This window comes from Phocoena sinus, chromosome 2, assembly GCF_008692025.1.
Source record: "Phocoena sinus isolate mPhoSin1 chromosome 2, mPhoSin1.pri, whole genome shotgun sequence".
Taxonomy (NCBI): Eukaryota; Metazoa; Chordata; class Mammalia; order Artiodactyla; family Phocoenidae; genus Phocoena; species Phocoena sinus.
In genome coordinates this window covers 112,966,990-113,038,746 of record NC_045764.1, presented here as the reverse complement: position 1 = coordinate 113,038,746, position 71,757 = coordinate 112,966,990, and the positions used below count along the sequence as shown (strand labels likewise).

Sequence of the window (71,757 nt, the reverse complement as noted above, 5' to 3'; positions counted from 1 at the left end):
ATTTTGAGGAAGGTAGAGTAAACCAGGCTGGCAGGAAAGACTCCAGTTACATAAATCAAGCAGTGAAGTATATACATGGATATGTGTAGTTGTATATACATATATATGTGTGGTTATATATAGATAACTACAGTTTTTTTTAAAAGTGAAGGAGGCAGAGAACTCTGAAAAATAGAGGGCAGACTCAGAAATAGCTCCACTCTGTTTAGTAGGACATGATCCCTTTCACTTTCCTAAATGTCCTCCTCCCCTCCCCTCCCCCTCTCTTCCTCCCTCCCCCCCTCCTTCCATCCATTCTTCTAATGACTAAAAACAGCTAAAAACATTCTGTAAAGCTTTTTCATTATTAATATGATTATGAGGTGTATCTCAGCCTCTGTCTTCACCTGATTTGCCTTGAGCCTTATAAAATGAAGGCACTCTGGGCAGTCCCCACATGGAAGATTCTAATTCAAATCTACAATGATTTGAGGAAAGCAATTTTTTTTTTTTTTTTAAAGTGAATTGAACCTTGAATACAGTTGTATTGAGAGTGAACAAAAGAGATAGGGAAGAAGCCATCCACTCTCCATCAATCAAGGAAGTTTTGTCAGAAACTCCACCCTCCGTCACCCTCCACTTCCCTTCCTGGTAGGAGCCAACACCCAGAAGAAAGCAGATGTAGCCCTGCGGCTGACTCAGAACTCTCAAGTTAGAGAAGAGAAGACGGGCCCTGCTGCACGCATCACACTGGAGAGACGCAGGTCTGCTTTGGGTGAAGCCTCAGGCTCTTGAGCAAGGAAGCCAGGAAGGTGTATCAGCAAAGCTCCCGAAGATTCTGGGCCTGTGATGAGGACCACAGAGGGGACCCGGCCCCAGAACTCTGACTTTAGCCTCCTAGGGAGCTCACCAGCTTGTCACCTGGAGAAACTGGCGAAAGACAGCAGCCTCCACAGTGCGTTCCTTATGGCCTGGACAGCTGGCAGAGGCCCTGGGGCACTTTCCTGATGTCTGGGAACAAAATGGGACACCAGTGTTCCAGAGGTTCCTGCAAAGACCTGCAACTGGGCAGAAGTACATCAAAGGCCTCTCAAGACGATCGATTGGACAGGAAGTCTCAAAAGGCATCTTTTTTTTTACTGAAAAGTGGTGGACACTCTGCTGAAGGATGAGAGTCCTTTCAAGAGAAAAATAGGCTCATGTTGTTGTATTTGCTGAAGGGTTGGCCCTTTAGGAGACGTGATGCTTACCTCTCCCTCTCAAGTCCGAGCCCCAGTGTCTCCCCACAACGATCTCCAAAGCCTCTACCTGCTCTCTCCTGTGCCCACCCTCCCCTCACATTCTCCACACAGCTGCCAAAGCCATCTTTTTATTTTGGCTGTACTGCGAGGCTTGTGGGATCTCAGTTCCCCGACCAGGGATTGAACCCTGGCCACAGCAGTGAAAGCCCAGAATCCTCAAATGAAAAGGAAAATGAAACCATGCTCCCTCCACAGCTGAAAATTCTCTAACAGCACTTGATATCATTTTATGAACATAAATGAATAAACAAAGCCCAGGGATCAGCAAAGATGTTCTGGAATGGACCACAAAGTAAGTATTTCAGGCTTTGTCCATTATGGTGTCTGCTGTGCTGTTGTCCCCCAAAAGATGGGCTGTGCTAGAGTGAAGCAAGCCAGTTATCCAGTGAAACAAAGTTAAAGGAGATGGTCACTCTCAAGGCTGTGAAAGCAGCCACAGAAACACATAAAGAACTGGCATGGGACTTCCCTGGTGGCGCAGTGGTGGGGGGTCCACCTGCCGATTCAGGGGACACGGGTTCGTGCCCCGGTCCAGGAGGATCCCACGTGCCGTGGAGCGGCTGGGCCCGTGAGCCATGGCCGCTGGGCCTGCGCGTCCGGAGCCTGTGTCCACAACGGGAGAGGCCACAACAGTGAGAGGCCCGCATACAGCAAAAAAAAAAAAAAAAAGAACTGGCATGGCCATGTTCCATGAAAACCATATTTGGCCCCCAGGCTGCATGCACCAAGTTCTCAGGTCAGAGTCTGCATTTGTTCATCCTCTTCCTGGAATCCTCTTTCTCAGATTTTTGCATAGATGGCTCCAAGTGCTAGCTGACTCAGTAAACAGATTAAATGTATATTTGGAAAATCAGCGAAGAAAGAGCTCTAAAAATGAGAAAATATTTTGGAATGAATTTGATTTTAGATATTTCCCCCAAAGTATTCAAGTAGTTCTTATAGGGGTGAGGGAAGCAGAACTTCATTGACATTCTTTGCACTTACTTTAAGCCTTGATTGGCTTTTTATATTTTTAGTTGCCTGGGGGGGGGGGGGGGGCGGGGGCTGGGAAGGAGGGAGGCCACCCTAATCTTGTTGTGTTTAAAGCCTCTAAAGTCTCAGTGTGCCCCTGCTGCCTCCTTTTGGTCACTGTGGCCTCAGGTCAAGTGTTGCCTTCTCAGGGAAGGTTTCTCCAACCAGTGACTTGCTGGTGCCCCTTCACCACCTATTGCGTTCTGCTGTTGTGTTTTCTCACAGCACATAATCACTCTCTGCAATTATTGTGCTTTTTTTCCTTTAATTAATTTATTTTATTTTATTTATTTATTATTTTTGCCTGCGTTGGGTCTTTGCTGCTGTGCACGGGCTTTTCTCTGATTGTGGCGAGCGGGGGCTACTCCTTGCTGCAGTGTGCGGGCTTCTCACTATGATGGCTTCTCTTCTTGTGGAGCACGGGCTCTAGGAGCACGGGTTCAGTAGTTGTGGCTTGTGGGCTCTAGAGCGCAGGCTCAGTAGTTGTGGCACATGGGCTTGGGTGCTCCGCGGCATGTGGGATCTTCCCGGACTAGGGCTCGAACCCGTGTCCCCTGCACTGGCAGGCGGATTCCCAACCACTGCGCCACCAGGGAAGCCCCTATCGTGCTTTTTTATGTGCTTCCTTGTTGACTGTCTGTTTCCCTTTCGCATGTGGGCCTCAGAAGCCCAGGAATCCTGTCTGCCTTGTTTACTCTGCATCCTACACCTAGTACAGTGTCTGGCACGTGGAAGGCATGCAAGAAAATATTTGTTGACTGACTCAGTGACTGAACGAAAGAGCTCAAAGCGTTTTACGTATGAGGTCTGATCCTAGTTGAAATTCTCTGCTTGTCCATCACAGAACCTTAAAAGTGACTTGGAACCCAGCTTGGATAACCGAATCAGCTTTAGCTAATGGACTTAAATCAATTTAGGCAAAAGCCAATCTGTCAACAGAAGAATTTGGACCAAATGAGATTTGGTAGAACATTTTGCTACTATATCATGGGAAGGTTTTTCAGTTCTTTATCTTTTATCCATTTGGTCTGTTTTTCCAAAATGTTTGCTTTTTACTTTCTACTTCTTAGATTTTAATGAACTTTTGGCTTATTCTTTAAGGAAACATAATTTAAACATCCAACAATAAAAATTTTATTGAGAAAACCAGATTTCCTTGAGTTCTATGCATGAATGCATATATAACAGTTAAATATGGAGTGTATGGTGAACATCTGACTTGTGTCAGGCATTGTTTTGGGCACTAGGATTGCTGTGGTGAACCCATTCTGCCTTCAGACTCCTGGGAGGAATAGATGTAAAACAGATTCAAACCAAAAAAAAGTCAAGTTTTGATAGGCACTAAAAAGGAAATAAACAGGGAGCTGAGATGGGCGATGCCTCCTCTTGTTCGGGTGATAAGAAAGGCCTTATGGAAGAAGTAACATGGAGGAAATGATGAGAAGCTGCCTTTATGGAGGGTAGGGAAAAGTGTATTGCAAGGTGAAAATACCACATTATCCAGCGTTACTAAGGTAGGAAAGAGAGCTTGGCTTATTTCAAGAACAACAAAAAAAAGGGGTGTGACTGGATCACGGTGGGTAAAGAAGATGAGGCACAATGAACTCGTCACTGGGGCTTCCTGAGCCACGGTAATGAGTTTGGATTTTAAGTGCAGGGGTTTCACAAAGCAGAGTGATGCCAGCTTATTTAAGTCTAAGGAAGATTGCTCTGGCTTCCATGTAGAGAACAGATTGATGTGGGGCAAGTGTAAAAGTGGGGAGCCCCGAGAGAAGGCTGTTGCAGTAATCCACTCGGGAGATGATGGCAGTCTGGAATGGTTGTGGCAGTGAGACTGGGAAGGAGGAGAAGTTGGAGGTACAACTTGGCAGTCGAATTGAAAGGCGTCGTTGGTGAGTCCAACGTAGGAACTGAGAGTAGGCATATCAGTCAGTGTCCAGCTGGGAGAACAGAAATCATTCCAGGTATTTCAAGTGGAGGGAATTTAACCTAAGGAATCAGTTACAAAAGTGTGGGATAGGTTGGAGGAACCAAAAGGAGAGGATGCAGTGACCTAGAGATAAATATCTTCAAGAAGTCTTGGACCACTCCTAAGGCTGGAGATAAAATAGAGAAGTGCTGATGTTTTCAGAGCCCAGGAGTACCTGGCATCTGACACCGCGGGAAGCTGCCGATGCTGTTGGCACTGGCCACTGCCCCAACCATGGATGCTGTTGCTGGAGCTGCTGAAGGCCACTGCCACAGCCACTGTCAGAAGCTTGTTTTAAAGGGGGGTGTCTCTCCCTCCCTCATTTTATCCAGTTTGCCACCAGTGCTTCGTACTGGCAGCATTTAACTCGGCCTGCTGGCAAGGGAGTCTGGGAGATGCAGTTCACAGGATCCCAGCCACCTCCAACAGAGCAGCACACAGAATGGCAGGGCCTGTACTTAACATGAGCAAGCCAACGGCCAGCGCATGGAAGAACTAAAGGTTTGTTTTAAGTAGGAAAAACAATCTATATTTTATAAAAAATATAGATTATATTTCTTTTTTTTTTTTTTTTAACAAAAGCAATATGTGCCCATTAGAAAATACAGGAGGGACTTCTCTGGTGGCGCAGTGGATAAGAATCCACCTGCCACCGCAGGGGACGTGGGTTCAAGCCCTGGTCAAGGAAGATCCCACATGCCGCGGAGAAACTAAGCCCGTGTGCCGCAACTACTGAGCCTGCACTGTAAAGCCCGTTAGCCACAACTACTGAGCCCACGTGCCACAGCTACTGAAGCCCACGTGCCTAGAGCCTGTGCTCCGCAACAAGAGAAGCCACTGCGATGAGAAGCCCACACACCGCAATGAAGAGTAACCCCCGCTCTCTGTAACTAAAGACTGCACACAGCAACGAAGACCCAGTGCAGCCATTAAATAAATAAATAAATAAATAAGGAAAACAATACAACGTAAAAACTTCCATATGCCCACCTACCTAAAAACAATCATTAATAACATCTTGATCTCAATCTCTCTCAAAAAGGGACTCTAACTCTACATTCAGTTTTGTAACCCATTGCACTAAATTTTTGCAATCAAACATTTGCTGGACATTTACTTCGTTACAACTAGCTCCCAGGGTTGAATATTTATGTTCCATAAACATTTTCCGATTATAAATGTAAAAAAGGAATTCTTGCCTGTAAACAAATTTGCAGTTTAAGAAAACGGTTCATGAAGAATACAGTTGTAAACTCTAATTTGATTATTAGGAGAGTATTTGCTTAGGTAGAAAGAGAAAATAATTCTTTTAAAAAGAAGGCAGAATGTCAGGTCTTTCTTTATACTGTTCATTTCCTTTTTTGGGGAAGAAGAAAACAGTAGAATTTCAGAGCTGGAAGTGGAGAGGAGCTTTAGCTACAGAATACACTAGAACTCTTCAGCTGCGCATCTGCCTGGTCTCCATAGAGTCAGACTTCGTGAGGAAGCTGGTCCTCTGAAGTGTGCAGAAGGGGTGACACGGAGACAAGGTGGCTGTAAGAGTGGGTGCTAGGGCTTCCCTGGTGGCGCACTGGTTGGGAGTCCGCCTGCCGATGCGGGGGACGGGGGTTCGTGCCCCGGTTCGGGAGGGTCCCACGTGCCGCGGAGCGGCTGGGCCTGTGGGCCATGGCCACTGGGCCTGCGCGTCCGGAGCCTGTGCTCTGCAACGGGAGAGGCCACGGCAGTGAGAGGCCCGCGTACCGCAAAAAAAAAAAAAAAAAAAAAAAAAAAAAAAGAGTGGGTGCTAATTATTATGGCTACAGGGTGACCGTTTCTCTGGTGTTATCTGTTAAAATCCTTTTGACAACTAGTAGCAGAAAACCGTGACTTAAATTGGCTTTAAAAATGAGGAAATGCATTATCTCACATAACTGGAAGTCCAGAGGTAGGACAGGCTACCGGAATAGTAAGATGAGCCGCTCAGTGATGTCACCAAGGTCCCAAGTTCTTGCCACACTCTGTTCTGCCTTCCTCCTGAGACTGGCTCCCTTCATGGTGACTAGATGGCTGCCAGAGGCCATGGAGCTGCCTGCCCTCCTCCATGTTCAGCAAGAAAATTAGACCCTTCCCTTCAAAACAAATTCTTTTCAAGCAGACCAGTGGTTCCCAGTACTGCTGCACATTGAAGTCACCAGGAGTGCTGTATCATTTATTTATTTATTGTGATTATTTCATTTGTACTTTATTATTTCATTTGTACTTTATTATTTATTAATTGATGATGATGATATATTATTTATTTGCTATTTTATTTTTTTAACTGCAATACCTAGGCCTTTTCTCTAGAAATATTAGTCTGGGGTAGGGCCCAGCTGGAGGTCATTTTTAGAAGCTCCCAGCTGATTTTCATGTACAGCCAGGGCAGAGAACCACTGGTTTAGGGTGGTTTAGGTCACCTGCCCACCCCTAGACTAACAGTCACCAGGGTAATGCCATGAACTGATTGGCTTAGAAAAGTGGACCTCCAAGTGTGACACCCCCCCACCGCCCCCGGCCCCAGGCTCGACCAGCAGAAACAGCTCCCAGGACCCTGTCAGAGATGTAGATTCTCGGGCCTCACCCAGGACTATGGACTCAGAAACTCCAGGGGTGGGACCCAGAAGTTTGTGTTTTAACAAGCTTGCCATGTGATTCTGATGGATACTAATGTTTGAGACCCACGGCCTGAGATCAATCAGGCTCCTCTCTGGAGCTTGGGAGGAGATGAATACGAGAACAAAATCGAGGTCCGTTAGAACGGTGAACCCCAGGACCCTGAGCCTTTTAACATTCCCTCCTCCCACCGACAGGCCAGAACAGGGCGGGGGATCCGCCACCTGAACCCCCAGACGCCTAGCTGTACAGAGAGGCCTCCCAACTGTGCCACCAAGCCTCAGCCACAGCAACAGGCTTAGCAGTGGGCCAAGTTAAGATGGGAAGAAAGCACGTGCTGTAGGTATCCATTCCTTCCTACCCTGGGGAACCTGGAAGCTTCTGTAGGTGCTAAAGGGCTGAAAAGACAGGCCTGGTATATACTTTCCTGAAAACCCTTTGAACTAATTTCAACTACTGTACAATTTCAACAGGATCCTGGGGGGAAAAAAAGGCCATTCAGTAAAAACAAAAGAAATCTGAACACGATAAGGACTTTAGTTAACAATAATGTCACAATATTGGTTCATAAATTGTGACAAATGTAACCGTACTAATATCTGATGTCAGTAGGGGAAACTGGGTATGCGGCATGTGGGGACTATGTATAAATCTTTACAACTTTCCTGTAAATCTAAAACTATTCTAAAATAAGGTTATTTTAAATACAGCATATTAAGATGTGAAATTCTAATGAATGAAAACACCTTTGGAAAAAGCTTTATAAAATTAAGCAAAAAAAGTTCTTTAAAATATTCCATATTAATCTAAATTTGACACTGCTGTATTTCTATGATTGGTGCCATGTTTTTAGCCAGAGAGAACGCTTTTTAGACGTTTTCAGCTTAAACAAGAGTTGAATTGGAAAATACTAATGGATATTCCTGATATGTCATACTTCCTAGAACCTGCACACAGCAGAATTACCAAAGAGCAATTGAGAGAGGCTTAAACTTGGTCATCTGCTTAGAAATAATTAAGAAGCAATCAAATCACATTCTTTGCCATCCCCTTAGACTTGGAAAGGAGTAGGATGGCTGGACCCCACAGGGAGAATGGGACATGATCCCATGCATCTCTCTCTCAGCCCAATTCATAGCAGTGAGCTCAAGCGTAAGTTCCCTCAGGCACTCTCCTCTTGTTTCACCAGCTCCATTTAAATGAAATGGACATCTTGTGTCCTGAGGGGTGAGTCTTGCAGTCAGTCCAATCCGGTGGATTGAGGTGTGGCTCATTCCTGACGACTACTCTCAACAGACTGTACATCACTGAATTTATGTGGGATTCCTGGAAACACTGCGCCATAATTGGAACGGAGCAAGGAGCAAATCCTAATTTGTAGCTTGGAAGGTTCCTACCAATGTAGTCAACTAAATAACTCGCGGTAAATTTTGCTTATTGTCCTTCTACACTAAGTATCAATAAGGAAACCAAGAGTTAACATTGTCATTGCAGGTGAACGTGCTATAATTAAGGGTTATAATAAAAAAGAGCACTTAAGGGCAAAAACGTTGCTATGTCAAGCAAGTGGCTGAAAATGATCCCCACCCCACCCCCAATCTTATCTCATTTGGAATCTCTTAGCATTGTCCTACTCTCTCACTGTGTGAACTTGGACAAGTTCCTTAGCCTCTCTACTCCTCATTTGTGTCATCTTCACAACAGTGAAAATAATAATTCCTTGGTGGTGTTAGAAGAATTCATAGAAATAGTGTTTGTAATACTTTTAGCACAGTGCCTGGAATATATGGTGTTAAAAAAAGTGTTTGATAAATCAAAAAATAAGATCATCCTTGCCCACGTTAAAGCCGTTCAATATAATGATAAACCTCTTGATAATATGGCATGGCAAAAACACAGAAAAGAATACTCAGATGCCAGCTTGGAGGGAGGGAAACTCTGGCACAGAAAGATGTTGAAGGGGTGAAAGAAATGTAGATGGTTTTCATCGGAAATAAAAAAGGATGTGATGTGATGGAACTCTCCCAAATTACCAGTAAAAATGTAAAATGGTGCAGCTGCTGTGTAAAACAGTGTGGCAGTTCCTCAAAAACTTAAATGTAAAATTACTATATGACCCAGCAATTCCACTCCTAGGTATATACCCAAGAGAATTGAAAGCAGGCACTCAGGTACTTAAACATACATGCTCATAACAGCATTCTTCACAATAACCAAAAGGTGGAAACAACCCAAATGTCCATCGGCTTATGATGGATAGATAAATGTCATATATCCATGCAATGGAATATTAGCCATAAAAAGGAATGATACATGGTACAACATGAATGGACCTGGAAAACATTATACTAAGTGAAATAAGCCAGACATACAAGGTTACGTATCCTATGACTCCACTTATAGGGAATATCCAGAAAAGGTGAATCCATAGATACTGAAAGCAGATTGGTGGTTGCCAGGGGCTGGGGAGTGACTGCTTACCGGATACAGGGCTTTCTTTGGGAATGGTGAAAATGTTTCGGAACTGGGGAGAGGCGGTGGTTACACAATATTGTGAATGGACTAAATGCCCCTGAATTGCATACTATTTTTGGTGAATTTTACCTCATCCAAAACAAAAACACAAAAACCCCCATACATACATAAACAGGACAAGAGCTGAATGCTCTCTTGTTGTGGATGAGAACACAAAAGCATTCCAGGCTTGCCCTTCCACTGACCAGAGGTTCCTTTCTTAGGGAAGTTACCTATTGGCCAGCCCCTCTGGGCCCTGGTTTCCTCATCAGTAGGAAAATGAAGTTGGACCACCAGGATCCCTTCCGATTCAAATTCCAAGGCAAAGAAATTCAGCTTCCTTCTTTTACCCTCTCTCATCCACATGCTTGAAAAATAAAAATGACTGCGTCTGTACTGCAGATATACATTGGAAGACAATTTATTGAAATGAAATTACAGGGAAATTAATTTTAGTTATTGACAGGAAAGGTATTTTAATATTTATGGTGATAATGATGCAAATTAACGGGCAAATAACTAGAACAAATGCACTTGAGCCATTATCTTGGTGTTTGCCACTCTGATGTTCAGACTCCTCTGAGCCCGAGCGTGGCTCCAGTCTGTCTGCACCCCTCGGTGTAATCACACACTGTGCTTTTTGCCAGTCACTGTATCTAAGGCTGCTCTGCCAAATGCAGTGCTGGCAGCCCCGAGTTGATTAGGAGGCCCTTGATTGATTACTAGGTGCCCTTGCCAAGTAGGCAAGAACCAGTCCCTGGTTCTTCTAAGGGATGGTTCTTACTTAGAATACCTTTCTAAGCTGCCCATGCTTTACAACCAGAGTAATCTAGAACAATTTAAAGATTGCAGTCACTAAAACTTGCTCATAGACTATTGCTCTGGTTACACCTAAACTAGTTGTAACTTTATTCTAAAATTATGGAAATATTATTTGAATAGCGAGCCAAATTTACCAGTCCCGGGATTTAAAGTCCTGGGTCCACATGTTCATTCTGGGACGTGGGGATGTGATTTTGTGTATTTTATTGACCACTACCTCCTCCACCTTCTACTGCGGATTTCTGGTCCTCTGTAAATCCCCTAATTATTCCTAGGAGTGTCAGGCATATTTCCAAAGAACCTTCAGAAAATTTTCAGCCAGCTATCAAGTCTGTCATTTCCCCCCTTTTAAATTCAAGGATATCTACTTCTGAGGTCTACGGCAAACCCCGAAGCTACAAAAAACACAAGCCACTGCCTACCAGGGCCCACATTCAGGCGGCCTGGGATGGCTCTTCTCCTGCCCCTGAAGGAGATCACTGGATGGGGCAAGGTATTGTGGCTATGCAGGGTTCCAGCACAAGTCGGGGAAGGGCCTTCCTCTCTTTTGGTATTGCAGCTCCATTTTACTCCTTGCAGCAAACGAACAGTCCCCAGGTTTCGAACCCAGTCCCCAGTCCCTGAACATCCACCATGGCTGGATAGGGAGGCAAAGCCAGGAGACAAGTATCCTACAGAATGCCTGACTGCCCCCTTCACTGGCCCCTGTGGTTGCCAGTGACTTCTCTCTGGGGAGGCTCCCCCCACCTCCTTTCATGCAAATAGACCCTTGGGCAGGCTTCCTACAAGCCCAGACATGCCCCAATCCCACGTGGAGGTTGCCATGGCTCAGGGTCAGACACCAGGTTCCTGGTACCTATTTATTAGGCACTTACTATGTGCTACGTGCTGGGGGTCCCAGGATGATGGGCTTCTGTCATCCAGGAGCTGCTGTGGGAATTTAGATGGCAGCTCCTCGATGCTGACCAATCGAGCCGTTACCCCAGTTGGTGCACCTCCTGCCGCAAGGTCATACCAAGGGTGCCCACTATCGCCATCTCGGCAGAGGTCCTCTCCCCTGTATAACTAGGAGTTTCACCAAGTTTCCCATGGACCACTTCTTCAGGTTCTTACTTGATGACCATGCGCCTCTGTCTGCTTCTTTCCATCAGTAGCAGCAGCGTGCCTTTCCTGTTCCGCTCTTTGTTCTTGACCCAGACTTCACTCCATTTCTCCTTTCATATTTCTCCTCTCAGATGAAGAAAAGAGAGGGCTATGGGCAGGAGAATAAACATGTAAACGCTGTAGGGGATTGTGTACAAAATGATACCTGAAAAACCCGTACATTCTCCTTCTTCTTCTTCACAAATGTTAATTGTACTTTTATCTTTCACTCAGTTTATTTAAACTAAAACACAGAAACAGCTCACCCATTTTTTTGTTGCTCAACTTTATATAAGACCTAATGCATTGTAACTTACAACTTAATGTGAGAACTGTACATTCTTTTGTTCAACCTACATGAAGAGCCCAAGTGCAAACTGATGTAAAATTAAAAATGTAGAAATGGCTTTGCACGCAATTTACGAATCTTTTTCTCCGGAGTCTGTTCTCTGGTGTTCGGTAGGAAAGGGAATTAAAAAAGAATTCATTAAGCAATCAGCTTACCTTTGGATAAGTAAAAAGTCTTGTGGGACATACCTGTGTTAGCTGTTACATGAGAATGTGGTGAATTTTGAAGGCAGACCTTCAGAACATCATATTTTAGTAGGAAACTTGAAAGATAAGTGGATGAAAACATTCAGCAAAGAAAAAGCCAGTATTTTTAGGATTCAGTGAGATACGACCCAGTATCTCTTCATTGTACGCACCCCCCTTCATTGAGCTCATGGGGCCTTGAACATAGTAGGGGTCAGGGAGATGCTTGTTAATTTTATTTAAAATTGGATTCCTCCCAGTCTCTCAGTGTCTTTGCACCTCCCGACCTGGGTCAAACAGCAGAGGAAAGGGGAATAAGGTACCAGGTAAAGCTAAAACGAGATCATTGCTAAAATATTTGTTTGTTCCTGGGTTTATTATTTTATTCAAAAGCCTGGGAGGTGACCAGCCTAGAATGTGGCAGTAAACTGTGCTGTTAATCCATTTGCATTTTCGGAGTTGGGATCCAGGTTTTCAAGTTTGTTATGGGATTTTATGCAAAACAATATGCAAATCGATGGCATTCTAAAAATGCCGTCCGTTCTCCAGCCTCTCTCCTGGTCACAAACAAGGGAGGCTGGCGCCGGGCTCGCCGGGCTCCTTGGGCAAGGGGTAAACCCTGCGGGGTGACGGGCCTGGGGGGAAGGGCTATCCCGGAGGCGGTCCTGGGGCGGAGCCTGGGCGGGGCCCGTGACGCGCGGAGCCGGCCTGCTCAGGGGCTGGACCTCAGCCTCTCCCCGCCTGGGGCCGCCGCCGCGCCAGTGGTGGCTCCGCGTTTCCAAAAGGGGCCCTCCGACTCCTCGCTGGGCCAGTCCGGCGCTGAGTCGTGGAGCCCCGCACAACTCCCGCTGCTCCCTGAACGGGATCCCTGCTCCCCAGAGTTGCGAGCAACTTTCCCCTCTCCCTGGTGCCGCGGTGGCTCGGGGACCGTGGCCGCCGCAGGTAGCTGAACTCCGGGCCACTCTCCCTGCGCCTCGGCTGAGCGCGCTCGCAGGTCGCTCTCTCTCCGGGTGCACGCTGGGGGTCCCCGAGCTCGGCTCTTTGGGCGAGATGCCCCTAGGACATATCATGAGGCTGGATCTGGAGAAGATCGCCCTGGAGTACATCGTGCCCTGTCTGCACGAGGTCGGCTTCTGCTACCTGGACAACTTCCTGGGCGAGGTGGTGGGTGACTGTGTCCTGGAGCGAGTCAAGCAGCTGCACTGCAACGGGGCCCTGCGGGACGGCCAGCTGGCCGGGCCCCGCGCCGGCGTCTCCAAGCGGCACCTGCGGGGCGACCAGATCACGTGGATCGGGGGCAACGAGGAAGGCTGCGAGGCCATCAGCTTCCTCTTGTCCCTCATCGACAGGCTGGTCCTGTATTGCGGCAGCCGGCTGGGCAAATACTACGTCAAGGAAAGGTCCAAGGTAGGACGCGCGCGGGTGCCCGGCCGCTGCTGCAGCCCGCGGGGACTGGGGACGCTCGTAGTCCGTGGTCTGTCGCCTTGGCAGGGCTGCAAGCCAACTTTAGTTTTTAACCAAGAAGCAAGAAGTCCGCCTGGTTCCCCCTACACCTCCCACTCCCCCGCCCCACGTTGGGACAGGTTATTAGAAACATTATGTATGGTCCGAGACACGAGAACTCATGATCTTAAATGTCTACTTTCAAGTCACCTAATATTGCCCGTCAGCCCTTCATTGTGTTCAGAGGGGATTCCAGCGAAAGCACTTTTAGTGAATTCTAGAGACAGTGTGGTTTCACAGTGTGGCATTTGGCTTGTGGAGTTTGGCAGGTGTGGGAAGAGTTTGACCTGTGAAGGAGTAAGGCTCATCACCATCACTTTCTAGTGCTGCCCTTGGCTTTCTGCGCCCAGGACATTATTTGATCATAATGAGTTGAAAATTCTCTCCTGGTGCTGAGCCCCAGCCCCCTTTCCTAACTATCAATTGCTGGGGAAATCCACTGAGAACAACCAGTTAAGTGATCAGAAGAGGGTAGTCAAGAACCTCTGGAAAGAAACCATGTTTTTGTTCAGATGGCCAGCAGTCACTCCCTGGGTGGTAATTTTTCTTGGAAACATTTACAGGTAGATTGGCAGAAATATGGGAACGTGGAGTACCACGATGTTTGTGCGTGTACGTACGTTGGGGTAGTCGAGCTACTCAGTATTTTCTACAAATGATAATCCAGCACGTTTTTCAGGGCAGTTCTGAGAGTGATTTTGTACCTCTTTTATTGTGGACTGGTCAAGGGGCACTCAGAACTGTAGACAAGTTTTACTTTAACACAGTGAGGCAAAACATACTAGCGTGAGAAGGAAGGTGAACATTCACCTATGTACTACTCTGTCACACTGTATGTAGTATTCCTCAATTTGTGATAAAACATACCATCGTTGTCTCATTTGTCCCATAAACTAAGAGGAATACTTTTAATAAAGGGCAAGTGGTAAAGACTGGAAGTGTATAGAAATGAAGGGGTTGGATTGGGCGAGTGGAATAGAGAAGAGATTGCTGTATACCTTTCAAGCCAGGAGGACATGGTTAGAATATCTGAAAGCACTGTTTTTAATAGAGTGCAAATAAAGTAAATCTTAGAAGGAAATGCTGCTTCCTAAATTTTACTGTGATTAGGGGAAAATTCAGTTAGCCGGACTCTGTAGAAGATTGATGGTAAAGTGTTTCTTTACTCTTGTTGCATCATTTTGGTGTTGGAGTAGAAAGCCATTTGTCTTGATTAGTTTTGTTTTTGCACTTGTTTTGTAAATGACCGTGCCTTTGGGGTGGTGTCAGGAGGGGACTAGCTATCCTCAGTGTTGAAGAGGTGTGCATAGCTTCAACCTAGAACAGCAGGTGGCCTCTTACCAGTTTTTTAGAGTTTCTTTTAAATTTTGGTGGTAGGAAATTCACCCCTAGCATTCTAGGAACAGAATTTGCTCTGAGGGAGGGAGATCAGAATTCATTGACAGAGGTCACTAACATATTTGAAAGTTAAGTTTTTTTGGTTTTTGTTCTTATTTTAGCTTTGACTTAATGGACAATGGTAGGGTTTTAAGCTAGAATTTAACTCCACAAATTGAATGAAAAACACTGTGTACGTCTGGGTAAGGAAAACTAAAAGATCTCTAGATATGATTTTTCAGTTATGGATTATCATCTGGGTAGAACAAATAACTTTTCAGTTAACCCTTTCAGAAGGTGACTGTGAATTGAAAAGAGAAAATTCATCTTTTGTCCACTGAAGGGACATCTGCCTGTACCTTGATTTCCAGCTTTCCTTTAGCGGTTTGGCTCAAAGTTCTTTATTTCTGCCCTTTAGAAAAACCACCTCTAAATTGGGATATTCCTTGGCCAGCTAAACCCAAATGTAAACCAGGCTTGAGCAAACAATTATTATATGTACTCAAAAAAAAGTTTGGTTTGTTTGTATAAAGAAGTTTCCTTAGTAATGTCTTGTAGCCCTGGATCTCTTACTTGAAGTTCATTATTAAAGCATTGTAGAAACACATTCCATTTCTTATATGATTTATATTAGTTCCACCTTAATTTAACCTTATTTACTTCTCTTCCCTCAACTGAATGCCTTACTCTGTGCTGTTTCCCAGAGTAGTGATACAGACCCAGTTTCCTGCTCCATCCTCGAAGCAGGTATTCAGTAAAAACTAAATTATTAAAAGGTAGAATTTGTACATTTATTTTAAACATTTATTTGTAACTTTTTATTATGGAAACTTTCAAACATATATAAATGTAGAGGCTAGTATAATGAACTCCTATCACCCATTTTCAACAATTGCCAATATATACATTTACATATTTTCGACCAGTTTTTTTTAGGTACTTTACATTTCTTGGTGTTATGCTTGTTAATCCTAATGAAATACTTTTTTTCCCTGAACTTTTAAAGGTCATTGAAGAAGGTCATAATGCTCTTTATCTCAATGAAACAATTGCAGAGGCATTGGAAATAGAATAGGAATATAGTGGACCTAAAATTGAAATTGTGGAAGGGTATGGAAAGAAAGATTAAAGTGTTCCCCTCCCTGCCACAAAAGGTGTTAACTGATCAGAATTTATCTACCTCCGCTTTGTTGGAGAAAAATCCAAGGGTGCTGAGGACTCTGGGGCAGATGTTTCTGTGATATACAGCAGTATGGTGCCCCCTAACTTCAAGCACAATCATTGCTTTCAGGCTATGAAAAGATTTCTTATCTGTTACTCCCTATTGGAGAACTTAGATCATATCCAAGATAAATATTGGCCCTAATTTGCTCCTTTTGCTTTGGCTGCCTACATCTTGGACATGGCTGTTTTCCAGAGAATGTATAATTTATAGAACCCAGAGTGCCTCTGCTTGCAGCAGAAGTTAGTAACTCTAATAATAATAACTACCTTTTAATGAGCCGTTGGCTCCGCCTGGTACTGTGCTAAGCACTTTTCAGACACTGTCTGACAGTCTTCAGAACCATAATCTTCGGCAAATTGAGTGATTAAATCATTTGTCCAAGGACACGAAGTCAGCAGTAAATGCAGTTTGTCACAGGGGTTAGGGTCTTGGACTTGGGGTGACTAACCTTGTGGCCACAGGTTAAGTTGCACAGTTTTCACCAAAGGTGAAATGAGAGAGAATACCTTAAAGCTTTGGCTGGGGAAGGAGCATGAAATAAGACAGTGTACATAAAATTCTTAGCAGAATTTTGAGCCTTCGTAAATGTTCTAAGGGGAGATTTGGGAGTCTAACCCAGGTCTGTCTGAGCCCAGAGTTTGTGTTGTTGACTCTTAGGCTCCTACTTACCCTCCTTTCCTTCCCTGGGCAAATGTTCACTCAGCATGGGGTACCATGCAGGGGTGGGGATACAAAGGTGGACAGGCATCGGCCCTGCCCCCTAGAGCTTACATTCACGTGTACTTTTGAACTGTAGGATCCTCTAACGCACACTTGATTATTCTCAAGCTTAAAAAAGAAAAAAGACAAAACCCGAACATTGAAGTGGGTCAGTTAAGTACATTTGAAGAAGAGAATGGAATGCTGTGCTAATGTTTTCCTACTGTTATTTGCAGGAAAAGCATTTGTTAACCAGCTTGGTTGTTAGGATCCCCAACTGGAGTAGCTGTGGATGATTGGGTTATGGGGGTTGTATTATGAATCAACAGGTCAGTCCTGCCCTGGAAACTGTACAGAGAAATGATGAAACAGCAGTACGTTGTAGATAACAGAAAATACGTTACAAACGGTGGATTTGTTCCTTTGCTGCTAGAACAAGGACAGTTTTGGCCCTTCCTTCTCCTGTGATATCAGGAATATTCATGACTCGATGGAGCTTAGCATGGTTGTGAACTACTTTAGACAAACCTGGGGTAATGAATTTCAAAGATCAGGATCTCTCTCAGGACCCAAGTGCAGGAAATGCAAGTGGGGTTCACAGAAGCCTGAAGCCATGAACCAGGAACTAGAAAGTCCTTAACGTCCAGGAGAGCCGGTGTGTTAGTTCTTTTCTCTGGTGCTCTATGGCCCCCATCTTTGCTTCTCTGCTTGTACTCTTTATTTCTAGCCCTCTCTACCTTCTGTCCAGCTTTTGAGCGCACAGCTCAAGATGGCTACCCCACAGTGGCCATCTCAGCCTCAGTCTGAGTTCAACAGAGACTTGACTAACATTCTAGAATCCCTGTTTTCATTCCCCCCTGAGAGAGGACCTGTCAACCTTGGGTAGGGATGGTTTGGGAGGGCATGTGGAATCATACATCACAAATACAGTTGCCAGGGCCCATGAGAGGTGCAGTTCTTAGAGCATGGGGTTCGGGGACTAGGCATCATACATGGTGTCTCTGCAATTAAAGTCTTAAAAATTTATCTGTGAATAAGGTATTTTAGGGCTTCCCTGGTGGCGCAGTGGTTAAGAATCCGCCTGCCAATGCAGGCGACACGGGTTCGAGCTCTGGTCCGGGAAGATCCCACATGACGCGTAGCAACTAAGCCCACGCGCCGCATCTACTGAAGCCCGCGCGCTCTAGAGCCTGTGCTCTGCAACAAGAGAAGCCACCGTAATGAGAAGCCTGCGCACCGCGACAAAGCATAGCCCCCGCTCGCTGCAACTAGAGAAAGCCCGCGCACAGCAATGAAGACCCAGCGCAGCCAAAAATAAATTAATTAATTAAAAAAAAATAAGGTGTTTTAGGGGGAGGAGGCACTGAGTTTGAAGCACTGGAACATCTTTCTATAAGGATGTGAGAATTCTTAATAAAAGGTTTTGTATTTTAGCTCTTGGAGGAAGGAAATGATTTACAGAATACAGCCTCAGTGACAGTGAAGCAAGTTTCTCCATAGGGTGAGTTTTCATAGTGTTCTTTGTCTATTTTGTTGAATGACACTTGGGAACAAAGAAAAGAAGGTGCGTATGTGTGTTTCCTTTATAATTTCTTTTGTTCAATTTTGGGCCACTGGCCACTCCACCACGACCTTGTCTGCTTGCAGTGAAGCGGGAAATCGGGGGTATCAATTTAATTTGTTCATTCACAAATCATTAAATGCCTTGCACTGCGGTAGATCTGTACATGGATGGGAGAAAGGAGGTGGAAAGGGGTGATAAAAGCACCTAAAGAAGTAAGCTGAAAGTTGGGTGGCGTGAAATGGTTGTCACCAACTCTGTTTTCTCTTTTTCTGGTTAAACAGACCAGGTTTACACTGATAAGTCATTTTTGTTTCTCTTCTTTGGGCTTTGTCCAATTTCTCTGTTCACTTAACATGAAGTGACTAAAATAAGTGACCAAAACTATTAGGACTTTAATAATAAAGGTTTTGGGAGCTAGGGAGGTATCAGAAATTACATTTGTCCAGTTCCTCAATCATTCAGCAATCAGGTGGTTTTTGTATTTGGAGAAATGAGGTCTTGCATAGGGCCTTGAGGAGAGATTGGAGTAGGTCTTGGGCTTGAGCAAAGTGCTTTAATAGAGAAGGGGCTACCTTGGTTGGGGTTGCTTCATAAGTCAGGTGGACTGGGAGACACAGTCGGTAGGTTAAGTCAGCTGCATCAGTGTCTTATTTGGGAATTTTTTTTTTTAAGGAAAAGAGAAAAGTTGCTCTACTTTATTAACTACTTTAAGCTAAAGAAAACTAGGGCTAGGATGTATGTAGCTTCTTAAAATCAATCATGGTCTTTAATTTACCAGGAATATCTTACAACAGTTGCTTATCTCATTTGTCCATCTGGCTCTTTTTTTGAAGAAATTAGAATATGTTCACCGTTTTCAGAATTATTTATGTGGAAAATAGGTGTTAAAATTCAGATGGCCAGTGGTTTATAATTTTTAAATATAATTCTGACTTAAAATTGATTAGCACCCATCCTTAGGTGGGAATTAAGTAGCCAATCTGTGCATTCGACTTGTGGGTATCATGAATTATTTCCCTTTCCGACCTTACTCAGCTCAAGCAAAATTTGTAAATTCTTCCCTGATTCCCAACTCTGGCTAGAAAATTTTCAGATTTTACAAATAACAAGCAGTCTTGGAGTTGCATGTTACAACTCTGTACTGAAAATGCACCGTGTCTGGGAGACTTCTCTGATGAGCTTAAAACTGGGGGTGGAGTTTAACCCATGATAGGCAGGGCGCATCTGAGAAGCATCCTAGCACTTGAGGATAAAGTTCAGAGGGCATCTCGCCTTTGGACCATGTTTGCTCAGTTTGGCAAGACCTCTGATTTTGACTCACCTTTGTGGCCTCCAGTAAATTAAATGACAGTTTGACCCATGTCTACTGAACACCAAGGAGCAGCTTGCAGGTTAGCACTACGGAGAAGGTTATTAACTCTTCGTTAATTATTATAGCTACAGACTTGATAATTCCTTTGTAGCAGCACTTTGTAGCTGTTAACTAATATTGCTCTAAGAAATGAGTGTCATTTTTCTCCAGTGTTAGTCAAATGCCCATGTTCTGACAGTAATGATAGTTCAGATGTATTCTGCTGGGCAACTGCCAGGGGTGCCCAGTGGGTAGCTGAATCCAGAGACACTGGAATAGTAAATTTGACAGACAAATCATTTTATGATGCCAGCCCAAGGAATTTGGCTTTGGCAGATTGCCAGGAGCCGTTGCTTTGGCTCAGATTCAGAACTATGTGTCTGTTTGCCAGGCAAGATTAGTTAGCTTGGTTCTTTATACATAGAAATTTGTACCCTGTTTCCCTCGATTATTTCAATCTTAAACCAATATGGCTCTTACCTTAATTTTGTATCTTCTTTTGATATTGATTTATAGGTGAGTCCCTATTCTTGTTTTTGGTGAGCTGGTAGTGACTGAGTGTCATATTTTTTACCCCCTGCCTCTGCCCAGTCCCAGCCTTACAGACCAGACCCATGGGTTTGCAGCTGTGTAATACAGGCTTTCACATCTTGTGTTGGTTTCATTTGGTTCCTACTTACTGAGTGTCCTCCATGTTCAGTACAATGTTAATACCTCCTTAAATCAAACCAATTTTATTTTTATACATTTTTTTTTTTTTTTTTTGCGGTACGCGGGCCTCTCACTGTTGTGGCCTCTCCCGTTGGGGAGCACAGGCTCCGGACGTGCAGGCTCAGCGGCCATGGCTCACGGGCCCAGCCGCTCCGCGGCATGTGGGATCTTCCCGGACCGGGGCACGAACCCGTGTCCCCTGCATCGGCAGGCGGACTCTCAACCACTGCACCACCAGGGGAGCCCTTTATTGTTATACAATTTTTAAAGGTTACCTTCCATTTACAGTTACTACGAAATATTGGCTATATTCCCCGTGTTGTACAATATGTCCTTGAACCTGTCTTACACCCAGTAGTTTGTACCTCCTACTCCCCCACTCCCATTTTGGCCCTGCCTCCCTCCCCGCTGGTGACCACTAGTTTGTTCTCTGTATCTGTGAGTCTGCTTTTGTTTTGTTATATTTGTCCATTTGTTGTATTTTTTAGATTTCACATACAAGTGATTCATATGGTATTTGTCTTTTTCCATCTGACTTATCTCACTTAGCATAATGCCCTCCAAGTCCATGCATGTTACTGCAAATGGCAAAATTTCGTTCATTGTTATGGCCGAGTAGTATTCCGTTGTATATATACCACATCTTCTTTATCCATTCATCTGTGGATGGACAGTTGGGTTGCTTCCGTATATTGGCTGTTGTAAAGAATGCTGCTATGAACGTTGAGGTTCATGTATCTTTTCAAAGTAGTGTTTTCATTTTCTTTGGACATATACCCAGGAGTGGAATTGCTGGGTCATATGGTAGTTCTATTTTTAGTCAAACCAATTTTTCATTCTTTAGGAGATGCAATGATCACTGTTTCTCAAGTTCTGGAGTAAATGTACCTATCTCATATTAACTTTTATTTTTGTTTCAAAATGAAGCCAAAATAATATCACCATATAAAAATAATTCCAAAATACAGAGATTCAAAGAATATGATAGTAGTCTTGATTATTTGCCAGTGGGAAGAAGACAAATGGAAAAACACAATTCCAGGTGGCAATGACATCTAGTTTTGGTTCTCTTAGGGCAACTTGAAGTTGTTTTGAAGTATTCAGGATAATACTCTTCTTTCTGAACATTGCTTGGAAGTAAAGAGACGCTGTTTTAAACAGTCTGAACATTTGGGGGGAGCTTGCTCTGTGTTCTCCAGACAGATAGATCACAGATCCTGCCTGTGCCCCTCCCTCCACATCCCCTCCCAGTTCTCTAAGTCAAACCTGAGGGACTATTACTTAGAAATCTCAATACCCCCACACAAAGTTGGCAGTGAGTCTTTTTTTTTTTTTTTTTTGGATGGCTTCTTTCCTATTTATATTGTTTTGCAGTTTAATTTGATTGTTTGGAGTAGGTAAACAAAACCGTTTTAAACGTTGAAGGTTTATTCAGGAACGTGCAATATTATTGCTCAAAATCTGGCTATTTTGTGCTGTTTTGGCTTTTTGAGGGTTTTTTTTAGGCTCCCTGTGGAACCTCAAGTTTTGTCTTTTTTTAAAAAACTAAATTTTGTTTCTCTTTCACAGTAGAAATCCTTGAGGAGGGAAGTATTTTAAAGATACCTACTTTAATCAGAGATCACCTGCCCTGGGCTTCCCTGGTGGCGCAGTGGTTGAGAGTCCGCCTGCCGATGCAGGGGACACGGGTTCGTGCCCCGGTCTGGGAAGATCCCACATGCCGCGGAGCGGCTGGGCCCGAGAGCCATGACCGCTGAGCCTGCGCGTCTGGAGCCCGTGCTCCGCAACGGGAGAGGCCACAGCAGTAAGACGCCCGCGTACCGCAAAAAAAAAAAAAAATAAAAGAAAGAAATCACCTGCCCTTGGTGATCTTGTTCTCCTTGTGATCCATTTTAATGAGCTTTGCTGGTGTTAAGCAGTATAAAACCCAACGCTAATCAAGCAGTCTCCATGCTTAGAAAAACAAAAACAAAAACACACCCAACCGTGCTCTCTCCGCATTGTCCACCGTATATGCTGTGAATTTAGCGTGCCATTTAAGACCCTCCACGTCTGACCCCATCTGACCTTTCTACATTTAATCTCCCACTGACAGCCTTCCTTCCCTCCAGATCCCTGAAGTGCTAGAAACGGATTTGCCGGGCAAACCAAGCTTCCCCATTGTCTTCTCCTCAAAAATCCATCCTCCTGCCTTCTCTGTGAAGTTCCCTTCTGCTTCCTAGAACTCTGTGGGTGGCTCAACCCGGGCCACCCCAGTAGATTTATTTCTTTGCTGCTTACCCTGCCTGCCCCTCATGTACCTATAAATTCTTTGAAGGCAGAGACTATTAAGCTTGATATATATTTTTAGTGCCTCCAGTAGTCCTTTACTGTTGACTTAATTTCATCTTTAAAAGGAACTTCGATTTTAAGGATGTCAGGGTGTCAAAAAAATAGCTATAAATATATATATATATATTTTAGAAATTTCATGTAATGTCTGAAACATTTATATTAATGTATTTCCATGCAAATAACCTAAAGAAAGTTTAGTATTTGTTGGTTTTTTTTGTTTGTTTGGTTGGTTTTTTATACTGCAGGTTCTTATTAGTCATCAATTTCATACACATCAGTGTACACATGTCAATCCCAGTCTCCCAATTCAGCACACCACCATCCCCACCCCACCGCGGTTTCCCCCGCTTGGTGTCCATACATTTGTTCTCTACATCTGTGTCTCAACTTCCGCCCTGCAAATCGGTTCATCTGTACCATTTTTCTAGGTTCCACATACATGCGTTAATATACGATATTTGTTTTTCTCTTTCTGACTTACTTCACTCTGTATGATAGTGTCTAGATCCATCCACGTCTCAACAAATGACTCAATTTCGTTCCTTTTTATGGCTGAGTATATATGTACCACATTCCATTGTATATATGTACCACAACTTCTTTATCCATTCGTGCTATAAATATTTTGTTAGACCAAAAAAGAAAAAAGAGAAAGATTTTACAACTTCTTCCCTAATTTGATGCTAAAGGGTTTAACTATTTTATTACATTAACAGGCTGTGAGGGACCATCTCAAAGGAGGGACTTTGGCTTTGTAAGGTTTTTTTTTTTCTTAGTTCTGATACTCTATGCTTGGCCCTAGAAAGTACCAAGTCACATCAGATCCTGGTAGCTCATACTTAGAGGTCTGCCTCAGAGAAGCCCGGGACCACGAGGCTAGGACCCTAGCTTCTGGTCCTTGCTGAGACCCTGGCAGGCCGCATCTCAGGACCTTAATCTCCACTTCTTTAGGAACAAGGTCGATTTTTATTTCTGTATTTGAACTTAATTTGGTCAGTACCTTATTAGGCACTGGGGTGGACATTTTACATTTTATTGTGTCTCACTGTGATCTTTGGCAAGTCAGTTCTCTGAGCCTCACTGTCATCTATAACATGGGTCCAATAATATAAATCTACCTCCATATGATAAGGAATTCAATGAAAATTGAGACTATAATTTTATTGGAGAGGGCAAATAGGTGCTTTCAGTGCCTCTGCTTGGATTCCTGAAGAAGAGATCTGACTCCATCCACAGTCACACACCCCAGCGCTGACAGGACAGTAATCCTCAACCATGCTACAGAGTTGCACTTGGAATGTTTCCTGCCAGTTTCAGGAATCACGATGCAGAGGCTGTGCCAGAAACTGCCCTATAGGAATTCCTCTCGCTTCCTGCTCTACCCACCACCGCCTGTTCTCCAAGTTAACTAGTGCAGGTGACTGATTCTAATTCCCCTTGACCTTTTATTGTTTAGGGTGAGGCTTTGCACAAAGACTCTTGCTTTGCCACAGCAGCACCAGCAGCATCTGGGAACATGCTGTAAAGGCGTGTTCTTGAGCTTCTCCCCAAACCTAGTGAATCAGAAGCTCACAAGTACTCCAGGCAATTCTCATACAGGCTGAAGTTTGAGAACCACAGAATAAAATGAATATGAGGAGGCTAAATGGGGATGGTGCTCTATCTTCCTAGAGTTTCTCTATCAGTGAGAAAATCGGCGTTCGATCAGTTGATCAGATCTGAGCTTATTGATCGCTAAAACTAAAACATGCAAGTGTTTTTGTTTCATGTGGGAAATTTTTGAGAAAAACACATTAACGTGTTAAGTACACACACAATTTTTCTATTATTTTTTCCAATAAAAGTTAATTTTCCAGGGGCTTCCCTGCTGGCGCAGTGGTTGAGAGTCCGCCTGCCAATGCAGGGGACACGGGTTTGCGCCCCGGTCTAGGAAGATCCCACATGCCGCGGAGCGGCTGGGCCTGTGAGCCATGGCCGCTGAGCCTGCGCGTCCGGAGCCTGTGCTCCGCAACGGGAGAGGCCACAACAGTGAGAGGCCCGCGTACTGCAAAAAAAAAAGTTAATTTTCCAGAACCAGAATTGGAGTATAATTTGGAACTGATTCTCTCCGGTTGCGTTGAATGGAGGGGAACAATCTTTGTTAATATCTGTGCAGTATTGCTCCCCTGTATCCTACAGCCTGGCAAGGAGTGCAAGCTCAAGGCACCAGGGAGAACAAGAAATCATCGCGGTGATTTGGGGTGAGAACAAACTGGAAAAGAGCAGATGCTTCTGTCAGTATTGAGTATCTATTATGCGCTCACTGAACACCACACAGAGGCCTAGGGTTGTTTCTGACCCTCTAGGGTAAGATGGCTGAGGTGTGGGACTCTTTGGGGAAGGAAAGCTGAAAAACAAATCCAGCTTGACTGTAATCAAAGGTTTTACTAGGTAGAGATTGGAGAGTAGCTGGCACTTGCCTTTTCCTACTTCTGCATGGAGGGCTTTGATTGCCCAGTTAATATCGTTTGAGCCTCTATTTGATAAGCCATGATAATCATCTGAGAATCCTTTGTTGTGTTATCTTGAAGGAAGACAATTTCATTCGTGGTCACTCTGGAAATAATTGCACCTGTTTTCAGTGAACAACTTTTTCCTGATATTTTAGAAGCAGTGTTTAGCAGTGGGAAGACCATGCTTAGTTCTATAACGTCCCGTTAAGTCACTTTTTGTCTCTCCCAGTTTCCACGTTTGTAAAATGGGGCTTCTCTTCGAGCCCCATCTTGAAGGGACATAGGTACAATTATATTCACCATCGCTGCCCGCTAGACTCAGAGCCAGGCAACTCCTTTATTTCTAGCCCGCTTGCTGCTCCCCAAAGTATTTTATACATTTCTCTCAGAAGAGCCTTTTACTTTTCATGTGTCTGAGTGGTCCTCTAGATATCATCCCTCCTGTAAGCCATAGTGGGTCTGTATCCAACGTATTCTAATTCACTTGATATTAGAAAGTTCTGTACTCAGTGAATTCTAATTAATGTGGTAGTAGTGGAGTTAAGAGTCTCCTGTATAAGCTTTGCACCTGAGTAAGGAAAATTTGTCTCATCCCTGGGATTCCTTGGAGTTTACCAGGTGCCTTCCCAAGGGAAATACACTTTTGTATTTCCTTTAAAGTTTTTTCTTAATTGGTCATGTGCTTTCTGACTTTGAAAAAGTCTGAAAACCTTGGCTGGTGTTCACCTGAGCTAAAAGGAAAGGTCCTGGAGAGGCTGACTTCCTTCCACAGACCCCGAGGTAAGGGGAAGAGCAGCCTGGGGAGAAGACTGATCGCTGACCAACTGCATCCCAGTCAGATATGGGGCTACAGAGCTTAGAGTTGGCTTGAGTTTGTCCTGCAGTGGGAATAACCAATCCAAGGCAACTTGGACAACTTGTGTTTCACTGCAGGACTGAGTCAGTTTCCTTTGCTCTCGTCTTTTGTTGAAATACAACCCCACCTGCACCCTACCCCCTAGCCCCTTGACTGCCCTGGAGCTTTTAGTTCACAGACTCAACACCAAGGACACTCTATTTTTCTTTCTTTCTTTTTGCACTTTGTGATTTTCTATCATTATGGCAAGGGTGATAGGTGAGGGTGAGAAGAAGTCAAATACTTCAAGAAGAACCGAAGATCTTAGTTCTCTCAAAAAAGAGGTGAACCGGTTAATGTTAGACAAAGGATAAGCTGCACCGGTAAAGCGTGAGCTCACTGTCTGCAGCAAGACTAACTGGCTTTGAAAAGCCCGGTTACCTAAACTCCTCGTGCCTCGGTTTCCTCATTTGTAAAATGGAGATAATAATGGTTCCTGCCTCATGGAGCTGTTATGAATATTGAATGAGGTAATATTTGGGAGGCACGTAGAACAGTGTCAGGCATGTACACATGTTTGTTCAGTAAATAAATGTGCCTCCCGAGTTTCATGAGTTCTAGTTCTGACTTGCTGTGTGTCATTCCTTTCATTCAGCAGATATATTTTTCTAAGTTCTGAAATCCAAATGTGAACATAAGATCTGGTTTCCTAGAAAGTTCTTTAACTTTTTCTTTTTCCAACATAGTTACCTTGTCCCACGTTAAGACTCCTCAGAGCCACTGGGAATTGCAAGTAAAGTGTTTCCTGGTTTCTCTTAAGAACGTTGCTTCAAGGCATTTTTCTTGACATGTTTTGATTGGTAACTATATATTTTTGTATATTACTCAATAAAATCTTGTCTTACCAACTGTATTTAAGTTATCATGGCTTCCCTCAAGTATTTTAGGATTCATTCCAGATGAGAATTTAAAGCCGACCATATTTAATTCTCTGACAATCCTGTGGTCACAGACATTCTTTTTTTCTATTCGGCTCAAGCCTTTAGAGAGCTACATGTAAAGTTTTATTTACTGATAAGTCTGTTTCTCACATCAAAGGAAGTTAAACGTCCCTACCCCCATATTGCCTTAAGGATTACTCTTGAATTTGTTTTTCTATAGGAATAAGGTAACTTCTAGGTCAATATGATAACTTCCAGGTTAATGTCTTCTACCGAAGACTTGTGAGCAGGGTGACTCAGGGCAGGTGACCGCTGCTCACCTTCCCCTTAACCCGGAAATTAAATGAGAGAATATGTGTAAATTGCCACCCTGAAATGCTCCCTGGCTTCATGGGTCTTCCGGAAATGGCAGTTGTTAACGATTTGGGGAAAGGCAGCCGGAATGGATACGGTTAAATGCCTGTGTTAATGTCCTCAACCCAGGGCCTGGCTGACTTTTGCGGATTTCATAATTGCAAGGAAGCCCTTACTGAGTACATTTCTCTGGTGACTGGGGTAGTGATGGGGGAGGGCTTTCCCGTGTCGGTTCCCTCCGCAGGCTGCCGGGCTGTGTGCTCGGGTGTGGGCTGGCTGCCACCCTCACGCAGCGCACGTAGCCCTGTCACTCAGCCGTCACCCCGCTGGCCGGGAGCCAGGCCTCTGCGGGAAGGGCCGCCTTCCCAAACCCAAACAGCCTGTATTGCTGTGTCGATGTTCCGGGGCCTGTTTACTGTGCTTAATTGCAGGACGCTGCTTGAATCCCCTCCAAGGAGAGGAATTAAGCAGAATTCGAACAGGAGTGACAATAGTCTCTTAAATTCCTGGCCTCTGAGAGTTTCAGTGGCTTCTGGGGAAGGGTGATTCATTCAAGTTCGGGGTGATTTACTCAGGCTCATGCACGAAGTACAGGATCTCCTGAAATAGAATCTTGATCTCGTTCAGTTAGACCTTACAAGCCCGTGAATCCTTTGTGACCTTATGCGTGTGTGTGTGTGTGTGTGTGTGTGTGTGTGTGTGTGTGTGTGTGCGCATCTATGCATATTTCTGAGAGTGGGTGTGGGAGCCCAGCTCTTTAATGTAAGAATCTCAAGGAGCTAAGAGAACTGAGTAGAAGGTTTCAGAGTCTTGATAGTTGTTGATAGTTGGTTGAATGATCCCAAAGTTAGGATCAAGTTCATAGTAAAGAGGGGCATTGATAAAAAAGGTCTCCCCGAGGACAGGTTTTCAGGTGAATATGGTAAATTCACCTGAATCCCTTCTAGGCAGGATGCTCTTGCCTGGTCAGGAGGAACAGCAGGCCTACTTCACCAGAGCAACTGAGAGTGGCTTATATCAATAACTTCTGATTTTTCATTTTCAGAATTACTGAAGCTCCTGCATTTCAGCAAAGTTCAGGTATGGGGGCATAATGTTTATTGCTCTAAATTGGAGGTGAGGTTATATGTAGCAGAGTTCTGGGTACGTGGGTTCAGGGAGAGGAATTTTTAGTGTGGATTTAGGGCACACGAGGAAGGCAGAAGTTCCCAGGATAGAAACAGAATAGTAGAAGACATTTTAGTGAAAAACTTGGGGTTCGTTTTCAAGATTACTTACCTGATGGATATTAACTGTCTGATGTTCTGAATCTTCTGAATTGTGTGGTCAGTTGCTGAAACTTTGGGAAGGGGAACACGGTAGCTGGACACAGCTCTTGCTATTGCCCACCAAAAGCATATTTCCCATTTCTCCCTCATTTTGTTACATCAGTCTTTAACTAGGGCACTAGGAGGAAGGAACTAGCTAGGCTTGCTCTTAACTAACAAGACAGATAACAAGCAAGATGCCAAGATAACTAGTGACAGTTTGCACACTTGTTTCCTTAAAGTGCCTACATTATCTCCAGCTAATTTCTTTTTGCCAATCTAGATGACGTGAGAATGAATATAAAGACTGTAAAGCACTTTTTCTGCTTATGAGCTGTCATAAGCAGAGAGCTTGCTTATGACAAGCTCTCATCACACTGAGAGCTTGCTTTTTTCTAAGAGGCTGGCCGCAAGGTGAACTCTTGTTTAGTGACATTTTCTTGAAACTGTTGAAGAAAGCTTTGCATAGTTGCAACTATGTTGTAAAGATGCGTTGTAAATATTGTAGGAATTTAAGTGATTTAGGTAATATATATATATATATTTTAATTTTTATTGAAATATAGTTGATTTACAATATTATGTTAGTTTCAGGTGTACAGCAAAGTGATTCCCTTACACACACACACACACACACACACACACACACACACATTCTTTTTTAGATTCTTTTCCATTATAGGTTCTTACAAGATATTGAGTAGAGTTCCCTGTGCTATGCAGTGCGTGCTTGTTGGTTATCTATTTTATATATAGTCGTGTGTATATTTTAATCCTAAACTCCTAATTTATCCCACACCCCTTCCCCTTTGGTAACCATAAGTTTGTTTTCTATGTCTATGAGTCTATCTCTGTTTGGTAAATAAGTTCATTTGTATCATTTTTTAAGATTCCACATGTAAGTGATATCATATGATTTTTGTCCGATTTAGGTAATATAAACTGGACCCATTTCTGACCAGAAAACTTCAGCTTTTACATTTGCTTAGCTGTTTTTCCAAGCTAAACAAAGTGCATGGCCTTGTGTATTTCTTCTCAAGTCTTTACACATCTAATACTCTATGTGGTTAGTGTCTTATGGTAAAGAGAGGAGGGATCCTGGGCCCCCATTGCCATATCCAGAGTGGACATGGGGGAAGGACTTGAGGGGAGAGAGGTTTGGCAGAGGCCTGTGCAATGTGGATGGCACTGAAGGATGAAGGATACATCTGAGCCTGGTAAAGAGAAATGGGGAAGGTGCCTCCTTGTAGCTCAGGAAGTAACACAGAGTAGCTTGATCTCTTAGGAGAGCCTCAGACATTGATCTCAAAATCCAGCCTGATATGTTTTTTTGTGGCCCTGATTTAACAATCGGGATAAAAAATATACAGGAGAGTTTACATACAAATCCGGTTCAGTTCCCTGCTACTGTCCTAAAATCTGAAGATTTTGTAACACCGGCCCCTCATTGCCAAGGTTAGAAAATTCCCTAGTTGTAGTTAGCATAGTACACACTCTAGAGTTTTGACACATATATACCTGGTTGGCTTCAATTTTTTATGTTACTTGCAAGTGCCACAGGCTATATGAGTTTGCCAGCCCTGGGTTCGAAGCTACAAAGCACTTAGGTAGGATCGGATCCCTGAAGGGGAGACATTCTGAAGCCCCAGTGGAGGGGAAGACAAAAACATGCACATCATCAGTTTTAAAAATAGCTGACATTAAGCAGCATTTAGTGTGTGCCAGGCCTTGCACTGTTTTACATGGATTATCACCGTCAATCCTCATAAACCCATTTTTCAGATGAGAAAACTGAGGTGTGAAGAGGTTAAGTACAGGTTATTCTGTGTTTAGGTTACATTTTATTAAAATATGCTTTGCTAGGGACAGTTCGTAATTCAAAACAAATCCTTACCAAGATTGGCTGGTATTTCTGCTTCACAGTTAGAGGGGCCTAGCATTTGGCCGTGGACCAAAATACCAGTTTAAAGGTCACTCAACCTGGCAGCTTTGAAGTTATGCTATTCTTGACAAATTTTTAAAAATGGGTTCATATTTATTGCAAATTTGGTAAGTAAAATAAGGCTTGATTACTATTTTAATTTGCTGAGTTAAACTTTATGTAAAACGTCACTCTCTTTTTTAAGATCAAGTCATACTAGTGACTGATGCTGAAGTCATGAGTGATGTAAAATACGTTTCTATGAAACATCTATGTTGTTGATTGTTTTTAGAGAAGTGGTGAATCTGAGTGGAGGCTGGGATGGGACAGATGTGTCCCCTTCCCACCCATGAATGGACAGTGGAGGTCAATGATGCCAGTTTTTTGAAATGGTGTATATATGCGATCAAACTGGTTTCAATTAAGAACATTCTAAAAAAAAGAACATTCTGTTTAGGCACTGGGATGGAAATCCTGGACTTTCCTTTTTCAACCTTACCTTTGGGATTGATGAGATATGGCTTTTTATGAAGCCAACTCAGTAATACCCCTTAACAGAAACTGTTTTCTTTTCCACCTGTGGCATTTGGGGTGCAGATTTTGTTACTTGGGTTTGGCTGTCAAAGTTCTATATGTCTGGGGCTTCCTTGGTGGCGCAGTGGTTGAGAGTCCACCTGCCGATGCAGGGGACACGGGTTCGTGCCCCGGTCCGGGAAGATCCCACAGGCCACGGAGCAGCTGGGCCCGTGAGCCATGGCCACTGAGCTTGCGCGTCCGGAGCCTGTGCTCCGCAACGGGAGAGGCCACAACAGTGAGAGGCCCGCGTACTGCAAAAAAAAAAAAAAAAAAGTTCTATAGGTCTGTGTACATTTTCAAAGAATCCGTACACATTTTACTGCCTGAACGTGGCCGCCTAGGTATCCAGAGCACGTATCTCTGGTCTAGAGCCAGTTTGGGAGCCTGGGAGGGGTTCACCCCTCTCCACTCATTTCCTTTTGCTACACAGCTATGGAGAAGCCTCTGGGCATGGTGCAGGGGGTGGGGGGTGTCCACAATGGGGCCATAGGAAGCGATGGTGAATACATAAGGGGACATGTGGATTTATCTGCCCATCCAAGAATAGAAGTATAGCACTAAATTGTATGTGCTATTGCAGGTCACACTAACATGTTATTAAACTTGTATAAATTTCAAATATTAATCTAGTCCGCGAGGTCTGGCAAATAAAAAGTCGGCGATAAGTGAGACTTCCTCCTGCTGGGTGTCGGTGTTACTGCACAGCGTGTTTGTTACGTTATCATTGAAGTACGCTGGTGATGTTCTTATTGTCCTGGAGCGTTCTTCTCCTCTGTACACTCTAAATCCCTTCCTGGCTTGATGAGGTTTGGATAGCAGCTCTGTAGAACTAACTGATCAGTTTCCGGGGTTTGTTTCTGCCCCGTGCATGATTTGGCATAGAAACGCATGATGTTATTGAAGTGAGCCTTGCTTCTCAGCGCATCCTCGGCCTCCTGGTTTTAGACTGTGTCAAAACCTAACAGATACTGGGAATGTGCCCAAGCCAAGACCCATCTCCTGTGGCGCTTGTCCAGAAAACACTGATAAAATTGGCCTGTGTAGTTTCAACAGGCCCACTGAGGCTCACAATGATTTGCTTGCATTGTTTTGAACTTGATGCTATGGTTTCAGGAACCAGGAGAGAAGGTGAAGATTCACTCTGGCCAGAAAAATTCTCTATATTTCTCTCCCTTAAGCAATCTGATACTTTGCTGACACTTAGGAGTTTTGTCCTAATGATAAGTCCCTTGGAATGTGCTAGCTCCTTCTCTACGGGTGGGTTTTATAGATGCAGCAGTACATACAAAAGGATGTACGTTTTTGAGTTTGTATCTCTTTTTATCAGTATTTAATCTAAGTTGAGTCCTGAGGCAGTTAAGCACTTCCTAATGCCCTGAAGAACTCTGTTGCTGCTTCTGGGGTTGATGCTTAGATAGAGTCTGAGATCTTCTTGGACCATCAGAGGCTGGGTAACCCAAGCCATTTTTTACAGGAAAGAAACCAAGGCTGGGATCATGTGATTAGTTGCAGAGTAAATTAGATGGCAGACATCCAGACCACTGACCTTTTCCTTAGAGTAAAGCTGTTTAAGAATATAAGATTATGTAGCATTTTGTTTGAATTGTATTTTATTTATTTTTTATACAGCAGGTTCTTATTAGTTATCTATTTTATGCATTTTAGTGTATACATGTCAATCCCAGTCTCCCAATTCATCCCACCACCACCACCTCCCCCCGCCACTTTCCCCCCTTGGTGCCCATACGTTTGTTCTCTACATCTGTGTCTCTGTTTCTGCCCGATTATGTAGCATTGATGGAGTACTTTTTCTTCTTTTCAGAGCTTCACAGTGGGGAGAGGCTGAGTTGGTAGGGAATTCAGCCTATAATTGTTTGTGGCTTAAGTGACTTTCATTATTGGCTCAGTGGTGGCTCTTATAATCCTAATAGCTGCTTCCAGGGATGGGTAATTCCCCAGTCATTACAGGCGACTTCATTTATCTCTTCTTCCCCAGCTAGACTCATCATTTCTGTCTGCTACCAATCACCTTTCCCCAAGCCATCCTCTTTGCTTGGTGGTACCAACATCTGTTAAATCTCGATTGGAGTAGCCTCAGAATTCCACCTCTGAAAGATGTTCAAGCTCACAGCCTAACTTCAGCTCTAAGATGACATTGCATTGACATTTTAGACATTCAAAGACAGGATGTGGGGATTGCTAGCCGCATAGGGATATAACGCTTGAGAGATATGGTGATTTAAGCCTTAAGATCTGTGTAAAGCCAAGTTACTATTCAGCCTTGTTTTTGTTCTAGTATGCAAGAAGCCTTTCAAGTACATGCCTAGCTCATGTCTTCGTGTTACCACTGGGAGTGACTTGGCACCCATGGTTTTGAAGCTGGTTCATTGAGCCACTAGTGTTATTAGTTTGGGCTCTACCTGACTGGTTATTTTACCAGTGAAACAGTCTTGCCATTTATGAAGGAAAATGTGAACTGGATCGCTACATGTATGTTTGAAGATATGCTTTAAGATGACAAAAATCTCTATTGATCTAGTCAGAAAGTAAACTTACTGTTTAGAGGAAAGAGCTGTTTGCTATTCATTCATTTATCAAATTTTAAAACAAAACACAAAAAGGGAATTCCCTGGCGGTCCAGTGGTTAGGACTCTGCACTGTCGCTGCTGAGGACCTGGGTTCAATCCCTGGTTGGGGAATTAAGATCTCACAAGCCCCACGGTACTCCCCTCCCCTCCAAGAAAAAAATCAAATTTAATCAGATACCTTCTGTGCGTCAGGAACTGTTCTAGACACTAAGAATACATCAGCAAACAAAACAGAAAAAATATCCTTTTTCTCATCTTGTGTTGACAGTATCTTCCCTGCATGTATCTCATCCCTACAAAGATATTTTGAGCTTTTTTTTTTTTTTTTTTTTTTGCCGTACACGGGCCTCTCACTGTTGTGGCCTCTCCCGTTGCGGAGCACAGGCTCCGGACGCGCAGGCTCAGCGGCCATGGCTCACGGGCCCAGCCCCTCCGCGGCATGTGGGATCTTCCCGGACCGGGGCACGAACCCGTGTCCCCTGCATCGGCAGGCGGACTCTCAACCACTGCGCCACCAGGGAAGCCCCCTACAAAGATATTTTAGAAATAAGGCAGTGTCCTGTGAAAAGAACTGGCTTTTTACACTTTGTCTAATTTTTTCTACTCTTTGCTATAAATTTTCCAGGGAACAATTAGAGATTTGTTAACCTCTTCGTAGTAATTCCCTAATAGTAATTGTTAGTAGGATTTTTAGTTTGGCTTCCTGCTTTATTTCTCCACCTGACTGATACAGGTAGCACTTGGGCAAAAGGAAGAGAATTTCAGGTTATCATTTAATTTGATAATTGTCAGGAGGAAGAAGACAAGCATTGAAAAATGCATTAAGATGTGTCTGTGGCTTTTTCTATGAACTGGATCTGACTGTCATCTATGCTGACAAGTCGGGGCACAGCTTCCATTGACCCTCCCCTCTTCTTTCTATCCTAAGCATTTTATTGAACAAGCCTAACCTTTTTCTCCTTCGTCATTGGTTCCTGTCTCCTTGTAAATGCAAGTATCTTTAGCCATTGATTCAGTGATTCAGGGGCACTTGTCAATAATGCATAATCCCTAAACTCCAAACCTAGTGATTATGATTTTGTGGCTCTAGGGTGGGAACCCAGAACCTGCTTTTTCAAAAAGAAAGATTGAAGAAAAGCGGGGCATCCTAATGACAACCATAGATACTGTCCAAAATGCTCTAGAATTGTGGGAATATTGTTGAACTACTTTCCACTGGGCTGAGCCATAAGGTATAACTTGGCCGTTAATCATATACGCTGAAGAGTCCAAATTCATGTACTGTACGTGAAGTTAAGAAGCCAACAGTCACCTAAGTCATGTGGCACCCAAGGAGACTGTGTTACTCAGCTGTTCACTGGTGGGAGAAGATTGGTTCAGCTTTGTTAACCAGCTTCCCTGGGATTTCTCCATAGGCGATGGTGGCTTGCTACCCAGGAAATGGAACAGGTTATGTTCGACATGTGGACAACCCCAGCGGTGACGGCCGCTGCATCACCTGCATCTACTATCTGAACAAGAACTGGGATGCCAAGGTACTTGGGTAATGGGAGTAGAGCGAGGGGTTAGGAACTACAGGAAAAGAATTCAGATGACTTAGAGGAAAGTTTGCAGTTCATAATCCCCACTGATGAATCCTTTCTATTTCCTATTTTTTCTTTTTTCCTCTTACGGTGTTAGTACCAAAGCGGATGAGATGAAAATAATAGATAAGAAGTTAATTTGATGGGAGTGGGTGGGTAGGGCCATTATTAGGTTATAGGTTATAATTTGATGGTTGATGAAGAGAAAATAATTTATAATTTTAGGAATGGGGATCAATTTCTTTAGTCTAATCCAGAGCTGATAGGATTCTTGATTCTCAATGTAGAATAAGATACATACTTTTCCCTGCCAGGAGCAACACTGAGAGAATTTCACAAAAATAGAACTGTAGGATATTAAACTATCCCCAAGTGAGGTTTCCCACACAGTCCTCCCTCTTGGAGTAAAATGTCTCCCTGGTGGCCTCTTGCCATGGTTTACTATGGTTTGTGAATGCCAAAGGTTTTACGGCTTATTTTTATATTTTTGAACATATATATAGATAGAGATATGAAGTCTGGTTCCACACTGACAAACATTTGTCTGGAATATGTATGCTTTCTGAAAGCTAGGGATGATTTAGGAGTGTGAGAAGCTGGAGAACTTTTCAGGCTTATTTGGCTTTTGAACCTTCTGCATCTCCTTTCGCTATTCATTAGGCCAGATACTTGCTGTCATAAAGCAAGGATATTTTATCTGGGGTCAGAAAAACTAAACCTGGGAAACCAGTGAATTAGTGACAAGGTTTGTGTCAGCTCCCTATTGGTAACGTGACTGAAATATATCCCTTAGTTGTCCTTTAAAATCTTGAAAGGTAGTGTTATAGGCAAGAGGGTAAAGTTGTCAGATCAGTGATGATAAATCACAAAGTATGAAATCATTCAAAAGATAGTTGAGTGCCTGCTAGTGCCGGGCATTATGCTGTGAGGAAACGTCGACCTGTGAGGTCTGAATTCTACCTTGACATGGTTATTCTAGTAGGACAGCTTGGGTGTACATGTAAAAAAAGGTAATTCAAGGAAGAGAGTGATATATGTCATGAAAGATAAGGTCGTCTGAGAGTTCAGAAAAAAGAGCATGTAACTTTCAACTGATGAAATCGGATAGGAGATAGGGGAGCTCAAAAGAAAGCTGTAAATTCTAATTGAAGGGGAGGTTATTGTGTGGTCCCTATCCTAGGGAGCTGTTAATATTAGACTGAACTATATGAAATTGCTGGGGGGAGGGGCGGGAGGGGGTTATAGGTCAGAAACAGTCGAATATTGGCAATTCTGTATGATTTGACCTCGTAGTACTCCATGTTGTATCCATGGACTCCGTGATTATGAGGGTGGGAAGGCTTCATTTGGTGGGAAGTGAATAAGGAGATATGTCTAGCCAAATCTGAAATAACATTTAATACAAAGGATGAGGCTGAAGTAAAAATTTGGGAGTAACGTACGCTTGGAGTGGTGGTTGGAAGATGGCTTTGTTTCTAGATGAGGCTGAAATATCATTGATAATGAACTATGTGTGAGGAAATAATCTCCCTTCTTTGTGAACCTCAGCTACATGGTGGGGTCCTGCGGATATTTCCAGAAGGGAAATCGTTCATAGCGGATGTGGAGCCCATTTTTGACAGACTCTTGTTCTTCTGGTCAGACCGCAGGAACCCACATGAAGTCCAGCCTTCCTATGCAACCAGGTAACAGCCAGGGCCACGATTCCTCTTGAGAAGCTTCGTGTACAAACGCCCAGAGAATTCTCTAAACTTGTGTTCTATGCAGATGAGGGACCAACCACCCCGCAAAGCTGATAGCAAACCTGTTTGAAGTCAATAAAAATTAAAGGAGAAATTTGGGATTCTTTAGTACACAAACCTAACATCAGTTTGAACTATTAACAAATTGTTTTCCATTAGGTGAGCATCTTGGATTCCAAATTTCCCAGAGCATTTTTCTCTTCTCTCCTTTCTTCCCCCTACCCCCCTTTAAAAAAAAACCTAATGTTGAACCACCCCTAGCGAATGTTGGCTGCCACATAACAGGAATTCTGTCTGGTTAGCTCTGGATGAGTTTGCAAGTTGCCAGTTGCAAGCAGAGAAAGAACCTCGAGAAGAGAAAGAGGAATTTGTAACACAACATTGTAAATCAACTCTACTCCAATACAAATTTAAAAGAAAAAAAAGAAAAGAAAGAGGAATTTGTTCTGATTTCTTTTCCTTTTTACCCTTCCCTGAGCTTAAAATTAGATTGGGCTTACTGTACCCATCATGTCCCAACAATTGGATTTTTCAGACTTCTTTCTTTCGATCGTGCATGGGGAGATTTTCAGAGTAACTGAACAATTTAGTATTGTTTAATATTCATCTGAAAACCCTTGATATAATCTTAATTTCAGATTCTGCCTCTCATTTGCCTTTGTTTTATGGCCAAAGCTGTAAACCAGGTGGTATTGGAGCTCTGTGGGGTGCAGCCTGAATTGAGAATAGCAGTTGGGCGCAGGGAGGAGAGAGGTTGGGTAGAAAGATAATGACTAAACCTTAACAAGACTGATTACATCAAAATCACAGGTGTTAAGAGCTTAAGGTTTATGTGTCCCCTTCCAGAAATCACAGATCTGAGCCCCACATAGAGTTGCGTATGAAATATCAAATTGGGATGGGCCCTGAGTGAGCAGGTAACTGATTCTACCAGCAAAGCCTGCTTGTGGCTTGTTTAATGTTGTACAATAATTGGACCCTGTCATTTGTACAGAATTCCCTCATTCTTCCCAAGTTCCTTTATGACCAGGGTCACAGGGGAAACATTAGCACATGTTGATGGGAAGCCTTTGGAAAAAGTCAAGTGCTATAGAAATTCCATTAACTAATAATAATAATAAAATGAAACTTTTTGAAAACTCATGCATGAAATTACTCCTATTATAGTCTGTCCCATAGATGGGACGCAGTAGAAAGCTTGAGGCCATTAGTATTGCATCTTTGCCTCAATGTCCAAAACTAAAGAAAAAAGCCAGGAGTTTTAAGTGTCCTGTCATTTGATAAGTTATTCTTCAAAGCTTCACTCCTTTGTGCTCTCCCCATCAACTTAGGTCTCTCAGTCTTTAGCAGAATGACTCCCTTCTAGCCCTTTCTGTGTAGATCATCTTAACCTGTTACATTATTTGTCAAATTGCCTTTCCTGCCTGCTAGAGCCTGAGCTCCTTGAGAAAGAGGCTGATGTATTCACATGACCATTTGAATTCCCATCGCCCAGGATAATGCCTGGAGCATACATGGAATTCCTTAAATGTTTTATTATATTTAAATAGACTTGAAACCAGAGAAGTTTATTTTAAATTAAACTTGGGATGGACCTCTGATAATAGGAAAAATTTTAAATGTTGGCTTTACAAATGACTGTTATGTGAAATTTATAGTATTTATTTTTGGTAGTATTTTTAAACCTCTTTTCTAATATCTACTTATCTTTCACAGATATGCCATGACTGTTTGGTACTTTGATGCCGAAGAAAGGGCAGAAGCCAAAAAGAAATTCAGGAATTTAACTAGTATGTGTTTGATAATTTTCTGTGACTTTTGACCAAGTCAATCCTTGACTTTTATTCGAGATTTTTATGTATATTCTAATATACTCTGTTCAGTCTCAGCCGTATGTATATGCAGGACTGCATATATATATATATATATGATGAGAGCCTGGTGGACTTAATTCTGAAACCCTGGCCTTAGCTCTTCTGGAAAAATCAGAAAAAATGCAAAGGACATCCCCTGTGACTGTCCACTGATTGTGTGACAGTTTATAATAGATGGGAAATAGTTAACTTTTGAACATTAATGTTTGTCCGTCAAACATAACGTTAAATTTTGCCCATGATTTTGGCACGTTGCAGAGGAAATACAGTGGATCCCAACAACGATGGTTAATTTCTTATATTGGTACGGGACTGTGACTCTCATTAAAAAAACTGGGCTCATGTAATATAAACTGAATATGATGTTAAGGTCATTCCTGTCCCCTCCAACCAGTATTGTAAGGCAGCGTTTCCGAAAATACATTATATTGAAAGCCAAGTTAGTTTGCGGGAAGGTAAAATTCCTGGTCCCCAAATGTGGGAAATGTTACATACTGTATCTCTTTCTTGAAGAGTCACAGTGCTTATGGGCATATTAATCAAGAAAAATTAATCTAAGAAATCTTAAAGATGTATGTAACATTGCCTAACCCATGATCCATTTGGACTGTCTACCTAGCAAATCCCAAAGAAAACACACTTTGCTAAGCCCTGTCAGGAGGCACGCTGCTCAACTTTGTTCTGTAAGATGGGAAGCGTTTGCTGGAGGCTTTTGGGGTGACGTTTGTGACATGAAAGTCATCAGATCTGGTTCCTTACCCTCTTCATTTTCTTTTCTCTTCCCAACCCAGGGAAAACTGAACCTGCCCTCACTGAGGACTGACCCTGATCTGAAATCCGCTGGCCTCATTCATTTTAGTAACAGTTCCTGAATTCACTTTTAAGAGTTGAGATCCAAAGAAGGCCACTTCTTTAGTGACTCGGTGATGAGAACCCCCCTATTGCTTGCATCATTCACATCCCTGTCTTGCATACGGTACTTTGTGTTTTCTTGCCAAGACTCCATCTACCTTCAGACACTCTCTTTGCCAGATGAACTCATTTGCTAACTCCAGAAATACCTGCAGACGACCTAGCTGGCCAGCGGTTTAATTCTCAGATTTGGTAATCCTGGGTATCAAAGCAAGAACCTGGAAGCACAGGCGAGGGACTGAATCTTACTTGCACTTTATGTACACCTCCTGATTTGAAAGGAGGAGGTTTGCAAAGAAGTTAGACGGTGACAGATGCCACAGAGAGGCATCACTGAAGCCTTAACAGCAGGAAACAGGAATTTGTGTCATCTGAACAATTTCCAGATGTTTTTAATCCAGGGCTGTTGGGGTTTCTGGAGGATTATCACAACCTAATGACGTTATTACCTCTAGAAAGGGCTGCTGTCAGTCATCAATTTCTAAATATCCTGTGGGTGGACACTCCTTTTTCCTGGTCCTGCAAACTGGACTTGCTGCCTCTGCCCCATTTTGCTGAAAATATGACTTTCTGATCAAAGATGACAACACCATTTATTTTCTATTTTCACTTCTGACTTAGAGAACCTAATTCATTCATTGTTCTGGTTGCTTTGTTGAAATGAAATCTGAATTTAAATCAAAGGGGAAAAAATCTTCCTGGTAGTTTAGAGCCAACAACCTCTGATAATGGTGTCAAAAGACCTGGGTCTACTGATATACAATAAACGTGTGCATCTTGAATGATTTAAGATTGGAGATGGAGTTGGAAATGTGGGCATTCCTGTTTTTCAGTTTTCCTTTCTAATGTGCTCACCCTTCTTCTTTAACAAAATAAGAAAATCACAAAAACTAGGGCACTGTGTTTTAAAAAGGAAATGGAAATAAAACAAAAAACCCTGAAAAGCTGCTTGAGTTCTTCCACATCTTCTGACCCTAGTAGCCTCTTTTCAACAGATTTGACTCTTCAGATCCACTGTGGTTGGCAGTGTGGCCAGAATCATGGAATTTGCTAGAACTGTGGGAAGCTCTGCTCCTACAGTAAGCACAGATTCCGCTGCCTCAAGAACTCTCCATTGAGCTCCTGTTTTATGCAAGTTACTTTTCTTAGTTTTCAACTCCATTTTTTAAATCCTGTAATTTCTTGTTTGAAAATCCCATGAACATTAAGGGGCCAGAAATATTTTCTTTGGTCACTGACAGATACATAGACTTTCCAGGAAAGAAGCATATTTTTGTGTGTGTGTGTCTGGTTTGGAAAATTTCCAGATAAGACTTGTCTTCATTCTCACGACTGCTCTGTTTTTTTTCTGTAGTACTTTCATCACCTCCTAACTTACTGTGTAATTTACTTATTTATTATGTTCATTGTCTGGTATCCTTCCTCTAGAGTGTAAGCACAGTGAAGACAGGGATTTTTGTATGTTTTTAATCAATGGAATGTATTCCCAGCACCTAAAATAGTGCCTGGCACATAGTAAGGGCTCGGTAAATACTTGTTGAATAAACTCACTCTCCTGCTGTAGCATTTTTTTGTTTTTTAATTAATTTATTTTATTTATTTTGTTTTGGCTGCGTTAGGTCTCTGTTGCTGCGCGCGGGCTTTTCTCTAGTGGGGGCAGGCGGGGGCTGCTCTTTGTTGCAGTGCGAGGGCTTCTCATTGCAGTGGCTTCTCTTGTTGCGGAGCACGGGCTCTAGGCACCCGGGCTTCAGTAGTTGTGGCACATGGGCTCAGTATTTGTGGTTCACGGGCTCTAGAGCACAGGCTCAGTAGTTGTGGCACACGGGCTTAGTTGCTTTGCGGCATGTGGGATCTTCCTGGACCAGGGCTCGAACCCGTGTCCCCTGCATTGGCAGGCGGACTCCCAACCGCTGCGCCACCAGGGAAGCCCCTGTCGTCGCGTTTTAATGGTTTGATTCATTTCCTCCATCTTGGGCAGGAAGGGCTCACTAGAAGTTTTGCACATACGTCTTTCTCTTATTGTTGACCTGTAAATTTAAGCTAAGAAAGCTAGAAAGCTTTGGTCACAGTGTCCTCTCCTATCTGTTTGCCTCTTTGAAGAGGTCATTGGCCACAATGAACCTGAAGATTGAACCAAGAGGATTCTGCCCTCTGTGTCCAGGGACCGTGGGAGTAACATAAGAGTAGCTTCATATAGGACAGACTACATTCCTCCTTCAGAACAATTTCAAAACACTTCAGCAACAGAGAATGGAAGAAGGTTATTTATTAGGGATTTTATATTCCCTAAAATGGTAGCTAAGTTTTTTTCATGCTTACTAATGTCATGAGAATGATGACGATATTCTGAAGGATATCATGTTGGTCCAATAGTATGTCTTGTATCTTTCATTTTAGTCAATACTTTGACTTGCCAGAAGATCAGACCTCGTAGGCCTTGCTTATTCCTTCCAGACAAAGGTCCTATAACCTAATAAACTATATATCAAATCAATTTTTAATGCACTGATTCTTTTCATGGCTGAATTTGAGTCCTGAAAAATACAACTAATAGCGACTGCTTTTTGCTTCTCTCTGTGACAGCACACTTAGGGGACGACTTAGCCCTGATGAAGAAACATTATTTAGCAAATAATCGGATCAATTTCTTTTATATTCCTGGCCATGACATGTTAAGAGCCTACCTCAGTGTTACGTCACCTACATAGTGCAGAGTCCTTGGCAGGAGATTAAATTTTGAACCAAAGATCCAATTTCATGGAAATAAAAAGTGTTACCTAAGTGCATTAAATAGGTCTTCAGTAGAGTAGTTAATACCAATTAAATGCTGGGCTGTCTGGATCATGAATTATCCATTCAGGTATGATTTGGATTTTCTTCTTTAAATAATTCAGGTTTTTTAGAGGCTGGGTCATCCTGATTTCTTTTGGCCCTACGGTCTTGAAATTTCCTGTGATTTAGGAAGCAGTGATGGGAAATGCCATGCTGGGTCAGCAGTTTATATAAAATAGGGGTTTGGACATGTCAGGTACCTTTATATTTGATCAACTATGAGGACAAGCCCAAGGAATGTACTTGGTAAAGTTATTTTAAATAAAAGTAATACAAAATTGACTTAGCTTCAGTCTTGACTCTTTTGAATGGCATGAAAAGAATACGGGTTAGTCAGGTGGTTAGAGACTATTGTCAAAACAGAATGGAAATAAATAGTTCTTTTCAAGATGAAGCTGGTTATAGTTGAACTCTTGGCTAATATATGCTGGTTTATGTGTAAGATCCAGTCTGGCTTCAGATCGACTCTACTCCCATCCAAAAGTGACTTTTTAATATGTTGCTATCTTTCCTTGTTGATAGGTTAGATCCTTTGAGATCCTGGACTTACTGTGGCTTATCTTCTCTTTACATTTGCAAGGCCAAGGTCAGAGGTTCGTGTCCTGATGTAGTGCAGTCAGTAAGATGACTCTGCGTACTCAGAGAATAGCTCTATGCCAGGCTTGTGCTACGTGCCCTCACATGTTTATTCTTTGCAGCTCTGAGACAGCTCTTCCTCTTTTCAGATGAGGAAACGGACTCAGAGCAATTAGTTGGCTTGTCAGACGTTACATGGTGAAGGAGTAGCACACTCAGTATTTGCTGTCTTTGCTGTCTCCTTCCTGCAGAAGAGATGCCAGACAAAAGCAGGAATGAGTAGAGTTGGAAGAGGGGAATCTTTAAGTGCTTGCCGCCTGATGTCTTTACATGAGGTTTGGGTTATCAGCAAGGATCGCATGCCCAGTATCCTAAAGGAACGTCAGTTATTCAGTAGAAACCACATGAGCAGAAAACATCAGTGTCATAGTTGAATACTCCCTTGTCTTTGCAATGGGATCTTTGCTGCATGCCTCCCAGGATCGTGGAGGAAGTATGGGCAACATTGGCCTCCCAGCTAACCCTGGGCATGAGCTGTATGGAGCGTGTCATTCCCCATAGAGCAGAGTTAAGCATTGTGGACCATCTGGAAGAAAAACAGATTGGGACTTCCTGGGTGTGGTTCGGAGGCCTCCCAGCCGGCCACAGTGCGTGGGGACATTTGGACAGCGTCCAAGCTGCTGCCCTCATGTCCCAGTGTTGATGCCCTCTGAGGGGAGGAAAGAAAATTTTTTCTTTTTAATACACCTAACTTTCCAGTTTGAGCTTAAGGCCGAGATGTCCGTGTGGTTCTATTACTGACAATTCTCCATCTGATACATGGAAGCCAAGAGAGGAGGCTAGGCAAGGCTCTGTCATCTTAGGGAATTCTTGTCATCACCTCTAAGTGACATTGAGTGGAGATTTAGAAACATTTTTAATTCTCCAAAGCACTTGGACAGTCTCTTATCTAATCATTTTAAGGTGGCTTGTAGAAGGATGTCATTTTAATTTCTTTAAACACACAGCTCTTTTGCTTATTTAAATACTCTGAAAGACTATGAATGTTGAAGAAGCACCAGATTTCTTTCTTTTTTTGTTGTTGTTTTTTTTTTGCGGTACGCGGGCCCCTCACTGCTGTGGCCTCTCCCTTTGCGGAGCACAGGCTCCGTAAGCGCAGGCTCAGCGGCCATGGCTCACGGGCCCAGCCGCTCCGTGGCATGTGGGATCTTCCCGGACCGGGGCACGAACCCGTGTCCCCTGCATCGGCAGGCGGACTCCCAACCACTGCGCCACCAGGGAAGCCCAGATTTCTTTCTTGAATTCTTGTTTGTTTGACCTTTGATAGACTTAGTACTTAGAAAAGTCAGCTTTTTGGGAAGAAGTTGCTGCTCGTGCTCCGAAGTGCTGAGATTTTTTTTTTTTTTTTTTTTTTTTTTTTTGCGGTACGCGGGCCTCTCACTGCTGTGGCCTCTCCCGTTGCGGAGCACAGGCTATGGATGCGCAGGCTCAGCGGCCATGGCTCACGGGCCCAGCCGCTCCGCGGCATGTGGGATCCTCCCGGACCGGGGCACGAACCCGGGTCCCCTGCATCGGCAGGCGGACTCTCAACCACTGCGCCACCAGGGAAGCCCCGAAGTGCTGAGATTTTTCAGAAATTTTATAAGACCGTTCTGCGATTCTTTTTTTAAGGTTAGAGAAACATCTCAGATAGGGAACGGCTGTTGTGTTTTATTGTCACAATTTTGCATACAGATTTAAGATCAGTTGTGGAACAAAATTCATTGTTTACATTGGGTCATTAAAAATTCATTCAACAGGTAGTCTTTGTCTTGTGCCTGTTTCTTGAAGGAAAAACGGCATATCCTTTATGACGGACGCAGGCGGATCCGTCATAAGGTAGAAGATTTGGGACTTCATTTATCATTTGTAATGGCAGTTAGATGGGAATGGGTTCTGGGTGTGGTAGGCCTGTTTTGAAGAGAGCTTTGGGAGCAGCCCAAATTCATGGCAGATCTCAAGATAAGCTATTGAGGGTGGGGTGGGGGTTTGGTTGGGGGTGGGTTCCTAGCGGCCAAGGGCTGGCTGCTTGCTGCCAGCTTCCTTCATCCTCAACCCAGTTTAAGCATTTGCTAACTCTCTGGATTTTGAAAAATTCACCGGGACAGGGTTACCTGCCAGAAAAATGCTGAGAAGTAGGAATCCCCCTAGAGTGTTTTCCAAAGACCTGTTATTTTTCTGAAAAGGTAACAAATGGACATGCGGGTGGGGACGGAAAGCAAACAGTTTGAAAAAGGTATAGAGGGGAAAAAAATGTCTCTCTCCACCAGAATCAGCCCCTCGGCCAGTTTCTTCTGTATCGCTGGAGGGTGACGCCTGTCCTGGAAGGTCAGCACCTCCTGAAGAGCCCTCCTCCTGCAGGATTGGCACGTTTGCTTGGTCATTTCCTCCTATTTTTATGCTTATTCATCCTGTGGCCTATGTTCTCCTTGACATGCAGATTTTTTTTTCCATCCTCCTGTGGGAAGAGATAACATTCTCAGGACTTAATTCTCATCTGATAAATTTTATTTTTAACCAACCTCTACATCCTTTCTTCTTTGCTTCTTATTTTCATGGGCCCCCTGCACTTCTTGGCCTTTTCTGGCTTTCTCAGAAGGTGGGAGCAAAATGTCTGGGTACAATGTATTGCACCAAAGTTTTTTGGCTTAGCTACCAATGTCAGGGAAACTTTTCCTCGGCACAGGGTTCTGTTTTCAACTGGACAATCCACTTTTACCTCCTGCTTCCTCTCTGGGCTGTCTGTCTGTAGATTTCCTTTTGTCAGTAAATTAATATGATCTTGATGAAGGAAACATGCTTTAAAAACAAGACAGGGCTTCCCTGGTGGTGCAGTGGTAAGAATCTGCCTGCCAATGCAGGGGACACGGGTTTGAGTCCCGGTCTGGGAGGATCCCACATGCCGTGGAGCAGCTAAGCCCGTGCGCCACAACTACTGAGCCTGCTCTCTAGAGCCCGCGAGCCACAACTACTGAGCTCACGTGTCACAACTGCTGAAGCCCACGTGCCACAACTACTGAAGCCCGGGAGCCTAGAGCCCGCGTACCACAACTGCTGGGGCCTGTGAGCCTAGAGCCCGTGCTCCGCAACAGGAGAGGCCACCGCGATGAGAAGCCCGTGCACCACAACGAAGAGTAGCCCCCGCTCGCCGCAACTAGAGAAAGCCTGCACGGAGCAACGGAGACCCAACGCAGCCAAAAATAAATAATAAATAAATTTATAAAAAAGTAAAAAAAAACAAGACAGCTGTGACTTGCAGTGATTAGCGTGGAGTCTCCCATCGGCAGTGGCCTTGCAGCCACCTAAGGCTTCCACAGTGTGATAAAGCCATGACTTGACAGGGTGATTCTTGGATTGAGATGAATGAAAGCAGCTAGTGTCCACCCAATTGAAGGGAAAGGTTTTATTTGGTTTGGTTTGTTTTTTTGTCCTGAGCCCTCTGACTGAGGCTTTCCCAGACAAGTGTGTTAGCAGTAACTGTGACCTTAGCTACGTAAGCATATATACATTCTTTTTCTTCTTTTTGACTTTTGACCCCCCCCTCCCCAGATATGACTAAATATGGTTATGGCTAAAAGTTTTCCAACTAACACTAGGGGGAAGTGGAAGTTTTGAACCTGGGGAGGGCAGTGGAGTTTGCGTTCCCCAGAGAGGGTTGTGCATGGGAATGCCGTTCCGGACTTGAACTTCATGGCCTCCTACTGCATTTTGTTCTCCATGGAACAGTTGTCTCTCAAGTATCTCTTGGCTCTGTTGTGCATTATGTATACGGTCACTGTGCTTTTCCTATAACACTGTAATAGGCGCTTGGAAACAAAAGCTAAAAAAGCACCAAAAGGTCTGTGATGTAGCTTCACAGGATGAAAGACAATTATCAAAGGACTGAAGAATGCTACTAATAAAATGTGACCGCTTAATCGTGGCATACCAGCCAGGGTCCCAGGAAGATATGGATGACACCTACAAATTAGGGTCATTGGAGGAGAGTTAAATAAAAGGACTTTTCACCAAGGTGCGGAGCAGGTAGGGAAACCATAAGAGACAGCGCGGTACCCAACGTTCCAAAGCAGGTGGTAACCACCCCAGGCACCAAGGCTTGCAGGAAGGAAAGGGAAGGAAACAGTAACCAGAAACAGAGTGGGTCCCTGACAGGAGCTGGGACCTTTGCTGAAGGAACCCAGCCGGCCCATGGGACCCTGCAAGAAGGGAGCCGGGGTAGTAAACATCCCACCCTCTTGCTTTTCCCTCGTCAGAACTGCTGGAGTGCACTCTTGGCTAAGCACATCTAGAAGTCACCAGTCAACTGCCCACTGACAGAGACACAGGGCAGGTCAGGCTTTTGTGGCTCAGGACAGGGCCATAGCAGTAGGGAGTGTAGAGAGGCAAAACGAAGAGATCAACACAATAGTATCCAGAGTTCTACATGATCCAGCCCCACCTCCCCCTCACAGCCTATCTCTCACTACACTAGCATTTTTCTGTTTTGCAAACAAGTCAAGTTTGTCTCTGCCTCAGGGCCTTTGCACTTGTTCCTTCTGCCTAGAGGGGTCTGCTCCCACGGTTTTGTGTGGATGATGATGGGTCATTTAGATCCCGGTTCCCTAAAGAGGATCTCCACTCTTAGTGTTCCTCTACCTCACCTTCCAGTCATTCTATCTCATGGTCTAGTTTTATTTTTACATTTAAGAGAGTAACGGAACAGTTGTATGTTAAAATGTCAATCTTTACTGGAAGTTGTATTCTTTGCAACTGTTTAAGCTTAAGATGAAAACCAGATATCAGCTTTCAAATATGCAGGGGGTACTTATTTTTATGAATTTCGCTGGGGGTGTGTAAAAATGTTTGGACATCACTGAGAAAGCCTGAGTGTTCCCCAAGGGCCATTTGAAGGAGTGAGTTGCCCTCCTCCTCTACCAGGAGGCTGTGTGCTTGTGCTTTTTACCATGGCCACCAGCACTGTTATTTCTTTATTTACAGGGACCTACAAAATCTCCCCCAAGAGCTTCAGAGAGAGATTTTCTCCCTTCTCTGATGGCCACAACCTTACTCATGCTAACTTATGTGCATATGCAGAGCAACCGAAATTTGAAGTGACTTTTTTAGCTCCACCTGCGGATTTGGTTTGCATGCCAGACCAGGGGCAATTCCCTTGTCTTTCCTAAGGGCCCCACTCCACTCCTCTCTGGCTCCATCGAACAGGGAGTGAGGCTTGCCGAGCCAAGCCTGGATGGGAGCAATTTGAAGACTGTGCCACCCTGATAATTTACAGTGAGCGTTTAAGACATGATTTCATTTAGGGAAGGGCGTGAAGCCATTCTCAATGGCCTCCCTTCAACTCCCGTGACTCGCCTGACTTCGGCTGGCAACCGGCACACACCTGCTGGCGTCTGAAGGGGCAGACCTCCCTTCTGACGAGTGGGGCCTCGGCCACACAACTGTCAAGAATTTTCAGGGCCACCCCTGCTTTTGAGGGCAGCCTCATGAGTTTGGTCTGGAGGCCGGGATTTTGTTCCAAGGTCTGCTGCTAAATGAGGGCCCCCATGCTCATCCTCCAGGAAGTGCTCTGGTGGGGTCTGGATTCCAGAGGGAATGTCGTGAGCGTCCAAGAACAGCCCACAAGCAGGGCAAGGCTCACTGGACTAGCGCGGGAGCCATGAGAGCAGTCAGGAGTGAGGAAACTCTCTCTCTCTTCCACTCTTTCTCAGCTGAAGAGTTTCCTGACACCCTAGTTATACAACTTTCCTGCTATGTGACTCTCCACTTACGGAACTTTCCAGCTGCTTTCAGTTTTCCAATTCCCAAGGAAAGAGTATGATTTGCAAAGCTCATCTTTTAGGGCCAGACCAGAAATCTGGACTGACTGCCCTGGGGGCAGGTGTTCACTAGGGTTATGGATGGAGGGGATGTTCTGCTTCGGGCTGTTTCTCTCAGAAGGGCCCTGAGCAGGGCAGGCCCCTCCAGGTCACACAGAGCCAATGTGGGCTCTTTCGGGTTTTGTGAAAAACAAGTCAATTAATTCCAGCTGACATTTAAAAGGTGAAAGCTATGTTTTACTAAAAATATACCAAAATGGTGGTAGGCTGTTGATTGGCGTCTTCACATGTGCAGTCACTTGTGAAGCAGATTCGCCGTTTGCCATCCAGGCTCTGAGAGCCAGGGCTGCAGGAGCCAGGGTTCAGTCAGGCCACGGAGGAGAGGCCGGGCTCGGGGAGCGTGGAGGAGGGGGGCGGGTGTAGTGTCTGCTGGGTGGCAGCAGCTGGAGGCACTTCTCATTTTACAACGTCCCCCAAGGAGGGGGTCTCTGCCTCCAGTTTCACTTGACTCCTTGGTAAGAGTCAGGCGGTGGGTGAGTAACGGCTGCCCCTGCCTGAGCGCTTCGAGCTGGACAAGTTAGCTCGTATCTCTAAAGCCGCAGAGGAGCCTGGTCTTGGGGGGTGACCTAGACAAATGAAAGTCAAAGTATTCTGAAGTTTCATCCTCACGGAGAATAACCACAGCACGGCCATTTCTTTTCCTATTAGATAACGTCTAGCTGAGTCTTTAAAAAAAAAAGACTCTGTTTACTGTGGGTCCCAGTACTGTTTGCCCTGAACCTCAGCCAGGTGCTTCTCCTGCCCTCATTAGTGTGCGTGCAGGTGAGGGAGCCATAAACAGGTATTTGGAGGCTGCGTCAGCCACGCCCGCCATCTCTTGAAGGAGCAGCGTTCGTGACCTTTAACCACCCATAAGGGCTGAGTTCCTTCACAGCTGCTGATCGTTTTCTAAACAAACAGCCAAGCTCGGGCTTGGAGGCACCCTTAAAGAGCAGCTCATCCTCCCTCAGAAGCTTGGCTTTCTCCCCGCTCATCGCCAGTTCTGACTTTCTTTCCTGCAAAACCACTGTCACCACGCTTGAGCCAGACTCAGTATCCACTGCCCACAGGGTAGGGTGTGTGGTTATACACTCGCCCAAGGTCTGGACCCACGACTAGTTCTTGCTGTAGTGTTTCCAAGCTCGGAAAATGTACCGCTCTGAGATCGGGGAAGGAGTCTCTAGCTACAAAGGTGAGCCACTCCGGTTTGACATTCTTGGGTCAATGGTGTTGCTTTTGGGGTGAAAAAAGCAGCACAGATGGGCAGGGAATGCTGTCAGCCCCTTTGGGAATGAGGGTTCAGGGCACTGTGCCAGGTAAAGAGCCCCCGCAGCTGTGGGACTGGTTGAAGGAAAAGGAGGTGCAACGGACAGCAAGTAAGTTAGACGGTTACCAATTTACTGCCTCTCAGCTCCATCCCACCCTTCCTTGCCTTGATAATGGAGCCAGACTCTCTGCCATCCGGAACAGTGCTAAATTTGTCAGTAGAGGGTGCTGGAGGGACATTGTAGGAGGAAAGGAGTGCCTTCCAGTTTGCAGTGTGCCCCATGGTTGCCAGCCTTAAGTGTAGGACACTGAGTGGTGCTCACCTTCTAACAAGTTGTAATGCTGGTCCCCAGCCCGTGTGCTCTGCCTGTGACACCTGACCGCCAGCCTCATTTTGGACCAGCTTTGGCCCCGGGCATCTAGAGCTTCTCCACCTTGCAGTGGGCTGCAGCCTTGTCTCCGGAAGGAGATCTGAATCTCAGCCTAGGAAAGTTTGTTCTTTCCTTGGCTGTTCTCCCTCAGTCCTAGGGTATTCTTGCTTTATTAGTGTGTACTCCCTGTAAATAGTTCTTTATATTAACCATCCCCATATGGTTGCAAATGTTCAAATTCCTGTGTAGTTTCTGTCTCTGTCTGGACCCCGACTGTCAGAGAATTGATAGCGGGGGCTTCCCTGGTGGCGCAGGGGTTGAGAGTCCGCCTGCCGATGCAGGGGACACGGGTTCGTGCCCCGGTCCGTGAGGTTTCCGCATGCCGCGGAGCGGCTGGGCCCGTGAGCCATGGCCGCTGAGCCTGCGCGTCCGGAGCCTGTGCTCCGCAACGGGAGAGGCCACAGCAGTGAGAGGCCCGCGTACGGCAAAAAAAAAAAAAAAAAAGGATTGATAGTGGAAGTGGTCCCGGTAGATAGATGTCCCCCTCCGCACTCCAACCACACACACGAATAGTATTTGGGGATTTGTCTGAGCTTAAGTGCAGTGCTCAGCTCCTTGCCAGTGGGAAATGGGATGCTGGTACTGTAGCGGCACCACAGTTAATCAAGCTATCACCTGTGATTCGTTATGATAAAATCTCAATGGAAGCAAATGCCTTGGAATCCCAAGCAGCTGCTGGACTGACTGTTAATGGCAGTCATGATAACAGTGATGTGGGGTGGATTGTCCTGAGGGTACTAGAGTATTTACGGAGAGAAAATGACAAGGTCAGGTCCTTTAACTCTCAGCTCAAGTCATGGTCTGACTATAGAATGTCACAGAGCTTCTCTTAAGCCCTTACAAGGATTATTTCTTAGAGCCACAGTGCTGATAATCGCTGAAATGTTATACAAAATTTAATTGTGTGGGTTGTTGAATTATGATTGCTAAATTCACAGTGATGCCAAGTTTCTTATGTTAAAGTTTAGGGCATTGACTAGGAAAGAATGGGATTCTGAAACTTGGAAGAGAAACATCTTGTTAGGTTCTGATAAAACTAACAATCTTGAAACCCCAAGTCACCCCAGGATTCCTTTGCCAGTGGAACTATCTTGCCCTCTTGGTATCTGAAGAGACTAGCCTTCCTTTGCTCGAAAACCCCATGCTAGCCTCATCTGGGGCAGATGCTTTGAAAGGGGATGCTTGTCCTCCTCAAGACGCACCAAAACCAGCCCTTGTTGCCATTAGCCCTGTAACTAGGGTCAATTCTCTGCATGCTCCAGGGATAGGGATGCACTAACACCTGGGAAGAAACAACTTACGCACTACACACACTGTAAGGCTTTGCTAATCTATCAGGAGAAACCTGCAAAATATATAGGAGTGGATTTTAAGGGTGTTAGACCTACTGTGGTTATGGATTTTCCTCTTCTTATATTTTTACAAGGCTTTTTGCTTTATGTACTTTGAAATTCTGGGGATAATGGACAGCTGTTTGTCACGCTTATGATTTCTGTGGATTGTAATTTTTTAAAAATAAAAGCATCCCTCACTGTTGTCTCTTAGCAATTGTTTCCTTGTACGCTATTTTGTCAGATTAATACTATGCTACACATTTTCTTTTAGTTAGCATTTTCCGATATGTTTTTTTCATCCCTTTATGTTCAATCTTTTGCTGTCATTTTATTTTAGGAGTATCTCTTGTAAATAACTCAGAGCCATAGCTTTGCTTCCCCTCACGCAAGGCATCTGTTACTGTCATGTGTTGGATTGACGTGTTGTTTTACCATGCTTCTTGTTTTTTGTTTGTTTTGTTCCTTTCCTGTTTTTGATCAATTTCTTGTTTGCTTTTGTTCTTGTTTTTTACTCTGGTGGTTTAGAAACTAAAGTGTTTTTCTACTAGCTAACCTTAAATTTTTGATGTGTATATAAATATTTTTCTACGTTCTAGAGGTAACCCGAATCTATAGCTTCCTCTTGCCCAAAATAATGTTTGCATGCTTTCACTTCCTCCTTCCTCTATTCCATCTATCTCTCATATTAAGATAATCTCATAATATTTCTAGGGTTATTACTTTTCCCTGTAATAAAGAGTTTCTGGAGAATTTCTTTTTCATTTTTGTTTAATTGATTTTTTTGAATTTTATTTTATTTTTTTATACAGCAGGTTCTTATTAGTTATCCATTTTATACATATTAGTGTATATATGTCAATCCCAGTCTCCCAATTCATCCCAGCACCATCCCACCCCAACGACCCCTGCCGCTTTCCCCCTTTGGTGTCCATACATTTGTTCTCTACATCTGTGTCTCAATTTCTGCCCTGCAAACTGGTTCATCTGTACTATTTTTCTAGGTTCCACATATATGCATTAATATACAATATTTGTTTTTCTCTTTCTGACTTACTTCAGTGACACTCTCTAGCTCCATCCACGCCTCTACAAATGACCCAATTTCATTCCTTTTTATGGCTGAGTTATATTCCATTGTATATATATATATACCATATCTTCTTTATCCATTCGTCTGTCGATGGGCATTTAGGTTGCTTCCATGACCTGGGTATTGTAAATAGTGCTGCAATGAACACTGAGGTGCATGTGTCCTTTGGAATTATGGTTTTCTCTGGGTATATGCCCAGTAATGGGGTTGCTGGGTCATATGGTAATTCTATTTTTAGTTTTTTAAGGAACCTCCATACTGTTCTCCATAGTGGCTGTATCAATTTACATTCCCACCAACAGTGCAAGAGGGTTCCCTTTCCTGCATACTCTCTCCAGCATTTGTTGTTTGTAGATTTTCTGATGATGCCCATTCTAACTGGTGTGAGCTGATACCTCATTGTAGTTTTGATTTGCATTTCTCTAATAATTAGTGATGTTGAGCAGCTTTTCATGTGCTTCTTGGCCATCTGTATGTCTTCTTTGGAGAAATGTCTAAGGTCTTCTGCCCATTTTAGGATTGGGTTGTTTGTTTTTTTGATATTGAGCTACATGAGCTGTTTATATATTTTGGAGATTAATCCTTTGTCCGTTGATTCATTTGCAAATATTTTCTCATTCTGAGTGTTGTCTTTTCATCGTTTGTAGTTTCCTTTGCTTTGCAAAAGCTTTTACGTTTCATTAGGTCCCATTTGTTTACTTTTGTTTTTATTTCCATTACTCTAGGAGGTGGATCAAAAAAGATCTTGCTGTGATTTATGTCAAAGAGTGTTCTTCCTATGTGTTCCTCAAGAGTTTTATTATAGTCTCCGGTCTTATATTTAGGTGTCTAATCCATTTTCAGTTTATTTTTGTGTATGATGTTAGGGAGTGTTCTAATTTCATTATTTTTCATGTAGCTGTCCAGTTTTCCCAGCACCACTTATTGAAGAGGCTGTCCCTTCTCCATCGTGTATTCTTACCTGCTTTGTCATAGATTAGTTGACAATATGTGTGTGGGTTTATCTCTGAGCTTTCTATCCTGTTCCATTGATCTACATCTCTGTTTTTGTGCCAGTACCATAATGTCTTGATTACTGTGGCTTTGTAGTACAGTCTGAAGTCAGGGAGTCTGATTCCTCCAGCTTCGTTTTTTTCCCTCAAGACTGCTTTGGCTATTTGGGGTCTTTAGTTTCTCCATACAAATTGTAAGACTTTTTGTTCTAGTTCTGTAAAAAATGGCATTGGTAATTTAATAGGGATTTCATTGAATGTGTAGATTGCTTTGGGTAGTATAGTCATTTTCACAATGTTGATTCTTCCAATCCAAGAACATGGTATATCTCTCTATCTGTTTGTATCATCTTTAATTTCTTTCATCAGTGTCTTATGGTTTTCTGCATACAGGTCTTTTCTCTCCCTAGGTAGGTTAATTCCTAGGTTTTATTCTTTTTGTTGCAGTGGTAAATGGGAGTGTTTCCTTAATTTCTCTTTCAGATTTTTCATCATTAGTGTATAGGAATGCAAGAGATTTCTGTGCATTAATTTTGTATCCTGCAACTTTACCAAATTCATTGCTTAGCTCTAGTAGTTTTCTGGTGGCATCTTTAGGACTCTCTATGTATAGTATCATGTCATCTGCAAAGAGTGACAGTTTTGCTTCTTCTTTTCCAATTTGTATTCCTTTTATTTTTTTTTCCTCTCTGATTGCCGTGCCTAGGACTTCCAAAACTATGTTGAATAATCGTGGTGAGAGTGGACATCCTTGTCTTGTTCCTGATCTTAGAGGAAATGCTTTCAGTTTTTCACAATTCAGAATGATATTTGCTATGGGTTTGTCGTATATGACCTTTATTATGTTGAGGTACGTTCCCTCTTTGCCCACTTTCTGGAGAGTTTTTATCATAAATGGGTGTTGAATTTTGTCAAAAGCTTTTTCTGCATCTATTGAGATGATCATATGGATTTTCTTCAGCTTGTTAATATGGTGTATCATACTGATTGATTTGCATATATTGAAGAATCCTTGCATCCCTGGGATAAATCCCACTTGATCATGGTGTATGATCCTTTTAACGTGTTGTTGGATTCTGTTTGCTAGTATTTTGTTGAGGATTTTTGCATCTCTATTCATCAGTGATATTGGTCTGTAATTTTCTTTTTCTGTAGTATTTTTGTCTGGTTTTGGTATCAGGGTGATGGTGGCCTCATAGAATGAGTTTGGGAGTGTTCCTTCCTCTGCAATTCTTGGAGGTGTTTGAGAAGGATGGGTGTCAGCACTTCTCTACATGTTTGATAGAATTCCCCTGTGAAGCCATCTGGTCCTAGACTTTTATTTGTTGGAAGATTTTTAATCACAGTTTCAGTTTCATTACTTGTGACTGGTCTGTTCATATTTTCTATTTCTTCCTGGTTCAGTCTTGGAAGGTTATACCTTTCTAAGAATTTGTCCATTTCTTCCAGGTTGTCCATTTTATCGGCATAGAGTTGCTTGTAGTAGTCTCTTAGGATGCTTTGTATTTCTGCGCTGTCCGTTGTAACCTCTCCTTTTTCATTTCTAATTTTATTAAGTTCTCTCCCTCTTTTTCTTGATGAGTCTGGGTAATGGTTTATCAGTTTTGTTTATCTTCTCAAAGAACCAGCTTTTAGTTTTATTGATCTTTGCTATTGTTTCCTTTGTTTCTATTTCATTTATTTCTGCTCTGATCTTTATGATTTCTTTCCTTCTGCCAGCTTTGGGTTTTGTTTGTTCTTCTTTTCCTAGTTCCTTTAGGTGTAACTTTAGATTGTTTATTTGAGATTTTTCTTGTTTCTTGAGGTAGGCTTGTATTGTTTTAAACTTCCTTCTTATAACTGCTTTTGCTGCATCCCATAGGTTCTGGATCTTCGTGTTTTCATTGTCATTTGTCTCTAGGTATTTTTTGATTTCCTCTTTGATTTCTACAGTGATCTCTTGGTTATTTAGTAACATACTGTTTAGCCTCCATGTGTTTGTGTTTTTTGCGTTTTTTTCCCTGTAATTGATTTCTAATCTCATAACATTGTGATCAGAAAAGATGCTTGATATGGTTTCAATTTTCTTAAATTTACTGAGGCTTGATTTGTGACCCAAGATGTGATCTATCCTGGAGAATGTTCCGTGCACACTTGAGAAGAAAGTGTAATCTGCCCCTTTTGGATGGAATATCCTATAAATATCAATTAAATCTATCTGGTGTATTGTGTCATTTAAAGCTTGTGTTTCCTTAGTAATTTTCTGTTTGGATGATCTGTCCATTGGTGTAAGTGAGGTGTTAAAGTCCCCCACTATTATTGTGTTACTGTCGATTTCCTCTCTTATAGCTGTTAGCAGTTGCCTTATGTATTGAGGTGCTCCTATGTGGGGAGCATATATATTTATAATTCTTATATCTTCTTCTTGGATTGATCCCTTGATCATTATATAGTGTCCTTCCTTGTCTCTTGTAACATTCTTTATTTTAAAGTCTATTTTATCTGATATGAGTGTTGCTACTCCAGCTTTCTTTTGATTTCCATTTGCATGGAACATCTTTTTCCATCCCCTCACTTTCAGTCTGTATGTGTCCCTAGGTCTGAAGTGGGTCTCTTGTAGACAGCATGTATATGGGTCTTGTTTCTGTATCCATTCAGCAACCCTGTGTCTCTTGGTTGGAGCATTTAATACATTCACGTCTAAGGTAATTATCGATATGTATGTTCCTATTACGATTTTCTTAATTGTTTTGGGTTTGTTTGTGTAGGTCCTTTTCTTCTCTTGTGTTCCCCACTTAGAAAAGTTCCTTTAGCATTTGTTGTAAAGCCAGTTTGGTGGTGCTGAATTCTCTTAGGTTTTGTTTGTCTGTAAAGCTTTTGATTTCTCCATCAAATCTGAATGAGATCCTTGCTGGGTAGAGTAATCTTGGTTGTAGGTTCTTCCCGTTCATCGCTTTAAATATGTCATGCCACTCCCTTCTGGCTTGTAGAGTTTGTATTGAGAAATCAGCTGTTAACCTTATGGGAGTTCCCTTGTATGTTGTCTTTTTTCCCTTGCTGCATTCAGTAATTCTTCTTTGTCTTTAATTTTTACCAGTTTGATTACTGTGTCTCGGCATGTTTCTCCTTGGGCTTATCCTGCCTGGGACTCTCTGTGCTTCCTGGACTTTGGTGGCTATTTCCTTTCCCATGTTAGGGAAGTTTTCGACTATGATCTCTTCAAATATCTTCTCAGGTCCTTTCTCTCTCTCTTCTCCTTCTGGGACCCCTATAATGCGAATGTTGTTACATTTAATGTTGTCCCAGAGGTCTCTTTGGCTGTCTACATTTCTTTTCATTCTTTTTTCTTTATTCTGTTCTGCAGCTGTGAATTCCACCATTCTGTCCTCCCGGTCACTTACTCGTTCTTCTGCCTCAGTTATTCTGCTGTTGATTCTTTCTGGTGTATTTTTCATTTCAGTTATTGTATTGCGTCTCTGTTTGTTTGTTCTTTCATTCTTCTCGGTGTTTGTTAAACATTTCTTGCATCTTCTCAATCTTTGCCTCCATTCTTTTTCTGAGGTCCTGGATCATCTTCACTATCATTATTCTGAATTCTTTTTCTGGAAGGTTGCATATCTCCACTTCATTTGGTTGTTTTTCTGGGGTTTTATCTTGTTCCTTCATCTGGTACATAGCCCTCTGCCTTTTCATCTTGTCTGTCTTTCTGTGAATGTGGTTTTTGTTCCACAGGCTGCAGGATTGTAGTTCTTCTTGCTTCTGCTGTCTGCACTCTGGTGGATGAGGCTGTCTAAGAGGGTTGAGCAAGTTTCCTGATGTGAGGGACTGGTGGTGGGTAGAGCTGGGTGTTGCTCTGGTGGGCAAAGCTCAGTAAGACTTTAATCCACTTGTCTGCTGATGGGTGGGGCTGGGTTCCCTCCCTGTTGGTTGTTTGGCCTGAGATGACCCAACACTGGAGCCTACCCAGGCTCTTTGGTGGGGCCAATGGCCGACTCTGGGAGGGCTCACGCCAAGGAGTACATCCCAGAAGTTCTGCTTCCAGTGTCCTTGTCCTCACAGTGAGACACAGCCACCGCCCGCCTCTGCAGGATACCCTCCAACACTAACAGATCGGTCTGGTTCAGTCTCCCCTGAGGTCACTGCTCCTTTTCCTGGGTCCCGATGCACACACTACTTGGTGTGTGCCCTCCAAGAGTGGAGTCTCTGTTTCCCCCAATCCTGTTGAAGTTCCACAGTCAAATCCCGCTAGCCTTCAAAGTCTGATTCTCTAGGAATTCCTCCTCCCATTGCCGGACTTCCAGGTTGGGAAGCCTGACGTGGGGCTTAGAACCTTCACTCCAGTGGGTGGACTTCTGTGGTATAATTGTTCTCCAGTTTGTGAGTCACCCATCCAGCGGTTATGGGATTTGATTTTACTGTGATTGCGCCCCTCCTACCATCTCATTGTGGCTGCTCCTTTGTCTTTGGAGGTGGGGTATCCTTTTTGGTGAATTCCACTGTCTTCCTGTCGATGACTCTTCAGCAGTTAGTTGTGATTCTGGTGCTCTTGCAAGAGGAAGTGGGAGCACATCCTTCTAGTCTGCCATCTTGAACCAATCTGTTTAATTGCTTTCTTGATTGCCATTGTTTTTTGTACTCCATGTCTTCCTTTTGGATTCTTTTTTTTTTTTCTTTAGCAAGAGATATCCTTTAGTGTTTCAGAAGGTGTCTGTGGCTGCTAAACTTTGGGTCCTTGCGTGTCTGGATTTTTTCCTCTCTCGTTTGAATTCTACTTTGGCCACTTAGTCTATCAATTACAGAGATTTAGGTTAAAGTCTTTCACTATGAATGTAGATTTTTCTATTTCTTCTTGTAGTTGTATCAATTTTGGTTTATATATTGAAGACCATCAATTTTGGTTTATATATTGAAGACCTCATTCAATGTAAACGTTTTAGGGATTTTTAAATCACTTCTTTGTGAATTGAACTTTTTGAAAAATCATTGAGACAACTCTTTTTTTCTGGTAATGCTTTTTGTTTAAAATTGGTTTTATCTGATATTTATAGAGCCACCTGAGCTTTCTTTTTTTAATCTCCTTTATTTTCAATCTTTTAGTATCTTTAGGTTTAAATGTAGCTTTACACTGCATATACTAGTTGGATTTTCTCCATTTACCTAGTATAACAATATTTGTCTTTTAGATAAATAAATCTTAGTTAAAATTTCCCCAACCTTTATTTTTAAAAAGTTCAAGTCTACAGAAAACTCACAAGAATAATAAACATCAATTCAATTCACCAATTATTAACACTTTGCTACACTCTGTGAATATGTGTATATACAAATGCATATGTATATCATTCATTTTTACATGTATGTATTTATATATATATATATATATACACACATGTACTTCTAACTGGATGAGAGTTGAGCCTTTATCTCTTAAGAACAGGGACATTCTCCTACCACAGTATAATTATCCTCTCTAAACTTTAACATTAATGCAATATTATCATTTAATGTACAGTCCACATTCAGATATGCCCAGGTGTCTCACTGAAGTATTTAACAATTTTTCTTCCATCCAGGACCCAGTTAAGGGTCATGAACCACACTTAGTTTTCTCTGTAGGTAGAACAGGTCCCCAGCCTTTTGGGTTTTTTCTTTTTTTTTCTCTTTCCTTTTTCCTTTTCTTCTCTCTTTTCTCCTTTTTAAAGGATCCACCTCAGTTATTTTGCAGGACATTCTTCTGCATATTTGCATCTGTCTGACTCTTCCTCTCCTCACAATCAGGCCCAGGTAAACATTTTTTTTTGTTAGGGCTGCCCCATGCCGTGTTCTCCTCAGTGTGGTGTGTGAGGGGTGCATGACACAGTTCCATTATTACAATACTAAGTTTGAACACTTGGTTAAAGTGGGTGTCTGTCAAATTTCTCCACAGTCTGCTCCCTAACAATCTCTTACCCCATATTTTATCATCCACTGGTGATTTCTACTAATGTAAAATAATGATTTTCTATTTCTCTTATTCCTCCTACACCTGTTAGTTGGTACCTGCTCTAAGGAAAACTTTCCCTTCGCTCCTCTCGCCCCATCCTTTTTAAAGGAAAGGGATTTTAGAACCAGTGTAGATTTATGAATTATTTTTATTCAGCATTACAATCTATTTCTGTCACCATTTGTTTTGAAGTTTAAATTCTCCCATATTTGGCCATTGTGAGCTCCTTTAAGTTTCTGAGTCACGGGATCCTGTGTGTTTTTGATAGTTCCCATAAGTTTTGAGCACTTTTTAACTCTCTGCTACCAGATCTTCCAGACTTCCTTTTTACTTTCCCTGTCTCCGTCCTGAAGTCAGGCATTTCTCCAAGACGTCCTGCTGTTCCTTTGTAGTGGGGAATAGTATTCAAAACTAAGATCTGGATGCTAGGTGAGCTCCTTGGTACAGAGATGTGATTGCTTCCAGGCCCTTTCAGTGGAAAGAGCTTGAAAAATCTCAAGTTTATACTGACAATGTCTCCATTTTCATCCTAGCACCACAGGGTTTCTTCTGTCCTGCCCACACTGGCTGTTTGTACTTCTCTCCTCCCACAATGAGAACCTGCGTTCCCAACAGTATATGTACTCAGTCATGCAGTAAACTAAAAATATTTCATAATTGATTCATCAACAACAAACTTACGTTTAAGATTTCTTTTTGTTCTAAGACTGAACTATATTACGTTGGGTGTGTACTGTCAGAGTACTGTGGTCAGAAATTATTTTTTTTTCCTTCTGGGTAATTACGTATCAGTGTGATATGGTTTTGTTTCTATCTGCCTTCAATGTTAGAGTTTTCCTCATTTCTTGTTTCAATTTATTTTTTGAATATATAAAAGATTAACATGGTTCAAGAGTCAAAATTCTATAAAAAGGTCTGCTTAAAAGTCTCATTCCCTTCTCTGTCCCTCCCACCCTGTGGATACCAACCTCCACACCCTTGTAGGCCACTGATTTTATTTCTCATTTGTCCTTTCTGTTTAATTTTGTAATAATAAATGTGTGTATTCTTATTTTTTTCTCACACAAAATGTGACATAAGTTTCTCATCTTGCTTTTTCACTTAAGAATATATCCTGAAAATCACCCTATGTCAACTCATAGGGATTTTCTTTATTCTTACATTTCAAATCGATTAAAATATAAATTTAATTGGTTTATTTGGGCTTAAATCTGACATCTTATTTTGTGCTTTGTTCTTACCCTATCTTGTTGCACTCTTTTCTTTCATGCATCTCTTAAATTATTTTATAATTATATTTTTCCTCTATGAGATTAGACATTATACATTCTTTTTTTTAATCCCTTTTAGATCTTATCCTAAAAGTTACAACACGTATCAATGTTTAAAGTTAATTGGTAACTACTGTCCTCTGGAAAATGCAATGACCTTTCTATATGTAAAACCCACACAACCTAGTTTATGCATTCAGTGTTTATTTAGATGAATTCACAAATCCTTCTCACATCTCTGATCTTCACTTTGGGTCATATTTGCTACCTAAAGAGCATCTGTTAGATTTTCCTTTATTTAGGTGATAAATTCTGTTTTTGTTTTCTCAAAGTGTCTTTATTTCACCTTCATTCTAGAAATATTTCACCTTCATTCTAGAAATATTTCAACTGGAAATGGAATTCTAGCTTAACAGCAATCTTCAACATACAAAGAGGAAAGACCATTCTATTGTTTTCTCTCTTCTTACCGTTAGTTTGACACTCCTTTTAAGAAAATCTGTTGCTTTTTCTTGGACTTCATTTAAGGGTTATCTTCCTTGTCTTTGGTTATCAGCAGTTTTACTATGATGTGTGTAAGTGTGGACTTATTTTTACTTATTCCGATTGGAGTTCATTGAACTTCTTGAATCTGGATTGGTTTGGTAAATTCTCAGCCACCATCTCTTCAAATATGTTTATCCCACTCTCTTCTTCCTTGGGGATCCCAACTGAATACCCTTGATCTCACATCTGTGCTTCCTATTTCCTACCAGCTTTTCTGCATTTTCTGTTTGTCTCTTCGGGCTACATTCTGGATAACTTCTTTTGATTTTTATCCCTATTCATGAACGTGCTTGATTTGCTATTAACTTATCCACTGAGTTAACTTTAGTTATCACATTTTTAAATTCTAGAAGTTCTATTTCGTTCTCTTTCTCACTTGCAAGATCACTTGGTAAAAGTCTCCTGTTCCCTGCAGATGGAGCGTATCTGATATATTTCACTAAGCATAATAAGCAGAATGCTTTTATCATCAGTCTGAGTCCTTTGTAGACCTGTTTGTGTCCGTGTGTGCCCATGCACACATGCCTGATTCTGCTTTTCTCCTTCATGGTAACATCTTTAGTGTGCATCTTCATCATTGATTCTTTTTTTTTTTTTTTTTTAAACATCTTTATTGGGGTATAATTGCTTTACAATGGTGTGTTAGTTTCTGCTTTATAACAAAGTGAATCAGCTATACATATACATATGTTCCCATATGTCTTCCCTCTTGGGTCTCCCTCCCTCCCACTCTCCCCATCCCACACTCCCAGGCTGTCACAAAGCACCGAGCTAATATCCCTGTGCCTTGCGGCTGCTTCCCCCCAGCTATCTACCTTACTACGTTTGTTAGTGTGTATATGTCCATGACTCTCTCTCGCCCTGTCAAAACTCACCCTTCCCCCTCCCCATATCCTCAAGTCCGTTCTCCAGTAGGTCTGCGTCTTTATTCCTATCTTACCCCTAGGTTCTTCATGACATTTTTTTCCCTTAAATTCCATATATATGTGTTAGCATACGGTATTTGTCTTTTTCTTTCTGACTTACTTCACTCTGTATGACAGACTCTAGGTCTATCCATCTCATTACAAATAGCTCAATTTCATTTCTTTTTAAGGCTGAGTAATATTCCATTGTGTATATGTGCCACATCTTCTTTATCCATTCATCCGATGATGGGCGCTTAGGTTGTTTCCATGTCCTGGCTATTGTAAATAGAGCTGCAATGAACATTTTGGTACATGACTCTTTTTGAATTTTGGTTTTCTCAGGGTATATGCCAAGTAGTGGGATTGCTGGGTCATATGGTAATTCTATTTGTAGTTTTTTAAGGAACCTCCATACTGTTCTCCACAGTGGCTGAACCAATTCACATTCCCACCAGCAGTGCAAGAGTGTCCCCTTTTCTCCACACCCTCTCCAGCATTTATTGTTTCTAGATTTTTTGATGATGGCCATTCTGACTGGTGTGAGATGATATCTCATTGTAGTTTTGATTTGCATTTCTCTAATGATTAATGATGTTGAGCATTCTTTCATGTGTTTGTTGGCATTCTGTATATCTTCTTTGGAGAAATGTCTATTTAGGTCTTCTGCCCATTTTTGGATGGGGTGGTTTGTTTTTTTGTTATTGAGCTGCATGAGCTGCTTGTAAATTTTGGAGATTAATCCTTTGTCAGTTGCTTCATTTGCAAATGTTTTCTCCCATTCTGAGGGTTGTCTTTTGGTCTTGGTTATGGTTTCCTTTGCTGTGCAAAAGCTTTGAAGTTTCATTAGGTCCCATTTGTTTATTTTTGTTTTTATTTCCATTACTCTAGGAGGTGGGTCAGAAAGGATCTTGCTGTGATTTATGTCATAGAGTGTTCTTCCTATGTTTTCTTCTAAGAGTTTGATAGTTTCTGGCCTTACATTTAGGTCTTTAATCCATTTTGAGCTTATTTTTGTGTATGGTGTTAGGGAGTGATCTAATCTCATACTTTTACATGTACCTGTCCAGTTTTCCCAGCACCATTTATTGAAGAGGCTGTCCTTTCTCCACTGTACATTCCTGCCTCCTTTATCAAAGATAAGGTGTCCATATGTGCGTGGGTTTATCTCTGGGCTTTCTATCCTGTTCCACTGATCTTTCTGTTTTTGTGCCAGTACCATACTGTCTTGATTACTGTTGCTTTGTAATATAGTCTAAAGTCAGGGAGCCTATTCCTCCAGCTCCTTTTTTCGTTCTCAAGATTGCTTTGGCTATTCGGGGTCTTTTGTGTTTCCATACAAATTGCGAAATTTTTTGTTCTAGTTCTGTGAAAAATGCCAGTGGTAGTTTGATAGGGATTGCATTGAATCTGTAGATTGCTTTGGGTAGTAGAGTCATTTTCACAATGTTGATTCTTCCCATCCAAGAACATGGTATATCTCTCCATCTATTTGTATCATCTTTAATTTCTTTCATCAGTGTCTTATAATTTTCTGCATACAGGTCTTTCGTATCCTTAGGTAGGTTTATTCCTAGATATTTTATTCTTTTTGTTGCAATGGTAAATGGGAGTGTTTTCTTGATTTCACTTTCAGATTTTTCATCATTAGTATATAGGAATGCCAGAGATTTCTGTGCATTAATTTTGTATCCTGCTACTTTACCAAATTCATTGATTAGCTCTAGTAGTTTTCTGGTAGCATCTTTAGGATTCTCTATGTATAGTATCATGTCATCTGCAAACAGTGACAGCTTTACTTCTTCTTTTCCGATTTGGATTCCTTTTATTTCCTTTTCTTCTCTGATTGCTGTGGCTAAAACTTCCAAAACTATGTTGAATAAGAGTGGTGAGAGTGGGCAACCTTGTCTTGTTCCTGATCTTAGTGGAAATGCTTTCAGTTTTTCACCATTGAGGATGATGTTTGCTGTGGGCTTGTCATATATGGCTTTTATTATGTTTAGGAAAGTTCCCTCTATGCCTACTTTCTGGAGGGTTTTTATCATAAATGGGTGTTGAATTTTGTCGAAAGCTTTCTCTGCATCTATTGAGATGATCATATGGTTTTTCTCCTTCAATTTGTTAATATGGTTTATCACATTGATAGATTTGCGTATATTGAAGAATCCTTGCATTCCTGGAATAAACCCCACTTGATCATGGTGTGTGATCCTTTTAATGTGCTGTTGGATTCTGTTTGCTAGTATTTTGTTGAGGATTTTTGCATCTATGTTCATCAGTGATATTGGCCTGTAGTTTTCTTTCTTTGTGACATCCTTGTCTGGTTTTGGTATCAAGGTGATGGTGGCTTCGTAGAAGGAATTTGGGAGTGTTCCTCCCTCTGCTATATTTTGGAAGAGTTTGAGAAGGATAGGTGTTAGCTCCTCTCTAAACGTTTGATAGAATTCACCTGTGAAGCCATCTGGTCCTGGGCTTTTGTTTGTTGGAAGGTTTTTAATCACAGTTTCAATTTCAGTGCTTGTGATTGGTCTGTTCATATTTTCTATTTCTTCGTGATTCAGTCTTGGCAGGTTGTGCATTTCTAAGAATTTGTCCATTTCTTCCAGATTGTCCATTTTATTGGCATAGAGTTGCTTGTAGTAATCTCTCATGATTTTTTTTATTTCTGCAGTGTCAGTTGTTACTTCTCCTTTTTCATTTCTAATTCTATTGATTTGAGTCTTCTCCCTTTTTTTCTTGATGAGTCTGGCTAGTGGTTTATCTATTTTGTTTATCTTCTCAAAGAACCAGCTTTTAGTTTTATTGATCTTTGCTATCGTTTCCTTCATTTCTTTTTCATTTATTTCTGATCTGATTTTTATGATTTCTTTCCTTCTGCTAGCTTTGGGGTTTTTTTGTTCTTCTTTCTCTAATTGCTTGAGGTGCAAGGTTAGGTTGTTTATTCGAGATGTTTCCTGCTTCTTGAGGTGGGCTTGTATTGCTATAAACTTCCCCCTTAGAACTGCTTTTGCTGCATCCCATAGGTTTTGGGTCGTTGTGTCTCCATTGTCATTTGTTTCTAGGTATTTTTTTATTTCCTCTTTGATTTCTTCAGTGATCACTTCATTATTAAGTAGTGTATTGTTTAGCCTCCATGTGTTTGTATTTTTTACAGATCTTTTCCTGTAATTGATACCTAGTCTCATGGCGTTGTGGTCGGAAAAGATACTTGATACAATTTCAGTTTTCTTAAATTTACCAAGGCTTGATTTGTGACCCAAGATATGATCTATCCTGGAGAATGTTCCATGAGCACTTGAGAAAAATGTGTATTCTGTTGTTTTTGGATGGAGTGTCCTATAAATATCAATTGAGTCCATCTTGTTTAATGTATCATTTAAAGCTTGTGTTTCCTTATTTATTTTCATTTTGGATGATCTGTCCATGGGCGAAAGTGGGGTGTTAAAGTCCCCTACTATGAATGTGTTACTGTTGATCTCCCCTTTTATGGTTGTTAGTATTTGCCTTATGTATTGAGGTGCTCCTATGTTGGGTGCATAAATATTTACAATTGTTATATCTTCTTCTTGGATCGATCCCTTGATCATTATGTAGTGTCCTTCTTTGTCCCTTTTAATAGTCCTTATTTTAAAGTCTATTTTGTCTGATATGAGAATTGCTACTCTAGCTTTCTTTTGGTTTCCATTTGCATGGAATATCTTTTTCCATCCCCTTACTTTCAGTCTGTATGTGTCTCTAGTTCTGAAGTGGGTCTCTTGTAGACAGCATATATAAGGGTCTTGTTTTTGTATCCATTCAGCCAATCTGTGTCTTTTGGTGGGAGCATTTAGTCCATTTACATTTAAGGTAATTATCGATATGTATGTTCCTATTTCCATTTTATATATTGTTTTGGGTTCGCTACTATAGGTCATTTCCTTCTCTTGTGTTTCGTGTCTAGAGAAGTTCCTTTAGCATTTGTTGTAAAGCTGGTTTGGTGGTGCTGAACTCTCTCAGCTTTTGCTTGTCTGTAAAGTTTTAATTTCTCCATCAAATGTGAATGAGATCCTTGCTGGGTAGAGTAGTCTTGGTTGCAGGCTATTCTCCTTCATCACTTTCAGTATGTCCTGCCACTCCCTTCTGGCTTGTAGGGTTTCTGCTGAGAGATCAGCTGTTAACCTTATGGGGATTCCCTTGTGTGTTATTTGTTGTTTTTCCCTTGCTGCTTTTAATATGCTTTCTTTGTATTTAATTTTTGACAGTTTGATTAATATGTGTCTTGGCGTGTTTCTCCTTGTATTTATCCTGTATGGGACCCTCTTTGCTTCCTGGACTTGATTAACTATTTCCTTTCCCATATTAGGGAAGTTTTCAACTATAATCTCTTCAAATATTTTCTCAGTCCCTTTCTTTCTTTCTTCTTCTTCTGGAACCCCTATAATTCGAATGTTGGTGCGTTTCATGTTGTCCCAGAGGTCTCTGAGACTGTCCTCAGTTCTTTTCATTCTTTTTTCTTTATTCTGCTCTGCAGTAGTTATTTCCACTACTTTATCTTCCAGGTCACTTATCCGTTCTTCTGCCTCAGTTATTCTGCTATTGATCCTATCTAGAGTGATTTTAATTTCATTTATTGCATTGTTCATCGTTGCTTGTTTCATCTTTAGTTCTTGTAGGTCCTTGTTAACTGTTTCTTGCATTTTGTCCATTCTACTTCCAAGATTTCGGATCATCCTTACTATCATTATTCTGAATTCTTTTTCAGGTAGATTGCCTATTTCCTCTTCATTTGTTAGGTCTGGTGGGTTTTTATCTTGCTCCTTCATCTGCTCTGTGTTTTTCTGTCTTCTCATTTTGCTTATCTTACTGTGTTTGGGGTCTCCTTTTTGCAGGCTGCACTTTCGTAGTTCCCGTTGTTTTTGATGTCTGTCTCCAGTGGCTAAGGTTGTTTCAGTGGGTTGTGTAGGCTTCCTGGTGGAGGGGACTAGTGCCTGTGTTGTGCTGGATGAGGCTGGATCTTGTCTCTCTAGTGGGCAGGTTCATGTCTGGTGGTGTGTTTTGGGGTGTCTGTGGCCTTATTATGATTTTAGGCAGCCTCTCTGCTAATGGGTGGGGTTGTGTTCCTGTTTTGCTAGTTGTTTGGCATAGGTTGTCCAGCACTGTGGCTTGCTGGTCGTTGAGTGAAGCTGGGTGCTGGTGTTAAGATGGAGGTCTCTGGGAGATTTCCACCGTTTAATATTATGTGGAGCTGGGAGGTCTCTTGTTGACCAGTGTCCTGAAGTTGGCTCTCCTACCTCAGAGGCAGAGCCCTGACTCCTGGCTGGAGCACCAAGAGCCTTTCATCCACACAGCTCAGAATAAAAGGGAGAAAAAGTAGGGAGAATTAGTAGAAGTATGAGTAAAGAAAGAAGGAAAGGAGGAAAGGAAGGAAGGAAGAAAGAAGCAAAGAAGGAAAGAAAGGAGGGAGGGAGGGAGGAAGGAAGGAAGGAGGGAAAGAAGGAAAAAAGACAGAAAGAAAGATGATACAGTAAAAATAAAATAAAGTATAATATAGTTATTGAATTTAAAAATATTTAGAAAAAAAAAAAGGGACGGATAGAACCTTAGGACAAATGTTGGAAGCAAAGCTATACAGAGAAAATCTTACACAGAAGCATACACATACACCTTCACAAAAAGAGGTAAAGGGGGAAAAATCATAAATCCTGCTCCCTGAGACCACCTCCTCAATTTGGGGTGATTCGTTGTCTAAAGGAGGGAAGGAAGGAAGGAAAGAAAGAAAGAACGAAGGTAAAGTATAATAAAGTTATTACAATTAAACTTAATTATTAAGAAAAAGAATTTTTAAAAAAAAGTCATGGACGGATAGAGCCCTAGGACAAATGGTGGAAGCAAGAGTATACAGACAAGATCTCACACAGAAGCATACACGTACACATTCACAAAAAGAGGAAAAGGGAAAAAAATCATAGATCTCGCTCCTAAATTCCACCTCTTCAATTTGGGATCATTCCTTGTCTATTCAGGTATTCCACAGATGCAGGGTATATCAAGTTGATTGTGGAGCTTTAATCCGCTGCTTCTGTGGCTGCTGGGAGAGATTTCCCTTTCTCTTCTTTGTTCTCACAGCTCACAGGAGCTCAGCTTTGGATTTGGCCCTGCCTCTGCGTGTAGGTCGCTGGAGGGCGTCTGTTTTTTCGCTCAGACAGGACTGGGTTAAAGGAGCCGCTGATTCGGGGCCTCCGGCTCACTCAGGCCGGGGGTTGGGGGATGGGGGAAGGAGGGGCACTGCGTGCGGGGCCGGCCTGCGGCGGCAGAGGCAGCGTGACGTTGCGGCAGAGGCCGGCGTGACGTTGCACCAGCCTGAGGCCCGCCGTGCGTTGTCCCGGGGAAGTTGTCCCTGGATCCCGGGAACCTGGCAGTGGCGGGCTGCACAGGCTCCGCGGAAGAGGGGTGTGGAGAGTGACCTGTGCTCGCACACAGGCCCCTTGGTGGCGGCAGCAGCAGCCTTAGCGTCTCCCGCCCGTCTCTGGGGTCCGCGGTTTTAGCCGCGGCTCGCGCCCGTCTCTGGGGTTTGCGCTTTCAGCCGCGGCTCGCGCCCGTCTCGGGGGCTCGCGCCCTCAGCCGCGGCTCGCGCCCGTCTCTGGGGTTCGCGCTTTTAGCCGCGGCTCGCGCCCGTCTCTGGAGTTCCTTTAAGCAGCGCTCTTAAACCCCTCTCCTCGCGCACCAGGAAACAAAGAGGGAAGAAAAAGTCTCTTGCCTCTTCGGCCGGTGCAGGCTTTTCCCCGAACTCCCTCCCGGCTAGTCGTAGTGCAGTAACCCCTTCAGGCTATGCTGAAGCTGCCAACCCCAGTCCTCTCCCTGCGCTCCGTCCAAAACCGAAACCCGAGCCTCAGCTCGCAGCCCCGCCCGCCCCGGTGGGTGAGCAGCAAGCCTCTCGGGTTGGTGAGTGCCGGTCAGCACCGATCCTCTGTGCAGGAATCTCCCCGCTTTGCCCTCCGCACCCGTCGCTGTGCACTACTCCGCGGTCCCGAAACTCCCCCCTCCGCCTCCCGCAGTCTCCGCCCGCGGAGGGGCTTCCTAGTGTGTGGAAACTTTTCCTCCTTCACAGCTCCCTCCCACTGGTGCAGGTGCCGTCCTTATTCTTTTGTCTCTGTTTTTTCTTTTGCCCTACCCAGTTACGTGGGGAGTTTCTTGCCTTTTGGGAGGTCTGAGGTCTTCTGCCAGCCTTCAGTAGGAGTTCTGTAGGAGTTGTTCCACGTGTGGATGTATTTCTGGTGTATCCGTGGGGAGGAAGGCGATCTCCGCGTCTTACTCTTCCGCCATCTTCAAGGTCCCCCCCATCATTGATTCTTGACTGTTGTACTTGGAACTATCTCTAGGAAGAAGTGGAGAACTAGAACACAGCTACAGGTCCTCCAGAGAGCTTCTGCTTGAGTTTGCTTCTACTTGGCACCAGAAAGCAATTCTAATCCAGGACCACCCTAATCTTAGTTTAAGACTTTATGTCTGGGTCCATTTAGGATGCAAGATCTCACAGAAAACCTCCATTCCTTTGGTTCATCCTCACTTTTGGGCCCCAGGCTTACTGAGCGGAGAGTCTCCCACCAGACATCCCACCTGGTATGAGTCTGAGCTTTGATTTGTGTCCCATTTGCAGCCAAAATTAATTCACATGCAAGTTCAAGTCTAGTGGGAGCAGCAGATCCCCTCAGGACAAAAGTGGCTTCTGCACTCATTTATCTCTGGAGTTCCTTTTGTTCTGGTTATTTCTAACTATGATGTTAGCTCCTCTTACTTTTAAGAAATATGTCTGCTTTTCTTTTATTTTTTAACACTTTACCCATAGATTTTAGTGTTTGTTTGTTGTTTTTGTTTGTTTGTTGCTTTGTGGGGGGTGGTTTTGGCTGTGCTGCATGGCTTGTGGGATCCTAGTTCCCCAGCCAGGGATCGAACCCAGGACCCTGGGCAATGAAAGCACCAAGTCCTAACCACTGGACCACCAGGTAATTCCCTTAGCGGTTGTGTGTGTGTGTGTGTGTGTGTGTGTGTGTGTGTGTTTTGTTTTCAAGAGGGCTTGTCCAAATATCCTAGCCCATTATTACAGAGAATCTGAAGTCTTACGATTTCTTCTGACAAAATATTTCTGCCTACTTTAACTTTTAGAAGGTGGGTGTTTGTCAGTTTTTGGTCTGCGAATAACTGTTTCTTGTTTTCCAGCCATTCTGTGCCAGGCACCATATCAGGTGTTTTATAATTAGTTCTTACAGCAACCCCAGGAAATGGTAGAGTCGGTGGTGGCTATTGTTTTCCTACCAAGGTCATAAAGCTATCAGGTGGCCAAGCCATAGCCTGAAGCTGAGATCTGACACCACAGCCTGGGCTCTTAAACACTTTATCCTAGAGGCCCCCATTTATAGCAATTTAGCAAGTTACTGTAATCAAAGTCATTAGAGACTAATCACTTAGAACTCAATTTTGACTCAATATGCACAGAAGTAATTTTTTTTTTTTTTTTTTTTAATTTTCACCAAGAACTTTATTGAACAACATATTCACCGTTTTGTTCCGAGCGCAGAAGTAATTTTAACTCAATATGCACAGATGGTGTAATACTTGTGGCATTGCTAGTCAGAGCCATGATTCACACCAGTCCTTAGCTTGTGTCAGTGTACATACATGGCTCTGCATGTCTTACCTAAACATCATCCACATAGATGCTGGTAAATCCTTGGCCAACGTAATACCATTTCCATTTTTTTTTCCTTCTCCCACTCTGTGCCCTAGTTTTTAGCACAGGAGGAGACAACAGGATCATTTACTAAAGCCTGCCACCATGTTGCAATCTTGTGTTAAATAACCTATTTTTTTAAATATAAAAAGCTATTAAGG

At 42.8% G+C, this 71,757-nt stretch overlaps 1 protein-coding gene across 1 annotated transcript; it reads left to right on the top strand.

The window, feature by feature from the left end:
• Nucleotides 1-12,630: 12,630 nt before the first annotated feature.
• EGLN3 (egl-9 family hypoxia inducible factor 3) lies at nucleotides 12,631-40,739 on the top strand. The gene is made up of 5 exons (XM_032624365.1): nucleotides 12,631-13,311; nucleotides 35,098-35,217; nucleotides 36,814-36,950; nucleotides 38,724-38,797; nucleotides 39,673-40,739. The coding sequence occupies exons 1-5, from the start codon at nucleotides 12,955-12,957 to the stop codon at nucleotides 39,702-39,704; spliced, it is 720 nt and encodes a 239-aa protein (XP_032480256.1). The 5' UTR covers nucleotides 12,631-12,954; the 3' UTR covers nucleotides 39,705-40,739.
• Nucleotides 40,740-71,757: the final 31,018 nt, after the last annotated feature.

Bases quoted from the DNA above. Each gene is read 5' to 3' on its own strand.
- EGLN3 (XM_032624365.1), top strand. From the start codon at position 12,955: ATGCCCCTAGGACATATCATGAGGCTGGATCTGGAGAAGATCGCCCTG. The intron at 13,312-35,097 runs GTAGGACGCGCG...ATTTCTCCATAG, and splicing joins ACGTCAAGGAAAGGTCCAAG to GCGATGGTGGCTTGCTACCC. The intron at 35,218-36,813 runs GTACTTGGGTAA...TGTGAACCTCAG, and splicing joins ACAAGAACTGGGATGCCAAG to CTACATGGTGGGGTCCTGCG.